We start from the raw sequence: 72,089 nt of genomic DNA on the forward strand, positions 1-72,089 counted from the left end.
TGTCTCTATTTAGTTAAAATAAAGAACAAATTAGACTTACTTAACTTCATAGATAAAAATTCCAGTTGAACGATGAAAAGAAATGGAAAAACATTACCAGTAAAACAGCCTAATAATATATCCCATATCAAAAACAAAACAAAACTCAAAGGCAAGAAAATGGCTTTCAGGGGAAACCATCCAAATTGCTGACTAGAAAAGGAAAGCTAAAGTCATGCTTAGCAGAGATGAAACTAGAGTGGCTAAATGCAGAATTTTGATGTAAAGGTGAGAAAGACTAAAATAATTAGCACTGTAAAATGGAGAAAAAGAAACAGAAAAGGCCATGCTGGAGATGCTCTAATAAAAATAAATTAAAACGACATTTGTTGCATGCAAAAGAACAATGAGGAAAAGAAGTGGGAAAAAAAAACCCTACATAATCAGAAGCATGTTAAAAATAGGTGGAAATGATACAATGAGGAATTGTATATGGCTACATAAAAGCTGTATTGAACTATATAATAAACAAGTCTGAAGTAGAACCAGATATATTGAAATATAAGATACGATGAGTACGCAGACAGCTTCCAAAAAAACAAACAAAATCTCCTGTAACCAATAGAATACAAAAATAATTTTTTTAACTTAGTACTAACAGCTATAATAAAATGTTCAAAAATATGAAATTTCAGTGAATAAAAGATTGGAAAAGGTCGGTGTTTATCCCGATCCTACACAACACCTGCTCCACCTACCAGACATTAGCCCAGATATTATATGCTTTCAAATTTTTGCAAAAATTATATTTATATTTTAGAGACTTTGCAAGCAGAAAGCATTCTGAATCCAGAACTATGCTGAGGTTAAATATTGACCTTCTACTTGTATGAAAATTGTATGGTGAACCTTAGGTGTTTTAATATGATTCAAACTTAAAACATTTAGAACAAGGTAGATCACAAACCCAATTTATTCTGTGCCCTGGTAATATCCACATATAACATCTTTCTTGAGTTTTGCTATTATAATTGACTGCCAGTGTTTGCTTTTTTTTCTTGCTCCCTGCCAAGAAAATCTGTGTGATTTACCTAAGGCAAGAGATAGATCAGAGGTATAGTTGGCTTCTATGATTTTCAGAAAGAGACAGACATCTATTGCCTTTTTCTTCCATGGTGCTAAATGCAATTTGATACCTGCAACATTTATTACTAACTAGTTCACTGATTTTGCAGTCTGCATCCTGGCTCTTGACACTCAACCATAGCCCCTATGATTATAACATCTGGTCTAATTTCTTGACTTTTACTTTAGGCTATATCATTTACTTTTGCATCACTAGCCTAATTACAAATTCTGGATGAATATACTTCATACAATCTATAACATTGTCTTTGGCCCAATGCCTTATTACTCACAGAAAAGTTATGCACATGATGCATATTCAACCACAAGTATTAGTCCTTGTGTATGGTTGGGAATTGGGAAAAACAAATGGAATACCTCTTTTCAATGCCTTCACTGAATAGGTCAAAAGAATCCTAACCTATTGGTGCATTTAAATTAGAGAACTTTAGCATTTGGGCACTCTTACTACTTTAGTTTATCATGTCATTTTTCTAGACAGGTAGATATATTTTCAAAAAAAGTATTAGGTTTTTAAGATTACTGATGAGACCTATATAGCATCCAGGGTAATTCTTAGAAATATGTATTTTGATTTTTTTAGAATGGGTTAGCTTTCCATATTTAAAAATTAAAATCAAACAATTAAAACAATCTAATAAATTTAAACAGTATTGCATGATCTGGGAGTCTTCCTGAACTTCCAACTTCTGCTTGAGAAGCAGGTGGCAGCTGCTTCCAGAAAGGCCTTTTCACCGATCCATTTTTTTGTAAATGTGCTCTACACGGGACATCCCATCACTTGGAAATGATAGTGGTCCAGAATGTGTGGTTGTTTTCAGCAGTTATAGGCAGCTCTTATTATGCCCATGTAACACTTCTGCTTCACAAATTGCACTAATTAGTTTCCATATGCAATTAAAGGTGCTAGTTGTCATCTATAAAGCCCTATATAACATTAGGGACAATCTACCTCCCATGGTTTCTGCCCATTGGGTATGATCATATTTGGAATGCTCCAGTTCCTTCAATTAAACAGTATTATCTAGTTTCCTTGGATGCAGCACTTCCCTTCTGAAACAGAGATATGAACTGCCCCAACTCTACTTGTCTTTAAGTTAGTTTTGAAAATTTGACTTTTTCCCTAGGCTATGAAATAGGGTGATCAACAGATCCCTTTCAGTGGGCATAATGTGGGAAATAAGGTATTTACCATTCCCCCTGGATGACTGTCATCTTCCTTAATATTGTCATGCTTTTTTTTATTTGTAAACTGCTCCAAGTCACTCACTCTCCCTCCCTCCCTCCCTCCCATAAAATTACTATCATTAACCTAGACACATATTTTATTATCTGTTGTTTTGTCAGATTTATGTTAGCATCATCAAAATTAGTTTCTCAAAGAATTACATAAGGGAAACTTTCTTTAAATAATTCTTAATTTTTTTCTGTAATAGCTTGGAAGTTAATATATTTTATTTTGAAAAAAAAGTTCCCTTTGTGGAATAAAACTTCATCTTTCTAGCAAATTTATCTTTGGGAGCTTTTAGCTCACTAGATACATTTATAAAACATTTATAAAGATGGATAAAAACTAATGGTGCATTAGTTTTATCCACTTCATAATTGTTTTATTAACCAAAATGATTAGTCTATAAAAATATGCCTCTTGAAAATATATCTCTTGTTTTGAAAACATTTTTCTTGTGAATTAAAGTAGCTCTTTAGATCTTCCAATATATGAAAGAAGCTTTATACAAGGAGTGAGATGCAATGTTGCAAACTTCTTTCATGCTGTACAGCTTCAAATTCACAAAATGTTCTTAGTTAGGTAATATTCATACCATCAAATGCTAAAATATCAACAGTATTTTGAAAGAATCGTGCACTATGTTTGTTGCCCAACCAATTTCAGTCACATTTCTTCTAATTTTTTCTTTCAATTTTAAAATACATTATTTTATCCATCATCTTCATACCTACAAAATTTGTTATAAATAATGACCATAAATTCTTATAACACTCTCTACATGATCATAACTTTTGAGAACAGAAATATGATCAGTCAATATTTCAGAGGTTTCCCCAGAAACAATAAAATAGCACACAATCACAGGAACAAATTTAAAATCTTTCTGTTATAAGCATCAGTAGTAACACAAAGAAATTTGTTCAACATATAATGTAACTCTTTAGTATGCCTAAGTGCAATTCCATTTTATTCAAGGAATGCCAAACCTACATTTAAGTAATGTTGATATCAGTTTGGAAATGCAACTAAAACCTAAGCCACAATAGCTGTGCGATATGAAAAGTGACTTCTGTAACAGTAACAGCTAAGCCGTTATTAATGTTTTGGAAAACTGCAAGATTGATGAATGATAAGTAAATGATAAGTTTAATGATAGATTTTTCAGCTTGTAAATGGTTTTGTGCTACAATGTCTTTTATGGCTTATTATTGAGAGGGTTTACACTGTAAAGATTCAATGCAATCACTTGCACTAATGCAGGGTTGTTTCAGAAATAGAAAATCTGTTTTTATGCACCTGAAAACTTATATTTCCTCTTTGGCATTGCAATTAAATGTCCCTATACTGTAACTTCATAAAGGTAAAATACAGTATGTAGTGGGACACAATAGAGAATGCAGTACTAAATGTCATCAATACTCAGGACACCTAAAAGAGTTAGCTGTTTTTGGCAAATTGTCAGCATTGTAACCAAGGATATTATACAATGCTGTTTTTGAAGATATTTTGCCAGACCTCTAAAGTGAATCAACAAATTCTGCAAAATATTTTATGAAATTTCAGGCAATTACAAGGATAGGGAATACTCTCATAATCTGAAAACTGTTAGCAGTTTCTGCACTATAACCAATGACTGTGTTAAAAAAGCAAAATAAACTTTTGGTGAGGCAGCAAGTTTTAATTTCTGTTTCATTCATAGGTTTCCATATATCTTATATAATGACAGGTCCCAGTCAGAGAACCAAATACAAAATCTCCATATTAAGAACTCAATCTTTTTTTCTCATAATCATGAAAGAAGAATGATATCACCAGAGAAATTATAAAAAGATACAATATTTTTAAAAGATATACTTATCTTGACGTATAAATGAACTTCCTGTATAAGACTACCTTGCCAATGGCAATCCTTGAATTATAAGTTTAACCCATACAAATTACATTTCCTTCAGTACAGGCTCACCTAATCATGCTTTCTTTCGCCTGTGGGTAAAATTTAGACACTGTGAAGTATAATCTAAAAAATATGGATTGATTTAAATGTAAAGGCCACCAACACTGGTTTGTTCAATATATATGAATTAATTGATTTCTATCTCAGCATGCTATAATAAAAGATAACAATATTTCAACATTGAATAATACAGTTAGAGATTAAAATCAAAATTATTACAGAAGCTGTTACTAAATGAAATCTAATTTTTAAGAAGAAATTCATCAGTTCACTCTATACACAAGAAACTTTCCTTATGGTAATGGAAATCACATTGTGTATCCAAAAACTACATTTTTTTCCTTTAACAAAATTATGTAAGATAAATATCTAGAAAGCCAATGAACAAACCGTTAAAAGAAAATTCTGTAGAGTTCTGGTTTGAAACTCTTGGGACAGGAATACTGTAATATATTTAAAAGATATATTTAAAAGATATATTTAAAAGATATATAAATTCAGTCTCTCAGAAAAAAATTATACATGCACATATCTGCAATAAATTCTTCCCATTATTATAACATTAGTTAATATTATCCTCCAAAAAGCTTTTTTTATTATTTGGATCCAGTTTTCCTATCATGATTTGTGTAGCATTGTAATTTGTGCACACTGGTACATGTCCTATCATAACCTGTGCACTAGTTTGCCTCCCTATGAATACCAAAAGGGAACCTTTATATTTATGTTATACACAAGACCAAGAAATACAGTAAATAAAGAGTTAGCAACCCTTCCAGGTTCAGGAGGTTATTGCATAATCTCATGTTTCAGCAATCTCATCACCAGTACCACCAGCACCACATACATCATATTATAAATCAAAAACTGAAAGAATTCCCAAATTTTTCAAAGCCTGATTATCTCCCATTTTTTAAATCTAAAACTGAACTTTAGAAAGTATTGCTTGAAGGAGTGGTGGATGTACGGGTGTTTTGGACACTACTAATTAAATAAAAGATAAAATTATGGAAATGAAAGAAGCAACAATTTTTCTATTTCCATATTTTTGTAAAAAAAAATCTTAAAAATAGAAATATTGCTATCACATGTTAGCACCTCAAATGGTAGATGATACTACTAGTTGCCAAAAGGAATATGACCAATGTCCAATCTTAATATTTGCCCTAAGCATTAAGAATACTAACACATATTTCATCCATCCTGCAGCTAATAATACTTTTGATCATATTGTTTATATAGTAAGAATAAAAATGATGAAATTTCATAATTATGAAAGTTCCAGAAGTTAAACAAGACAGGCTACTAGGTAAACATGAAAGGAAGAGGATGTGAAACTCATGTAGCCATAGGCTCCAAATCTGATTGCAACCCCACCAGAGGAGAAGACAGTTTATTTATTCCTCATATTTTTTTTCAGATCTAAATCCCATTAGAATGGGATTAGATAAAGATATATTCTTTTTTAAAAAAACAAGTTTTATTAGTTTTTTCATTTTACAAACCAGTGCTTAAGAATCACTTTGGTGGCAGAGCAATCAATTGTCCAAATACAAAGTCATACTCATAAAGATCAGATTAAGTCATTAAAAAAAAGTTAAAAGAAAAGCACTCCTCTCTATTCCCTCTAGTAGTATATTATATTCAAGTTAATGTATTTCAGTACAACTAAGTCAGTCAAAACAGTCATTAATAAGATTTCATCTAAATAAATTATTCATTGATATAGAAGCGATGTTATAAAAACCTGTTTGGCATAAAAGGAAAGCTAGAATAAGATTTAAGAATTTGACTTAAGGCTCTATATATTGGATTTTAAGGCTTACTAGATATGGATTGATTTATGGCTTAAGACGGTTAAATAAGATGTTAGATTGAATAAAAATTAATTAAAGGTTTGAATTTAATAAGAAGACATTTGTCTATATATTAATATGTTTGTTGTGGTAATAGTAATTTTGGGAAGAGGTTAAAGGAGTTTGACACAGATATTGAGGGAGTGATAGATTATAAAATATAATAGAAATAGAAAGATATTTTTTTTGTTTTGTCTTTCTTTTTTTTCTTTGTTTTTCCTTTCTCTCTTTTCTTTTTTGAATTAATATTTTTATTATTAGGAATGATAGTTATTTTGTAATGGAAGAAAAATAAGAAAAAAGAAGAAGAAATGATATTAACAAATGTTTATTGATTATGTTAAGGAAAAAGGGAATGGGGAGACACCCGAAGTGTTAATTATGTATTTAGATTAGCAATATGGAAGACAGTAACTGAAACAGTAAAGCTTAATACAGGATTTGGACTTATTTAGATGAAATGTTACTGACTAAGAAAAAAGAAGGAATGATATTAATAAATGAATATTGATTGTGTTAATGGAAAAAAAGGTGTGGAGAGACATTTGAAGTGCTAATTATGTATTTATGTTAGCAATATGGAATATAGCAATTGAAATAGTAAAGCTTAATATATGATTTGGAAGATAAAGATATATTCTGACATATATTTTTCTTCTCTAATCCTACAACATTTTCAAAAAGTTATCTGAGATGGAAGAGTTTTAGGGAAATGTTGAGACACCTTAGTTCTCCTAATGACTGTTTTGATTGAAACAAACTGTAGGATATCTGATCAAGATTCCTGCAATTTTGTTTCCTGCTGAGAAATACTACATAATATATCCAGTCCTGAAATAGACAAATTCCAATAATCCTCTTTAGAAGAGCAGCAGTTAAATAATATCAGGAGAAAGGAAAGAAGAATAAAGCAGCAATATTTTGTTTTGCAGAGGAAATTCTGTTACTGTATGTACAACTGAAAATTATATCTATCCAGGGTGTGTAGATTTCACTGATTCTCCTAAGGTTTTTTTTTTCTGATTTGCCATGTTATTTGGATAATAGTGATCAAATATCTGTAAGCAAATTGAACCAAATTAGCCAAGTTATTAAAGCACAATATGTAACAAACATATGGGAGAAAAAAAGCCTTCAAGCCATGAAGAAAACTGTTAAATTATGTATTAAAACAGTGAATAATTAATGCCTATTTTTAGAAATGTTAGTCAAACTTTCTTTAGAAGTTTGGAACTACAGTATTATACTATTCAAATTAAATAATCTCATCAATAGCTACAATACTGTATACTAAAACTGCAACATATACAACTTTTATATTAATTTCTTTCCATAGGAGAGCTTAATTAATCAATGTGCTGAACAAGCATGTGAAGGTCCATGGGGTGGAGTGAGAGCAGTTAACATTAAGCTGGTATGTGAATTGGGTTTATCTATATATTGATGTACCTTCAAAGATCTCCTCCATGTAAACCCCATTTTTGCAGACTTGAACATATTCTATGATAACCAACATTGAGGACATGATTCCTTGCTATTTTGAGGCACAAACCTTTAAAAAAAAATTACAATGAGCTTTCAAATAAATATAATGCTTTTTAAAAAAAATCACACAAAAAAACTAAACACGGAAAATGAAATTCCTAGTTTCATAATATTGTATGATGTTTTGCTATTCATTTTGTGTTTCTATATATTTGACTGTAAATTTACTGGTTACCAAGGTAAAGTGTGATCTTTAATTACAAAAAAGTTGTTCTATGCACACATAATTCCTTCTCCTATTGTCCAAATATATAGAATATTTTTATATTTCCCTTGATAACCAGGGAACGCTACAGTCAGATGTACAGTAGAAGCACAGTTCTAGTATAATACAAGAGGGGCAGTATGGCCATTCATTCTTAAAGACCTTCTGGAACAGCTTTGTCTTTAATAATTTCCAGAAGGCTAATAGCAGTCTAATCTCTAGAAAGAGGCTGTTGTTATTACATAATATGGAGACTGCAACCCAAAAAAAAAAATGTTTGCGAACTCATTCCAACTTTACCTCACCTATCAGGAGAATAATTGAAAGATATTGATGTCAACTCCATACTGGATTATTTGGATGGGCTGATTCTGTACAGAGAAGGTAGTTCTATAAGTGCCAAGCCTAGTAGATCTTTATAGATGTTTTAAATAAATAAAATAAATAAATAAAACTGGAACTTTGTATTGCACAAGTAATAAATAACCAGGAAATGAACTGACTTCAACAAAAGACTATGTCTAAGGTCCCCTGTATTCAGAGAACATCTTACCCATTCTTAAGTAAAAATAAGATGTAGCATGTACTCATTTATATGTTTCAGCCAGACATTTTGTAGGGCACACCTGTGGTTGTTGTGGAGGTTTAGGGATTTCAGAGCCACTAAATGTACCAAAATATAAAAGATAAAGTCCCCATCACAGGAAGCCTTGGGAAATCCATCTCAAGCCTAGTGACAAAGTCCAAATCTCAGAAATTAATCCTCAATAGGAACTTGTTTGTTCCTATTGTCTAGTTTAAGATTCACACTTTCATAGCCTTTCACAACTTTCCTCCCTATCCTGGGAATTAAACTACTGAAGAACCTCAAGAACTTGTAATGATACTTTAATGTTGCAGCTTGCTTGTACTTCCTTCTCTTGCCTTTTATACCAAGAAGAGATCTTTTATGCTTAGAACAGAACTCGGAACTAGGATATAAATTTCAAAAGCACACTCTGCAAAACATATTTGACATATTCCTTCTTTTAAACAAATCAACATAAATCTAAAAATATTGTGTATATACTTTCTGTAATTTTAATACAGAAAGGTAGAGTGATGAATGGAGAAAAGAATGAAAACAATAATGATTCATTAAAATGGAAGCACTAGAGAAGGCCAACATCATTAATGGTATGAAATAACTGCATGGCAGCTATGGGTGATATATTATATCAAGATTCACCTTGTTATAAATAAGAACTGTTAATGAATTGCAAACTAAATAATTAAATGTTATAAATACTTCAGGAAGTTGCTAATGGCTTTACTTTATAACTTATTAGAATCTTTTATTGCTTTTGATTCCATCTATTAATCATTCCAATCCCATTTAAAAGTGATTTTTCTACTTCTTCATTACACCAAGGCTGATATAGATTACTGAAATTAAACTATTTGGCATTCAGAATTATATATTGTTAAGGAGACCTTCATTGAAATTACAGAAACACTGAACTGAAAAGAGAGATTTATCCACTTCACTCCCTTGCTCCATAAAGGAATCCATCTCTACTATATAGCTAGTTTAAGGTAAATACATTCAGTGAAGGGCACCCCATCCTCTTCCTAATTATAGTTATAATTAGGAAATTCTTCCTAATTTTACCTCAGATCTCCTTTCGTATATCTGATGTTTGTTGTGTCTTACACTCTGGTTAGTAAAGAGCAGGTTTTGACTTTCTTCACTGTAATATCACTTGAGATATTTGAAACATGCTTTCACACTTCCTTTCCTTCAGCTTCTTTTAATCTAAACATACACAGTTGTCAAAGTCATGCCATATAAGATTTAGCTTACAGTCTCCTGATCATCTTTATCAGTAGTAGTTCCAACTACAAATCTTTTATTTTTAATATAGTAGAAGAAAGGGCACATAGAAAGGCCAAAATCTGAGCCTGTCTGGTAAAAGAGTATGGCTATGAGTGGTTGAAAATGAATGTTCCTACCCCTTTCACCCACTTCCACTTAAGTTTGTTTGCTTGAAACTGCTTCTGGAAGGGGCACTAATCTATATATTTCTTCTGCCTCTCTGGTAGAGAAGCAAGATGGGAAAATTGTTGCTGTGCTTGTGTCCATGTGTGTATTTGTGTGTGTGCATGCGGTGCACAATTTTGTGGCGAGGAAAGGAAAAAGAAAGATCCAAATGAGGTATTATGAAACACTGAACAGTAGCTGGATCATTAGGGTACTGTGAAGAAGAAAGGACAGGGCAAGAACAGCCATTCAACAGCAATGCAATCAATTAAGAAGTAACGGACTGCAATAGCTGAAGACTGCATCCAGTCACTCATCAGAAGACATAGCCAGACAAACAATCTGCAAGGGGAGAAACAAACTAGAAGTTGCTAGAAGAGACCTTAGGAGAAAGGAAAAAAGGAACACTAATACAGGTAGTCCTCAGCTTACAACAATTCATTCAGTGACTGTTCGAAGTTACAACAGAACTGAAAAAAGTGACTTATGATCATTTTTCACACGACCATTGCAGTGTCCCCATGGTCACATGATCAAAATTCAGATGCTTGGCAATTGGCTCATATTTATGACAGTTGCAGTGTCTCGGGGTCATGAGATCAGCTTCTGCGACCTTCTGACAAGCAAAGTCAACGAGGAAACCAGATTCACTTAACAACTGAGTTACTAATTTAATAACTGCAGTGATTCACTTAACAATTGTAGCAAGAAAGGTCATAAAATGGGGCAAAACTCACTTAACAAATGTTTCAATTAGCAACAGAGGTTTTGGTCTCTTTTGTGGTAGTAAGTCAAGGATTACCTTTAGAGAACCTGACATGAACTCAGCAGTGTTTAAAAATACATTCACCAGTTTTGGACCCAAAACTGGAAATATTATTTAACATAAAGTTAAACTGATACAGAATATAAAGGAACAATTATTTTGCAATATTTAGAAACTATACTTCCATTGATGCATCCTCAAAATCACATTTACTATATCATAGCTACTCATTGCTTGTTTAGGAAATGCATTTAAATCATATTAAAAGCTTCTTCATTATCTAAAGATAAGAGTATGGCAGAGTCAATTCTATAACCAAAAAAATAATTAATAAATATAAATTATCTCATACTTGTCTTTTTTATATAAATCCAAACTGAGAGGGAAGATTAATATTGGGTAAGACCTTCTGCAACTGCTTAGCCAATAAATTATTATCAGCATTAATTCATGAAATATGTCTAAAATATGTACACTATTTAGAGTTTTTACATTTTAATATAACTCTTACAAAGCCTCATAGAACAACTGTGGCAGTTTATCTGATTTAAAGGATTCAAGTATAAATATACACTCCATGACTATACCAACATGAAAGGAAAAAGGCTTATAATCTGTATCTGCATTAACTTTCACGCAATACCCAGTAGCTTGTTCAGATTGATTGAGATTATATATATATTGTTCACATTGTATTCATAATGTATTTAATATTTATGGCCTAATGTTAAGCTTTATGGGTCAATGAAAGGGAAAAAAAAACCCAAACACCCAGACTTTATCTGCCTGGCACTGTCTTTGCACTATGTAGCATGATGTTGTAGTTAGATTTACTTCTCAAAGTGGATTAGTTTTCCAAATATGGCAAGCTTAGTTGCCAATCTTTTATAAACAGGAGACAGCCAAAGGAAACAGATCTCAACTCACTAAGCACTGTAACATTAAAAGCAATGAAATTTTCTGTAATCCTGGAACTTGTTCAACTAAAATTATACCATGTAAGGAACAATGAGCTAATTTGAAATGCAGCTGTAACTTTTAGAGGGTCTAATATCTACTGTAAAGTCTATAGCAATACATCTCAACCAGCACATAGTGAATAAACAATTCTTTATCAGTTCCCAGAAAAAGATAAATCCTGGTGCCAATTTTGGAACTAGCCTGGAGCTTATTCCATCTGTAGTGTTTTTCTCTGGTTGGGTAGTATTCAGATTGGTAAAGATCAAAGAAATTAATATGCTTTCTTCACAAGGTTTCCCAAGAAGTTTTTCAAGAATTTTGAAAGTATGCTTTTCAGAACCATTATACTGCTGAATAATCCATGATGAGTATCTTTATAATATCTTTATGTACAATAAACAACAAAAAAAATCAGATTCTACAATTAAAACACAACAACTAAACCAATTCCCCCCCACATACACATACTTCATTCAATTGTTCCCATTTCATGCCGCTATATTGCATTTTAATGGTTAGATGAAGAAAAGTATAGCTTTAAAAATTAAATAGATAGCATAAAATGTTATGGAGAATTTATTTTAATTGGCAGAAATATAGTGAGTCTGCTAGAACAGTAAGTTTTATTTGCATCTTGAGTCTTTATCTTTGAAAATGTTATCTAGGCAGGTAAATAAAAGCAAATGCATGCTATGATTTTTCAAAGCTTTGAAGACATAGAAAAAAGGCCATGATGCTAATAATTCTAAAATATTCTCTATTTATGAACAAATATTTCCAAAGCATTGTCTATTTAGGAAGGGCAAAAAAATATTTAATATAAGCATTCAGTGATTTGATCTGAATTTACACTATAAGGAGAAGTGGAAAGAAAACCTATTTTTACTTCCAGTTTCCTTTCCTTCTCATAGAGAGATTAAAATGATCAGTTAAAAATATGTAACTGTTCCAGAGGCATGACGTTAATATAGGATTAAAATTTAATAACTATAGTAATGAACAGAAACTAGATGGATGTGTTGTTTGGTCATGACCTCAGTTTCATGGTAAGATAAATGTTTAGTCTTACTGTACATCTTGGATTGTGCATTTTGTGTGTGTTCTGCTCTGGAATTGTTCAGCTATGTAACATATATCACACACACACTCACACACACACACACACAGAGACAGATATATATATATATATATATATATATATATACACAAACCAGAAGCCAGACCACAGCTGCATCATTAGCCACTTTAAACCCCTCCAATCCATACATGAAGCAAACTGACACCCTCCATGAAGAGGAGACACGACCACGAACGCGAAGCCAGAAAATAGCAAGGCAGCCCAAAATCTTAAACCCCTCTGCAACTCAGACTAACCTGAGCACAACCAAACAGAACACTCCCCCAGCCAATCAGAGCACAGCCAAGCCCCTAACCATTCAAAACACACCTCCACCCAATCAGAACACAGCCAAGCTCCCACCCAATCAGTTCATACCCCCACTGGCAGTTAAAAGGAATAAACAGCTAAGACCACACATTGCTGCTCAAAGCACGAAGCTGAAAGCACCAGCCTGAAGATGACGAATGGGACTTCGTCGAAACGTCGCCAAGACACTTCCAATTTTACGCGGGAGAAAACCCGAACAACCAAAGACCTATATATATATATATATATATATATATATATATATATATATATATATATATATATATATATATGTGTGTGTATATATATATATGTGTGTGTGTGTGTGTGTGTGTGTGTGTGTGTGTGTGTGTGTGTATGGTGTGTGTATGTATGTTTTCTGAGGTTTTCGCGGGTGTTTGTATGTAGGTCTTTGGTTGTTCGGGTTTTCTCCCGCGTAAAATTGGAAGTGTCTTGGCGACGTTTCGACGAAGTCCCATTCGTCATCTTCAGGCTGGTGTTTTCAGCTTCGTGCTTCGAGCAGCAATGTGTGGTCTTAGCTGTTTCTTCCTTTTAACTGCCAGTGGGGTATGAACTGATTGGGTGGGAGCTTGGCTGTGTTCTGATTGGGTGGAGGTGTGTTCTGATTGGTTAGGGGCTTGGCTGTGCTCTGATTGGCTGGGGGGCTGTGCTCTGATTGGCTGGGGGAGTGTTCTGTTTGGTTGTGCTCAGGTTAGTCTGAGTTGCAGGGGGTTTAAGATTTTGGGCTGCCTTGCTATTTTTTGGCTTCGCATTCGTGGTCGTGCCTCATCTTCATGGAGGGTGTCAGTTTGCTTCATGTATGGATTGGAGAGGTTTAAAGTGGCTAATGATGCAGCTGTGGTCTGGCTTCTGGTTTGTGGTCTTGCCTCATCATTGGTGTGGCTTTGGGTTTGCTTTTTGCGTGGATGTGTGGTGATGACATCCTGTGTGGTTTTTGTGAGTGTGGTTCTGGTATCATTTTTTGTGTTAGGGAGTCGTTTGTCAATAAGGGCGGGTTTCCAAATGGCTGGTAGGAGGGAGGTATCATCTCGCTTGTTCATGCTGTGTGGGCGTTTTTCTATCTCGATGGCTTCTCTGATTATTCTGTTATTAAAATGTTCACTTTTGGCAATGGTTCTGGTATTTTTAAAGTCAATTTCATGTCCTGTGGCTTTAAGGTGTTGGACCAGGGAAGATGTTGGTTCCTCTTTTTTGACTGAGTTCTTATGTTCTTCAATGCGTGCACTTATTCTTCTGTTGGTTTGTCCGATGTATGTGGTGGGACAAGTGGTGCATGGGATTTCGTATACTCCTTGATTTTCTAATTCAATTTTATCTTTGGGGTTTCTAAGGATGGTGGATATTTTTCTGTTTGTGCAGAATGCTGTTTTGATGTTGTGTTTATGGAGGATCTTACTGATTCTGTCTTCATCGAAACGTTGCCAAGACACTTCCAATTTTACGCGGGAGAAAACCCGAACAACCAAAGACCTACACACACACACACACACACACACACACACACACACGTGTGTGTGTTTGTGTGTGTGTGTGTATATATATTTGTTTTCTGAGGTTTTTGCGGGTGTTTGTACATAGGTCTTTGGTTATTTGGGTTTTCTCCTGCATCAAATTGGAAATGTCTTGGCGACGTTTCGACGAAGTCCCATTCGTCATCTTCAGGTTGGTGTTTTTGGCTTCTTGCTTCTAGGAGCAATGTAATTATTGGAATAGCTATTTCAAACTTTTTAGTTCTCATCAACCAGACATACTCTTCTGAGATTCGAACCTGGGCTCTCTGCATGTTAAGCAGCTGTGTAAACCTCTAGGCCACAGGCTCTTTCTCACTTTGTCAGCTGTGTCAGGGAGGGAAGAGACAGGGGGAGGAATTACCTTGAGTGCTTTTTGATGCACCCTGTTGACTCAAATAAGGGAGAAAGAAATCTTTTGCCTTGTATCAGCTCAAACAAATCATCCACAGGCAGCAGTCGCAACTGCAACATCATTTATATTATAAAGTTTGGATTGCTAACAAAGAATTAATGGAGAATGGAATAGCTATTTCGAACTTTTTCGTTCTCACCAACCAGACATACCCTTCTGAGATTCGAACCTGGGCTGTCTGCATGTTAAGCAACTGTGTTAACCTCTATTTAGTCTATTCTTTTTATAATGATAATAATAGTAAGGTATTCATTAATAATTAAAATTAATTAAACTTGTATGCTACCTGATTCCCAATGACTCTGAGTGGTCCATAACAATCAAAGAAATTACAATAAAAGTCTGACAATGCAGCACTAGGCTGCATTAACAGAGGGACAGAATCAACATCACATGAAGTGTTAATACAACTTTACAATGCCTTGGTAATGCAACTCTTGGAATACTGCATCCAGTTTTGGTCACTATGATGAAAAAAAGGTGTTGAGACTCTAGATAGCGTACAGAGAAGAGCAACAAAGATGATTAGGGGACTGGAGGCTAAAACACATAAGGAACAGTTGCTGGAATTGGGTATGTCTAGTTTAATGAAGAGAAGGATGAGGGATGACATGATAGCAGTGCTCCAATATTTCAGGGGTTGCCACAAAGAAGAGGGAGTCAAGCTATTCTCCAAAGCACCTGAAAACAAGACAAGAAGCAGTGGATGGAAACTAATCAAAGAGAGAAGCAACCTAGAACTAAGGAGAAATTTCCTAACAGTTAGAACAATTAATCACTGTTAATTGCTCCAACACTGGAAGGTTTTATGAAGAGACTGGACAGCCATTTGTCTGAAATGGTATAGGGTTTCCTGCCTGAGCAGAGGGTTGGACTAGAAGATCTCCAAGGTCCCTTCTAACTATTGTTGTTGTTGTTGTTGTTTTTGTTATAAATGCAGCTCATCAGATGGAATGAAGTTAGAGGTCTCAGTCTCCCTCACTTAAAGGCTTGGGTGAAGAACCGGATCTTCCTAGGTTTTCTGAACAATGGCAGAGGAGGCTATCCAGATGTTGGGGACAATCTCATTATATCCCGAGGGCAAGGGCTGCTACTGACAAGGCATGCTTTCAGACGTTCAGAATAGATGACATTGCTTATTCAAAGAAATCCAGAGTGTGCCAGCTTTGCAAGATTGAATTGCCCAGACAGTGAATCCAATGGGAAAAAAGTAACACCGTGATGTAGAAAATCACTAAAATTTAAATAAAAATTAAAAACATGCACCAATTTAACTAAGATAATTAAATATAACAGATAAAAATACACAGGAAAAGTTCCAAATGTAAAAAAAAAGGCAAATAAAAACATAGGAATCAGGAGACTTCTGGCTTGGCATCGCAGTGCTGCTGATGCAGGAAGACGGGCTCTGTGTTTCGCATCTGAATTTGTTCTGCTGGGGGACCTTGGAAAGGGTCAAAAGTTGCTCTGTAGAGGCAATGAACAAGGAGGGGACCCCTGTTTGATCACAGGAGGGTGGAGGCCCCCCCTCCAAACTGGCGGGGGAATGACCAGCCATACCAATGTGGCAGGTCACTAAGCTGCTGACTGCTGAAGTCAAAAGTACCACCAAGCAACTTTCAAGCAACGTAAATGAAACTGGGTAAGACCTGATCCTCTCTTTAAGATTCTAAGTTTTCTTTCCTGTAAAAGCTGCCCAAAGCATTTTTTTCCCCTGTGAGGAGAGACGGAAGGGAATTTTTACACCACCCTCTAAGAAAAGTGGCAACTAACTACACAGGGGAAATAGCAACTATAAGAATAATTTTAATCTAATTGGATGTATATTCTTTTGAAAATTGGGGACTAAAAATGTTCTTTTTCTTACTGGAGACTTTTATTTTTATTTAAAAAAAATAAGACTTGAAAAACTACCATATAAATGTTGGCATCGGTGACATCTTGTGGTGAATTATGGTATTACAATTTGTTATTGCCTAAAAGAGACTTGGCTTGAAGCCCAGACTTCAGATAAAAATTTTTTGACCTTGATAGTTACCACCTTTGAAAAACCCAGCTACAAAGAAGGGACTTCTGGCCAGCTTATCTGGCCTGCTTGAATTATGAATGTAAACTTTTACTGACTTTTAGAGCTATACTTGGGGAATTGCTTTCCTATTTCCCTGCATGAGAAGCATATGTTATTACATGAGATGATGGAACACCTTGTATGATAAACTTTTACTTGATAAACAATTTCTACCTATAAAACATGAAATAGATGTCCCATACCCAGATACAAAAGACAAAAAATATTTTTAATGTTTGATTTTAAAGTCTTCAACTTAACATACTATCAATAGAATATGGATGAAGATCAGGAAAAAATCTTTTCCATGTTGAAGTCAATACATGAAACCATCCTTTCAGCTTGTGACAAAATAAGAAGCAACACAAAGGAACAAGGTGCTAGCTTAAATATACAAACCCAGATCTTGACTACAAACAAAGAACTAACAATGCAGAAAACAAAAGAAAAATTGGAACAACTAAACACTAAGACAGAGGACCCAATTGACCAACAGACTCAGCCAACTAAAAAATCAGAAAGGGAGTGACAACATTGAAAATGGAAAATACTTTTTACAAATTAAGAAATCAGAATAAATTTGAGGAAAAGGAAGAACAGACTGAATGGAAGATCAACTTATCAGGACAATTGTGGGAAATTGGAGTAATTGGGAGGCAATTTAATGAATACCAATGGGCTTGTTCTTCCCAAAAAAACTCAACCAAATGTTCTTTCTTATTCCAAATAATATATATAAAAATAGAGGGAGAACTATTTGATGATTCAAAGGCACTAACATGGAAGGTTAGCTGGCAAAGGAAAAAAGCCAGAATAAGGCTGAAGAAAATAATGGCTTTGACTTATTAGAGGGAATATTATATTACTAATTAGATGGTTGGATATGGTGGAAAATAGATAATTTTTAGAAAAATTATAACTGAACAGGTAAGATCTATAACTAGACTATTAGACTTCGGTATGAAAAGGGGAAAAGGGAGAAGTTGAGATAAGGGAAACTTTTGGTTACCTAAACATAAAGTATTTGAAAATCATAAATAGTATTTTTTTCTTTTTTCTTTTTTGAATATTGATGGGAAATTAAAGTTTGTGTATAGGCCAAAAAGTATTGATAAATCTAACAAGGATGTTTTTACTTAGTTGAAAATAAGAATTCTGTTTGCCCAGTATGAGATAACAAATATTATTGGAAAGAAAGAGGGAGTATTTGAGCTTCTAATATTAGACCTAAACTAAAAATGTATATATATATATATATATATTACTGAACTATTGGCTAACCTAGACAACACATATAATGGTTTTGACTTATTGGAGGGGATACTGTATTATTAATTAGATGGTTTAACATGGTGGAAAATAGATAACTTTTAGAAAACAGAGCAAGACTATAATCAAATAGATAAGATGTGTAACTAGAATATTAGACTTTGCTATAAAGAGGGAAAAAAGGAGAAGTTGAGATAAGGGAAACTTTGGTCATCTAAATATAAAATATTTGGAAATTATAAATAATAATTTAATTTGAATATTGATGGGAAATTAAAGCCTGAAAAAAAAGCAATAACAGGACATTGATTGTATACAAGGATTGAGTGCAAACGCAATTAAGATATGTATAAGCTAAAAATTATTGATAATTGTAACAAAGATGTTTTTATTTAGTTGATAATAATAAGAACTGTACTAGCCCAATGAGATAGCAGATATTAATGGAAAAAAAGATGAAATATTTGATGTTGTAATATGAGATTTATACTAAAGACTTATGTACGCTGTTGAACTATTGATCAACCCAGTCATCGCGTTGCTTTTTAAATATTCAATTGTAAAATGAGAAAAATAAAATATTATATAAAAATAAAATATTATAGAAAAAAACATAGGAATCTGTAGTTGAGTATGCTATTTTGCAGCAGTCAATTTTTCAAGATCCTTTGCTAACCTTTGAATCATATAGTCATCATATTTGCTTTTCTATAACTTTGTAGAAGTGACTTTTAGCAAGCCTCAGCAACCTCTCCTTACATTCTCCCCCATGTTGTCTCCTTGCTTTGGATTGGAAGGGCTAACCACAGACAGTTTTACAGAGTAACACTGAAGTTTCACAGAGTTTCCTATGAAGCATGCAGAAAGGATCAAATCATTAAAAAAAAATAAGTGATAGGATGTTGGTAGAGCAGCAAGTTATGTAGTAGAGATAAATTAGCTAAAAAATGTGATCAGCTGTGGTAGGTGCAGCTGCAAAACAGCTGTTCTTCTCTTTAAGCTATGCTGTACCAAGAAATTTGTTATGTTAGAATTAGTCTCCAAATGACTATTGCAACCTTGCCATGCAACATCTATTAGGATTTTTATGAGCACCGGCACACAGAACACTACCAAATATTAATTGATTGCACATCCTAATGATGGCAGGGGTGCAGGCAGATTATATTTGCATGCACAACAAGTTCCAGTTCTTTGGAAACATCTGTTCAAAATGTTTCTCTGCTTTCTGGGAGCAGTGTAAACTCACTGTAGATCTCAAAGGAACAATTTTAGAGTGATCTTATTTAGACTAAAAAAAATCTCTTTGGGGAAAAAAAAAGCTTTTCCTATGTGTTTCAATTAATTTTGGCATTATAGCTGTGAATTTAAAGTTCACTCAACTTGCAAACATTGCTCTGAATTCCTACACGTATATATCAGCATGTGTGTGTGTGTGTGTGTGTGTGTGTATGTGTGTGTGTGTTAAAAGGAAACAAAAAACTCAGCTAACCCCATGTCTACTTACTAGCACAATCCTACAAATGTTTATATAAATTAAGCCTGACTGGAGTTGGGGGGAGTCAGTGTGCTGCTCATGCCAGAGTTCACTTCCTTTGCATCCACTAGATTCTCTATCCCACTGGAGTTAATTTTTACTTTTATTCACAAGAATACCCTAGGTTTCATTGGTATTTTTAGTAAATAAAAATATATATTTTAAATCATGAGCATCCAACTTTTTGGACTGTCTGGGTCACACTGAATGAAGCAGAATTGTCTTGGGCCACATATAAAATATTTAATGTAGTTAATAAAATACTGCTGAAAATCACAATAATGTTAAAAGTATACTAGCTATCCAGGGTTGCAAGTTGAACACACCTGTTTTAAATTGTGCTTTAGACTGGTTTCTGCTTAGGCAAATTCGAAAGCATTGAAAGAGGAAAGGATTTTGAATGGGCAGTTCCATTTTAGTTTAAATACAAATGGAATGCACCTATTATTATCTATTATTAAATACAGTATAATGCAATCTTCCTTCCTTCCTTTCTGCCTGCCTGCATGCATGCAAGACTAACACAAGCCTACAAATGTTTACCTAGCCATAGGAGATATATGATCAATTCAAATAAATATATGTTGCAGTATAAACTAAATTAAAAAATCAATAACAGAATATCAGTACTAACTAGAGGCATTCACATCAGTTAAGTTCACATATCACATCAAGCAGTAATGTGTTTCTATTCTTTTGGCTTAGTGTATTATAAATCCAGCTGTTATGTTTTTAAACATTGATTCACATTTTAGAATGTTTCTTAAACCAAGTTGTTTATTTAATAAGTCATAGCAGCTTATTTAATAAGCCCCTGTTAAAATTATCTATGACTTTGTCCAGTGTGTGGACCCAACACCATTTTGCTCAAGGACATAAAAGTTCTTGACAATATAATTAGAATTGTTGGATTTCACATGGGCATATTTTAAGGCATGTGTGACTCCTATAACTTGTGAAGGCTAGCTGAAATTCATTTTAATTCCAGACACCATCTATTCTGCTAACATTACTCTGGTTTGGCCAAGTGATGTCTTTGATCCCATTTTCCAGCAATAAAAATCCCCCACCCATTATCCCCAAATAATCCCTACCCTTCTTTTAAAGCAGCGGTTCTCAACCTGTGGGTCACAACCCTTGTGGGGGTCAAACGACACTTTCACAGGGGTCACCTAAGACTATCGGAAAACACATATTTCCAATGGTCTTAGGAACTGAGACACTAGTGAGAACTTCTGCTCAAGGCTATTTCCGCCAGCCAGCTCAGGCAGACAGGAAAGCAGCCGCTTCAGCAGCATTGCGGGGCTGTGCTACCCATCGCAGAGCAGCTACTGCCACGTTGCCATGGCTATGAACCTCCTGCTCGGCGTCTTTCAGGTCCTCTTGCCTGGCTTCCATCTGGGAGAAGCGCAGGGCCAAGGTAAAAAAAAAAAAAGTCTGGCAAAATATTCCCGAGGGGTAGCATCGATCTGTAGCAGGAGGTGAAGGGGGCGGGTGGGTGGGTGGGCGTCAACCAGAAGGAACTGGGTCTGATAAGGGTGAAAGTTGAGTGAGGTTTTCCCCCTCGCCCCTCTCTCCGCCTCCCTTTGTGCAGCGGCATCTCTGGCTGCTGTCTTTCCAGTCACCGAGAAAGGGGAAAAAAAGAGCCGTGAGCGAGTTCCCCTTTCTGCCTCATTGTTTAAAGCTTTTTTAAAAAATGACCGCTCATTCAGAACTCCTTGGGGCTTGTTTGCACGAGCTTGTGGCAGATCAGTAAATGGGTGGGGGAGCCAAACCATCCAAGGCGTTTGCACCCTGAACATGTGGATGCTGCTTTCATGACTTGCCACCACCGCCCCTCTCTTCCTGCCCTGCTCGGGCAATGCGCTGCTGCTGTTGCTGCTGGCTGAGCTGAGCTGCGGCGCCAAGCAGATCCCCACGTCTCCCGGCCGCCCTCCGTGCCACACCGGAGCCTTCCCCGCACTGCCCAGCCCTCCTCCCTTGCCGTCGGAGGGCATCTGTGTGTGTCTCCAGATCTTACTGGACTACCATCCCCAGCAGCCCTAAAAAGCACTGTGGGAGAGTGGGGAATGCTGGGAGTTGCAGTTCATTACCATCTGGAAAAACATGTGTTGGAATATTCATGAACAGGAAGAGTCATGTGGTAACTCAGTCAGCCAATGAGAAGAAAAGTGCTACTGAGTTTGTGCAAAAGAGTATTGAGTTAGGAGCTGGATTTCCAGTCTCATGTCTGTCTCTGGTCTGTCTCTGTAAGAAGCCTTCATTATGTTGCTGTAAAGAAGAATGGTATTGTAAATATTTTTATATAAATATAAAGTTATTTGAACCAGCTAAATGCAGTCAACTGTAAGAGCTTCTGATTTATTTTTCACCAATTAGAGAAATTAAAATTCTCTAACAGGTTATGGGCCCAGAGCTTACTAAGGACTGCATTGTAATTTAAAGCTGGAAGAAATTGCCTGTGTTTAGAAAGTATAAGAACAAGGCAGAATTAGCAGAATGGCTGCAATGGAATTTAAGGAAAGCTGCGTGCCTCGTTTGGGCCAGAAGAATTACATTATGTGGGCTGCAAAAATGGAATGTTTGCTGAAAGCAAACGAGCTGTGGTATATTGTTGAAAATCCACCACAAATGTTTGCAGCAGCAGATCAGAAAAGCCATGATCAAACTATGGCTTATCTTATCTTGAATTTAGATGATGATCAATTTTCAAATGTTGCAAATTTAAAGACTGCAAAGGAGATTTGGTTGAAGTTGAGAGCTGTGCACCTGAATGTTTCTGCATGCAATATAGTGCAATTGTCAAGAAAACTTTACAGAGCCTGTTTGCAACCAGGTGAATCTGTGGAACAGCATTTAAATAAAATGCAAAGTTTATTTTTGGACTTAGAACAATGTGGGATTAAATTCCCTGAGTCCCAGAAGGTTTTATTGGTGTTGAACAGTTTAGATAAAACCTGGGACACAGTTTCTGCAATATTTGAGTGCAAAGAAGAGCAAGACTTAAATTTTGAGGCTTTAAAGGCATGTTTGCTTAATGAAGATGAAAAACGCCATTTTAGAAGCAGCCACAAGGAGGAGAAATTCCTGAGGAGGGGGTCCAGACTGTAAGTCTCCAGAGGAGAAGAAACAAGCAGATGGGACCCGGACCAAATTGCAACAAAGGAGAGATTTTGCAAGAGAGTTTTACCAGTAAAGAATTGCTACATTTGTGGAGCCAGCACACATTTGCAAAGGAACTGTTTGCAGAGGAACAATTTGCAAAAGGAACATTTTGGTGTTGCAAACGTTTGCAATAGTAACAGCAGAGACAAGTGGCTAATTGATAGTGGTGCAAGTCAAACAATTGTTAATAACTCTGAATTATTTTGCAGGTTTGTTCCAGTAGCACAAGAAGCTGTGGCTTTGGCAAATGGTCAGAAAGCAAAAGTCATTGGAAAAGACGATGTAAAAATTCCATATTTGGAATCAAAGTTTACCAATGTGCTTTGTGTACCTGAGATGGAACATAATTTGTTAAGTGTGTCTAATTTAGACAAACAAGGTTTTGAGGTCATTTTTGTAAATGGGAAATGTCTCATCAAAAGGAATGGGAATATTTGTGCAGAAGGCATAAAGGAAGATAATCTATATGTATTGCAGGGACAAAAGGTTCAATGTTCCCATATATTTAAGAATGTTGCAGAGCATGATTCATGTGTTCATCTTCTGCATAGAAGACTTGGCCATGCAAGCTTTAAAGTTTTGCAGCAAATGCAAGATTTTGCAGAAGGGCTAAATTTGAAGGGATGCAAAACATATTTGGACTGTGCAGTATGCAAAGCATCAAAGTCAAAGGCATTCCCAGTTAGTAAATGTAGCACAAGACAAACAAAAAGAGTTCTAGAGTTGGTACATGCAGATCTGGTGGGACCTATGCAAGCCAGTTTGGGAGGAGCAAAATATGCACTGGTAATTGTTGATGATTTTAGCAGGTATTCATTTTGCTATTTGCTTAGAGGAAAGACAGAGGTGCTACAACAATTCAAACAGTGGGTAAGATTTGTAGAGAGAAGGTACAGACAACAAGTGTGTCAGTTGCAAACTGACAGAGGTACTGAATTTATATCAACTAAATTCCAACAATGGTTGGGGCAGTTGGGCATAAGACACAGACGTACAAATCCTTACACAGCAGCAGAGAACGGTATAGCTGAAAGAAGGAATGGTGTTTTGCAAACAATGAAAGATTCATTATTGGAGGATTCTGGTATGAGCAGGTCATATTGGGGAGAAGCCATATTGACTGCCAATTATGTAGTTAACAGGCTGTGGAGTTCCTCCATTAATAATACTCCATATGCCATTCTATATGGGAGAAAGCCATCACTGGCACATTTGAGAATTTTTGGAAGTACTGCATGGGTACATATTCCGAAAGCAATCAGAAGAAAGGGACAGCAAAAGGCAAGAAAGCTCAGGTTTGTGGGTTATGAGCCAGGGTCAAAAGGATATCTCTTTAGTGATGGAAGTAAAAGAATTATAGTTTCAAGGTCTGCTAATTTTGCAGAACAAAATTGGGACAGAATTAATGCAAATTCTGGGTATGTCTCACTTAACGACAGTGATCTGTTTAGTGACAATAACGCATCTAATGATGAAAAAATGATGATTGAAGATGTCCATGTTCAGGGAGGAGAGGCTGAACAAGACATGAAGCCAGAAAGATTTGAGACACAGGAGCAGTTAATACCACATAGGTCAGAACGATGTAATAAAGGAATTCCGCCTGACAGGTATTCTGCCAGCAAGGTAAAGGTTTGCAATGTGTGGTATGAGCCAAGAAGTTATAAAGAGGTGTTGGCATTACCAAAGGCTGAACAAGAAAAATGGAAGGAGGCCATGGATAAAGAGATGAAATCCATGGGAGACCATGAAGTATTTAAAGTAGTGACTTTGCCACAGGGAACCAAAGCTGTGGGTTGTAAGTGGGTATATAAGAAAAAGGTATTGCCAAATAATGTACAGTATAAGGCCAGGTTAGTGGCACAAGGTTTTTCACAATTAATATATTAAGTTAATAGGTCTGATGTCTCTTCCTGTCATGAAGGGAGGAGTGTTGGAATATTCATGAACAGGAAGAGTCATGTGCTAACTCAGTCAGCCAATGAAAAGAAAAGTGCTACTGAGTTTGTGCAAAAGAGTATTGATTTAGGAGATGGATTTCCAGTCTCATGTCTGTCTCTGGTCTGTCTCTGTAAGAAGCCTTCATTATGTTGCTGTAAAGAAGAATGGTATTGTAAATATTTTTATATAAATATAAAGTTATTTGAATCAGCTAAATGCAGTCAACTGTAAGAGCTTCTGATTTATTTTTCACCAATTAGAGAAATTAAAATTCTTTAACAACATGATTCTCCAAAGACCAATCCTTCCTTCCTTCCTTTCTTTCCATCCATCCATCCCTTCCCCTTCAATCTTTCCTTCCTTCCTTCCTTCCTTCCTTCCTTCCTTCCTTCCTTCCTTCCTTCCTTCCTTCCTTCCTTCCTTCCTTCCTTTCCCCCTCAATCTCCTTCCTTCTCCATCTCCTTCCTTTCCCCTTCAATCTTCCTTCCTTCCTTCCCCTTCCCTCCCTCCCAACACTTTTGAGCAAGGAAGAGTAAGCTTCTCCAGCGAGCATTGCTATATTGTTATTGTGATTAAACACTATGCTTTAATTATGTTCAATTCGTAACAATGAAAATACACCCTGCATATCAGATATTTACATTACTATTCACAACAGTAGCAAAATTACAGTTATGAAGTAGCAACAAAAATAATTTTATGGTTGGGGGTCACCACAACATGAGGAACTGTATTAAAGGGTCACGGCATTAGGAAGGTTGAGAACCACTGTTTTAAAGGATTTGCATGATTCTACATCTCCTCTAAAATATATTTTAATTCATTATATTTGGGTAAACTATCCATTTTGGTATGCTAGATATATAATATTTTGGGTTTTTTTATATAAATACTATACATGGAACTGTGATGTTTAAATAGATGTCCAGTGCTATTTACTTGGAAGTCTCACTGGTTTCTCTTGGATTCGCTTCTAAAATATTGATCTTTAAAAAAAAAAAAAAAAAAATTGAGACACAAGCCAGGACTTGTGATATACCAAGGTTTTTTTTCTCTGCACCACAAATTATATTTAACTCACTTTTCTATAGAGACCAAAAAGCCCACTGTTTACATATGGGATATGATGGTCACTAAGGGGATATTAGTGCTGCCAGGAGATGAGAAAGGAAAACTTTTAACACATTGAAAATGGTCACCCTGCATGCTCTGGATTAACATTTATTTTAAAAATACACCTGATTAAAAGGAAGTTGAACATTAAAACCACTAAATGAAGGCAAATCTAAGTCCATGAGAATTGTTTAAACAGTCACAGGTTTTCTTGCATTCCAATTATCTAAATGACAAACCATTCTACATCTTGGAAGTATCTGAGTTGTAAATTAAGATGACATCCTTTTCTTTGGACTGGGAGGGTTCCTGGCCAGATTAAGCTGACAATTCAGCAAGGTTATTCATTTGCAATCTCTAATGTAAGTATGTGACAATTTCTACTGCTTGGTTACAGCTGCATAAGTACTACAAGGTTGATTAAGTAAATGTTAATATTACATTACACATATGCACATGTAAAGGCATAACAGCTGTACTCTGCTTGCTGGGATTTCTGTGGCATTTGGATGCTTTAGAGTTAATGCTATGATAGAATGTAAATAGATTACAATTATTTGTTTCAAATCCATCTAGGGAGAGAAAATCAAAGTGTTTCTTTAACAGTATTTTTTCCTTTTCCAATTAAGGCAAACTTTAAAACCTAAGGGATATAATTAAAGGAAGTTTGGGTATATTTCATAAGTGTTTTGAATGGAGAGAACAAATTAGAAACTGAAGGTAATGCTATCCAGTGTTCTTTGTGATGGGAATCATGCCATATCTGTTTTCAGAGTTGGATATCATATCATATCCACGTTACAAAAATCCAGGGATAATGGGATGTGGCATTTGTCACAGTACTGATCACCAGCAGTCATTCATCTGTTCTATCTGTCAAGGTGACTATCCTTTCCTCTTTCATCACTCCATATGTGTCCTCCCCAAACCTACCACATATTTGGTGAAAGAAGACAATCATCCCAGATAGAAATAATACATTCTTCTTTGGTCAAAGATAGTTGCTAGAACTCTAGAGGAACTATGCAACACAATCCTTCTGTGGCCAAAATTTCTATCCTGTAAAGATAGGGCAATGCACTAGATACCTTCTTCTCCATTATATACAACCCTTCCCTGGCCACAGCAGGATTGTGTTGCATGATCCCCCTAGAGTCCTAGCAACTATCTTTGACCAGAGAACAGTATATTATTTTTATGTGGGATGATTGTCCTCTTCCACCAAGTGTGTGGTAGGTTTGGGAAGGATACATATGGAGTGATGAAGGAGGAAGTGTTCTGGATCAGCCAGTTAGATGAGTCTGTATTTAGAATGTTTGGGTTTTATTGGGTTAAGCGCTGTCTCCTTAAGAGATGGCATATGGGTAATGTAGTTTAGCTATTCAGTAAATCCCATGTTAACAGGTCAGTAGGAGGGGCTACTAAGTTCATCACAGGATATACTGGCTACATGCCAGTTTGGAATGTCTTTGTCTGAGATAAGCATGGGATCACCAGAGGACACACATGGTTTTATTCCATGCTAGAATGATCTTAACCCACATTAGAAGTTGATGTGAAGGAATTATTGATTTTTTACCTACAAAGATGGAAAGTATGTAATATCCAGAAGAAACTACATAACTGTGAGTTTGCAAGTATTCCTGGATTAAATATTTGTTTAAAGCTATCTTTGTTGAGTCATCTTGAATTGTCTTTGTCTGATCTTGAATTGCAAAGCATCTCAGTTCAGGTATCAGAACAGTAACAAAATCAATACTTTTCTTCATATCAGCAGTAAAGTCACAAGCCTCTCTCTCTTCGCTAAAAGTAGAAACAGTGATATTCTTTGTGTCTGCTCTGGAGAAGTGCTTTTGCCTACTGCATCGTATTGCCAGAATCCTTGCATGTAAAGACTTTCTAAAGATCAGAGAAGCCAAAGCAGCCACCCCCTTCCTCCCCTCCTTTTTGTTGCCAGAAGCCAAGAGGCAGGCAATTAACTCTTAACTGCCTTCAAAGGGGAAGAATTCCAAGTGTTCCTCTCAGCCTGCCTGATACAAATCATGGATTTAAAGTGGATAGAAATGTGTTTAAGTGTCTAGATATATCTTCATTAAGTGGCTGCATAGACTAATTTCTCTTCAAGGAAAAGCAATCATATATGTTGAGTCTTTCTGCTTGAAGAGTTACAAAGCAACAACATATCTGTTTCTTCTTGACTGCAAAGTGAAGGCTGATTCCTTTATGCACAGCCATTTTGAAAAGGTTCAGCAAAGCAAGCATTCACCCTTGCTGGCCCCTTTGAAGTCACATTTGTTGTTATGGTAACCCAGCAACTGGTGAGAGAAAACTGGCTCTTCCCCTCCCCTTGGAATTCCAGAAATCTCAATGGAAGAAAAAAAATTTCAGAGGCACAACCAATCCCACTAGCAAATGCAGTAGCATCCCCTGGTGGCCAATCTACACACAACGCCTTTTCAGTCTTTTAGCTCTGCTGGAAGTACAGCTCCCCACCCCACCTTGGTAGCTGATCAGCAAGTAGCAGGCTTGCACCAACCCAAGTTAAGAGCACCCCCCGGAGGTGAAAGAAGGTACTTCGCTGAAATTTCTAACTATGCAGAGTGTGTCTCTGATAGTCAAAGAGCAAGTTTCCTGAATTCATCCAAAGTAACCAGCACCCCCTAGTTGGCACAGAGTGAACTTCACCCAAAGTAATCACTCACGCAAGCAGTCACCCCTAGTGGTGTCTTGCTGAGGGAAAATTAAAGAGAAAAAAGGCAGCAAATCAACCTTGCTTATTATCACAAAGCTGTAATGACCAAGTGGGGATTTATGGGAGCTAGTTGGAGCTCAGTAATTTTCCAGACAGTCGACAGCTTGCAACGTAACGACCATGGTGGGGATTTATGGGAGCTAGTTGGAGCTCAGTAATTTTCCAGATGGCCAGCCGCTTGCAACGTGATTCTTAGAAGGAAGAATTTAGCTGCCCTTTTTCCGAGTGCCCCTAGTGGTTAAAGAAGGAATTCCACACAAGCCTTTAATCATGCACAGAGAAAGCGCTCTAGTGGACAAAAGGTGAACCTCGAAGGAAGAGCACCCTGGTGACTGACCTGCAAGCAGTGACCCCTAGTGCACAAATGGTGAATTTTGCTGAAGCACTCACTCATGCAAACAATGCACCCTTGTGGCCAAAGAGAGAATTTCCCTGAAGAGCCAACCCAGATAGAGTGACCCCTAGCGGTCAAAAAGTGAAGTTCATCAAATTCACTTTAAAATAACTAGGAAGTTTACTGAATCTGTCTTAGTGGAGTGTCTCCTTGATTTAGAAGAAGAGGTTCAACCAACAAGCCTAGATGAGACACCCCAACCAGCTGGCCAAGGAGAAATGCTGCAATCAGCTAACCTTGACCTATACACAGAGGCTGATGCTCAAGCCTCAGTGAGACCAAGGACATCACAGGTGCCCTATGACCTGAGGCAACAAAAAAGCCTACAGAAGCCATGCGCTCTCATCTGATGGAAAGATGGGAGTTGAGCTATGAATGCCATAAAAGAAACTGGAAGAAATTACAGAAACTCTACCAAGCACCCAAACGTGTGACCTCATTAGAAATGGACAGGGAAGAAGCTGTCCAACAATGAGCAGACTTCGTAAGCCACCTTGAAGAGATTCAGGTGCAACTAGGAGACCCAATGCTTGATAGCACAATGCAAAGCCTCAAGCTAAAAAACAAGGAATGTAAGAAGTTTCTAGAAAGCTTAAAATGCCTCCTGGAGATTGAGCCTTACACAAAAGACAGACCAGTCAAGAGGGCTGAGTCCAAAGTTTCCCGCCATTTGCATGCACCATCCCAGCGATCACATGTGGCCCCCTCTCATGCCTCTGGAAAAGCTTCACCCTTTCGCCATAACTCACCATGAGCCCAGGTGTATTCCAGCGTGTCACAACAACCTCACATTACAGGCCCCTCCTGCCATTCAAAAGTGTCTTCTCGTCATAGCCAAACGTCCCGAGTTTCAAAGGCAGAGCAAGCAAACATCAAAGCTGAAGCTGCCAATGCAGTCTTTCGCATGTTGGAAATGGAGCAGTAGAAAAAGAAGGAATTGGCAGCGATGGAGGTTGAAGCAGCCCAACTGGAGGCCAAACGAAAGGCGGAAGCAGTGCAAAAGGAAACCAAAGCAGCCCAACTGGAGGCCAAACAAAAGGTGGAAGCAGCGCAAAAGGAAGCTGAAGCAGCTCAAATGAAAGCCAAAATAAAGGCTACTCAAGATGAGCTTCAGCTCATACAAAGCCAACGAGAAGTGGCAGATAAAATGGCAAGAGCAAAAGGCCTTTAGAGAACACTCCAACAGACCATCTTCTCGCCCAATTGGGAACAACTGGAGAATGAAGAATGGCGTAGCTGTGTGCAGGCCTACGTGGGCAACCAAAGTGCATTTCAACGTGAACAGGTGAGAGTGCTGCAGCTATCCACAAGCCCCCCAAGACCGAGTAGACAAGAAGAAGAATATCAATGGCCAGATGTGCCAATCAGCCAGAGAATTGACATCACAACATCTGGATCATGAGATCTTCCTACCGTTGCTACACCATTGACCCAATAAACCGAACCACAGATGGTAACCAGATGGGTCCACCTGCAGTGGCAACAGTTACACAGCAAGAAGTGCAACTGCTACGAGATGAGCTTGCCAGAAAGGAGTCAATATTGAGACAACAGGAAACAGTATCCCGAGGAACCGCCTCCAGACCTGACCACAGAGGAGAATCTCAACCAGCTGTGCCAACCTACCAGGGAGCCAGCAACACACCACCTGAAAAGCGAGAAATCCTCCAACAAGTAAGCACACAAAGAGTCAGCTCCCCTTGTAAGGGCAGAGGAATTCAGACCAAAGCAACAAGGTCCCTCGCACATGACATGGCAAGATACCCTAAGCGGACAACACGCTGAAGAAAGTTACCAGCCAGACATGGCACATACCCCCACTCTCAAAAGCAATGCACCAGCTCTGCCTGGCTACCACCCATATGCGGGACTGATGTATCCTCCAACATTCGGTGGAAGAAGGTTGGATATGGCAGCCAGAGGCATGCAAAATTCTCCAACAAACCGGGGAGGGAGTACTTATTGTGGAAGCACATCTTCAAGAGTACCATCCACAATGAAAGCATTGAGCCAGATGAGGACCTTGTGCAGTTGACAGCCTGGCTAGGACAAGAATCCTCAAATGTAGTGAAGGACATCTTTGCATCCCATCTGGGTAACCCAGACATTAGCCTTGAAAAAGCTTGGCTTGCACTCGATAAGGACTACAGTGCACCCGCATTGACAGAGTCCTCTCTCCTGGATCACATTCAAGAATTCCCTAGAATAAGAATCAATGAACTTCACGAGCTGAAGAAATTCTCATCCCTCCTTACACAGCTACAGACGGCACAACAGGATCCTACCTTGCCAGGACTAGCCTGTATCGAACAGTTCAGGTCACAAAACCCTATCATCTAAAAACTAACCTGGCAGTGATGTGAAAAATGGATTGAGATCTCTGTAACTTATGAGAAAAAACATCAAAAGGGAGTTCCCCCCTTTGCTGTTCTTGTGGAATTTGTCAATGACCAGGCAGAGCTGTGCAATGACCCTTGATACTTTTCCATCAGAGAAACACATTTTCCACCAACCAGGTGGAGCAGTCAAAATTCTGATGCAGCCAAGAGTCCCATACAAAATGCATGGGGTAAAACCCCTGTTTCTGTGTATAAGACAGGGGTCACAGCCCAGCCAAAGAATATTTCAGATGAACAACTGCCGAGGAATATTCATTCCAAACCTTACCAATCAGAAAAAGGCCTCACTTGTTCAATTCATAAATCTTCACACTCTCTAAACAATTGCAGAGAATTTGGAAGAAAGTCCCTGGATGATCGAAAGGCCCTGTTCAGGGAGCATAGAACATGCTATAAATGCTGTGACTCTATGGATCACATGGCCAAAGATTGCGCAGTTAGGGTGAAATACCACCTATGCAACAGTGACAAGCACCCGGCAGCCTTGCATCTAGACTCTAAGAAGCCCTCTGAGGAGCCACAATAAGCAACCTCGACCCCTCCCACGGCGATGGAGACTCAATGTGACTCCAAAGAGAACCCAGAAATGCATGTGGTGTACTACACAGATATTTGTGGTAACTCACCGCGCCCTCCTTCATGCTCTCCTGTCTGTCTAGCTAACGTCTACCCTGACAGGCGACCAGAAAAGGCTGTAAATATGTATGTCATACTATATGCACACAGCAAGGTCACAATAGCTAAGCCTGCTTTTTTCGACTTCTTCGACCTCCCAAGTGAACTAAAGCATTTCACAATAAATACGTGCATAGTACCAATGCGCACGGTGAGGAGGAAAATCTGGTCTTGATAGGCAGAAGTTTGCAGTTCCTATTGATAGGCAGAAGTCTGCAGTTCCTATTGCCATAAGTGTTGGAATGGGAGACCGTTCACAGTGAAATTTCAACACCAGAGATGGCAAGAAAAATACCTCACCTAGCACACATAGCCGATTTAATCCCTCCCCTAGATCATGAAGCCCAAATCCTACTTATGGTGGGACGACACACCCCGGAGTCCATTGGTTCCAATGAAAGAATCAAAGGTCCACCAGATAACCCAGTAGCCATTAAGTTGGAACTTGGATGGGCCATTGGAGGGTCAGTCTGTGTTGACCAACCGCAAACTCCAACCCAGACAGCCTGATGCCACAGAGACCAAAACGCTATATGCTTCTAGCTCCAGATCAACGTCCAACCTCAGGCACCCAGTAAATTTCCCAGACAGGATGAAAGAACGATTGTCCAGACCATCTGCTTGTCCTCAATGGGCAAAAAGACAGAGAAACCACCTTCTAGACAATTCCTAGAACCAATCAGCTTCAAACCCTCCTCTAAGCGGAGACACCTGAGATTGGGCATAGTATTGATCTTCCTGATCACTTGTCTTAACATCCAAGAACTAGCTTTGGAGGAGCCAGCAAGGACTTACAGACTATTGAAGGTATTTGTTATGACCCAGTGATTGACAAATGTCTGAAGGCCAAAAATTACCCTCCCCATGCATCTCACATGGACAAAGCATGGGAGTGCATGATTGGCGTACCCCGCAAAATCATGGACTCTATGTCGACAAAGACACCTACACCCATACATGAAGTCCTCACTACCCTCATGACTACAGTAGCCATCTTCAATGCTCCACCGGTGGTTCCAGATCCTTTGGTGCCTGAGTAACCTGATGCAATAGGCTGGAGACTTTGCAACAGAACAAAACTCTTTTAATATGGTTGACAAACCTGTCAAATAGTCCAAAACACAAACAGCAAAACTCAAGTCCAAAGAAACACAATGCAAACAGACAAGAAGTCACAAGCAAGACGAACAGACCAGGATTCCAAGCACTTTGCAAACGATTGCCTTCAGCAACCAGCACCGCTCACACCTCCTCTCTTTATACAGCAGTCCCAAGGCGTTGCCTCTCAGTGCCTTCTTCTTTTTCCCTGGAGTAGTCGCATTGACTGCTGATTTACTCTTGCTAATTGACGACGGGAGCGTGCATCAATTAGCAAGTCTATCAGATGTGATTCTTCCGAGTCTGACTCATTCTCCTCACACAGCTGAGCTTCATCAGAAACACAACTGGAGGGCCCAGGCTCTGCATCAAACTGTGAGTCCTGTAATTCACCAGAGCCTCCCTCTGCCCCGATGGCCCTTCAAATGCCCCCTCCACCTCCTCCTCAGATTCCTCAGACTCAGCTGTTGTGATCACAGCTGGCACGGAATCACAACACTATCCCACACCGCAGGGCCCTTCCCCCGGGTCTGCCGATCCGGATGCGGTCAAGATGGGAATTATTCATGAAAGGTGGTCACCAAGGCAGAAGCAAGAATGGTAGACACATCCTCCCAGGTGAACTCCTCCGGTCCGTAGCCTTTCCATTCAATCAGGTACTGGAAGCGTCCTTTCACCCAATGGGAGTCTCGAATGCTGGCAACCTCATACTCAGGGGCACTGTCTCCGTCACGTTGTCCTGGTGGGGGCAGTTCGGCTCAGCAGAGTGGACATGCTGGTTGCTCAGGGACCAAGAAAATGGTGAAAGACCGGATGTATCCACATAGAACGTGGCAGAGTTAAGTGATAGGCGACTGGATTGATGACAGCCTCGATTTGGAATGGTCCGACATATCGGTGGTCTAATTTCTTGGTTGGCCAGGTTGACGGTAGGTTCCTAATGGACAGCCATACCCAATCTCCCACCGATAGTGGAGGCGTATCCCGCCTTGACTGATCAGCAAACCATTTGTAGTCAGCCTTGGCCTTTTCCAACTGTCGTTGCTCCAATCAATGGATCGCCTGTAACTCTGCCAGGTAGTTGTTTGCTGGTGGTTCCGTTGCATCTATTGGAGAACTAGAGAAAAACCAAGGGTGATAGCCCACATTGGCTAAGAACGGTGTCATCTGCGTGGAGGTGTGCTGGGAGTTGTTGAATGCAAACTCAGCCACCGCCAGATAGTCTACCCAATTGTTCTGCTGCTGATTGACATAGCAGTGCAGATATTGCTCCAGGATTCCACTGACCTTCTCGGTCCCTCCATCAGTTTGAGCATGATGCATGGACAAGAAGCAGATCTTAATATCCAACGCCTGCATCAACTCCTGCCAGAAATGGGCTGTGAACTGGGCCCCTCTATCGGACACAACCTTATCAGGAAGACCATGCAGATGGAATACCTGCTGGATGAACATGCGAGCGGTAGCGCGGGCAGACGGTAAGCCACGGCATGGAATGAAATGCGCCATCTTGGTCAACATGTCAACCACCACGAATACTGTCATGAATCCAGAAGACGGGGGTAAGTCCATCAAAAAATCCATGGACACCACCCCCCAGGGTCTTTTGGTGTCAGCAAGGGTTGCAGTAGTCTGGGTGGGGCCCCTGTCACTGACTTGGCTTGCCTACAGGAAATACATGATGAGATGTAGGTCTGAATGTCGTGTCGGATTCTGGGCCACCAGAAGGTACAGGATACCAAATTCAGGGTCTTGAATAGGCCAAAATGCCCCACTGCTGGATTATCATGACACTGGCTGAGGATGAGTCCTCTGAGCGAATAGAGCCGATCATGATAGTGGTGGAGTCCATCCACAACTTCCATAGTGAATTGGGCCCCACCTCCTCCTTTTGCTGAGCCACCCACCCATCCTGCTGCTGGGCCTCTCGAATCCGAGCCCGTACATCAATTGGCTCCCTCACCACAGCAAAAGACTCAATAGGGAGTACTGTCCTGGGCAGAAGCTTGTCTTCTGCTCGGGAATATTCAGGCTTCCTGGACAGAGCATCCGCTCTTTGATTGTGACCGCTCAGTATGTAAGTCACCTGGAAATTGAACCTTGCAAAGAAGAGAGACCATCGGATCTGGCGTTGGTTCAATTTCTGAGTGGTCTGCAGGCTTTCTAAATTCTTATGGTTCGTCCAGACCTTGATTTGATGCCGCGCCCCTTCCAGATGATGCCTCCAGGTCTCGAACGCCACTTTAATGGCCAATAGCTCCTTCTCCCAGATGGTATAGTTGTGCTCCGCCAGATTCAATTTCCATGAATATTACACGCAAGGGAAGAGGGCACCGCCGGGCATCGTCACCTGGAGTAACACTGCCCCAATGGCAATGTCGGAGGCATCTGTCTCCATGACAAATGGCCGTTGCGGATCAGGATGCTTCAGGATGGGCTTCTTCATGAAGGCTTCCTTCAAAGCCTGGAAAGCCCATTTTTCTGGAGCGTCCCACTGAAACCGAGTCTTTTTCTGCAGGAGCCGAGTAAGGGGAGCTGTCATGGTAGCAAAGTCCGATAATAGTTGGCGAACCCAAGAAATCGCTGGACATCCTTCACATGACGTGGTGGTTGCCAACTCTGCAAAGACTCCACCTTACTCGGGTCCATGGCGATGCCCTCAGGAGAAATGTGGTGACCCAGAAACTCAATACTCATCTGGTAGAACTGGCATTTCTTTAATTTAGCATATAGCTGATGTTCTCGAATCCGCTGCAAGTCCTGATGGAGATGCCGATGGTGCTCCTCTCGCAATGGGGAATAGATCAGGATGTCACCAGGTAAATCACCACAAACGGATCTAACAAGTCCCGGAAAATGTCATTCATAAAGTGTTGGAAAACAGCAGGGGCGTTGGTCAGGCCAAAGGGCATCACCATGTATTCGAAGTGCCCGTACCGAGTACCAAATGCCATCTTCCACTCATCACCCAACTGAACTCTGACAAGGTTGTAAGCTTCATGCAAGTCCAGTTTTGTGAAGATTTTGGCCTCACGGAGCCGATCCAAGAGTTCAGGGATGAGGGGCAGTGGGTATCGGTTGCGCACTGTGATGGCATTTAATTTCCAATAATTGCAGCAAAGCTGCAATTCACCGGACTTCTTGACGAAGAGTACGGGTGCCGATACTGGCGAGGACGAGGGCCGAATAAACCCCCAAGCCAAATTTTGTCCAAAAAGTCCCTCAATGCAGCCAACTCGGGGTCCGACATGGAATACAAACACTCCACTGTGAGAGGTGCGTTAGGGACTAAGTTAATGGGGCAGTCATAAGGCCTGTGCGGAGGTAATCGATCCGCCTCAGTCTCGCTGAACACATTAGCATACTCTGCCAATTCAGAGGATAAAGAGACCCCTGTGGGCCCCTCTACCTGACTGGCACAGATGTGTCGGGTGTGGTCCACACACTGCAGGCTTGGAAAGGTGACCAAGTTCTGAGACCAATAGATCTGGGGGTCATGCGCCCGGAGCCACACCATTCCCAAGACCATGGGAAAATGCAGGTCTGAGGTGAGATAAAACTGAATGGCCTCCTCATGATTACTGATGGCCATACATAGCGGTTGCATGGCGGCCTTAATTGGCCCAGACAGAAGCACTCTACCATCAATGGTCTCCACTAACATCGGCGGATCCACTGGGCATTGGGGAATCATCCATTTAGCCACAAATGCTGCGTCCATAAAGTTCATAGTGGCCCCAGAATCAATCAACGTATGGACAGGAATCCCCTTGGGCAACATAGGAAGAAGCAGGCGCGCCTCCAAGATCAGATGTTTTGGGGGTTCGTGGGCAGCATCAGAAGGATTCAGAGTTGCGGGATGCCCGACCCAAAAGACCTTTTAGGTTGGGCATGGCCCATTTCCCGATAAGGAAGCCGAGGGCAGTCTTGGGACTGGCTCCGTCACAGATGCCCCTTGTCGCTTCTTGGGGCAGAAAGCAGCCAAATGTCCAGAGTCCCCACAATAAAAATGCAACCCCCCCGTTCAGCTCTGCCATCGATAGACAAGGTCTGGCAGCACCTAACTCCATTGGTCCTCCCTCTGAACCGGGGTTGCACTCACAATGGGGGGCTTACAGATCTCTGGGGTAGCACGGCAACTCCTTCGCTGCTGTAGCCGGACATCGATCCGCAGGCAGAGATGAATGAGCCCATTAAGGTCTGGGGGAAGCTCAGCATGGGCCAACTCATTCAACATCTCCTCCGACAAGCCATCCTGGAAAGCGTCCATGAGTGCAGCCTCATTCCAGGCTGAATCCTGGCTAAGCAGCAGAAATTCACTGATATAGCCCTGCAGTGGGCGTCGGCCTTGCCTCAGGGCTTTCAAATGCTGGGTAGTTGTCTGAGTCTTGATGGGGTCCTCATACATCAATCGCATTTGCTCAGAAAACCTCACGAAGTTTTCCAGCAATGGGCTATGTTGAGCTAACAAGGGTGTGCCCCAACGAGCTGCAGAACCAGAAAGCAGGCTTATCATAAATCCCACTTTATCCCGGTCAGTGGGGAAATCTTCTGCTTTGACACTAATGTACAAGTGGCATTGTCCCATGAACACAGGAAACATGTCCGGGTTGCCATCAAATTTGTCCGGCCTCGCCACTTGGTATTTTCTCCTGGGTGGTGGTGGAGCAGCAGTAACCTGGGCAGATAGCTGAGCAACTTGAGCAGATAACAAAGCCAGCTGCTGGGTGAGCTGGGCGTTGTCAGCACAGAGCTGCTCCATGATAGTAGGGGGTGAGGCTGAAGGCAAACTATTCTATCCCAGCCTATTGCCGTCCTTGTTAAAGGCACAAGGACCAAACCGGTGTTGATGCAATAGGCTGGAGACTTTGCAACAAAACAAAACTCTTTTAATATGGTTGACAAACCTGTCAAATAGTCCAAAACACAAACAGCAAAACTCAAGTCCAAAGGAAACACGATGCAAACAGACAAGAAATCACAAGCAAGACAAACAGAGAAGTCACAAGCAAGACGAGCTTCATCAGAAACACGACTGGAGGGCCCAGGCTCTGCATCAAACTATGAGTCCTATAATTCACCAGAGCCTCCCTCTGCCCTGATGGCCCTTCAAATGCCTCCTCCACCTCCTTCTCAGATTCCTCAGACTCAGCTGTTGTGATCACAGGGTGGTATGGAATCACAACAGATAGTCACCTTGACAGGCAGAACAGCTGCATGAATATATTTGATTCTGGTTTGTACCATCTGCTTTCCAGTGCAGCCAGCCAGCCTGCCAGCCTTCCTTCCTTCCTTCCTTCCTTCCTTCCTTCCTTCCTTCCTTCCTTCCTTCCTTCCTTCCTCCCTCCCTCCCTCCCTTCCTCCCTTTTTAAAAAAGTTTTATTGATTTTCTAGTTTTACATTTAAATATTTGAAAAGCAACATGGCAGCTGGGTTCATCAATAACTCAATAACATACAAATATCTTTAGTACAGAACTCAAACTATTGCATTCAATATTTCCTCTATTTTCCCCTTGATATTTACTGTCTCATATTTAAATTAATACAACTCTTATTATATCAATTAAATAAAAATAACTTTCTTACATTTATCAATAAATTTTGTTTATACATATCCTAGTTATTTTAACATTCATTTTTTTTAAACAATCAATGCCCTGGTTTTTCCAATTTTTAGTTTCCCATTAATATTTAGATTTAACATTTAATATTTATAATTTCCAAGTTTTAAATAACCCTAATTCCCTTTATCACAATTCATCACAAGATCTAATGTTCAGGATACATGTCTTATCTATTTGAATTCTCACCATCTTACATCAACCAATTAATAGTACAATATAATATTCTTATTTTCTGGTAATTTCCAAATATCTTAAATTTAGTGCCCAAAATTTCTCTTATTTCAACATTTAATACTTCCTCTCTTTTTTTCTTAATATCTACTATCTCATATTTAAGCTAGTAATTTTTATTATTGCCGCTAAATAAGAAGGTATTCATTACATTCATCGATAATTTTTTAGCTTATATATATCTTAATTATCTTTACATTTAACCTTTATAAGCAAATCAACGTTCAAATTTAACTGTTAATATTTATACTTCCAAGTTTTAAATGATCAAAGTTTTCTTTATCTCGACTCATAACAATATCTAGTATTCAAAGTACACATCTTATCTATTTGAGTATATTCTATTTTAATTCTCACTAGTAGGTCAAAACCCCAAATTTCTTCAGTCTTAATTCTAGTTTTCTTTCTTTGCCAAATCGTCTTCCATGTTCGTGCTTTTGAGTCATCAAATAAATCTCCCTGTATTGTTATATATGTTGTTTGACGTGGAAAAAACCATCCAGTTGCCATTTTTTTGAGAGGACTAACAAATTGTCTCTCTGTTTTTCCATCTCAATGTAGTTGTCCTGAACTGTTTATCTTCTCTTCAATCTGTTCTTCTTCTTGATCCTCAGGTTTCTTCTGATTTATGTAGAAAGTCTTTTTCCTTTTCCATATTGTCAGTCCCTTTTCTGGGGATTTTCCATTGACTGTATTTGATCAGTTGAGTCTTCTGTCATAATTTTTAATTGTTCCACTTTTTCTGTTATATTCTGTGCAGTTGATTTTTTTGTTGTAATCAAAGTTTGAGTTCGTATCTCTGGGCTGACATCTTGCTCTTTTTTGTAACCTCTTATTTCACCAGTAGCTGTAAGAATAGTTTGATGAATGGCTTGCAACATAAAGAGAATCTGTTCCTGATCTTCATCCATATTCTCTTAGTAGTGTATTAGGTTAGAAGCTTTACAATTAGAGAATGCATGAAAAAAATTTTTTCACTGAGTATGGAACACAGCTGAGCTTCTCACAGCTGACGTCTCAAGGTTACATAGGTCTTATCTATTTTCTGGGCTGCTGGCCAAGTCTCTTTTAAGCCATAACAAATTCTAATATCAGGTTTAGCCACAAGATGTCGCCCCTACCATTTAAAGTTTTGTTTTAAATCCAAAGTTTTTATAATCTTTTCAGTTTTGCTTTTTTTTACAGGTAAAAACCCAGATCTTCAGTAAGAATAGAAATTCTTTTAGTCCATAAACTTTAGAAAATAAAATTCCAATTAGGATCAAGCTATTCTTGCAACATTTCAAACTCCCCTGGATAGTCAGTCACTGCTGTTTCTAGAGGGAGGGGTAAAATCTCCCCTCTTCACAGGGGGGAAAGTACTTTAGGCAGCTTATTCAGGTACAAAAGATAGCTAGGATTTAAGAGAGGTAGATCTCACCCAGTCTCATTCATGTTGCTTTATAATTGCCTGGTAGTAAATGTGACTTTGGCTGTCTGCAGCCTAGTGATGAGCCATATTGTTATGGCTGGTCTTTCATCCGCCGGTTTGGAGGGCTTCCCTTGATTGAGCGGGAGGGCTATTGCCCTCCCGCAATCAAGCAGAGATCCCCTCCTTGCTGGTTGCCCATACAGGGCAACTTTTGATCCTTTCCTGGTGAAACAAAACTGGATGCAGAAGATGGAGCTCACCTTCCAGACATCCATGGCGACCATGTTGGCAAACCAGAAGTCCTCCCTCCCTCCCTTCCTTCCTTCCTCACTACTTATATTAGCTGGAAGAACAGGTACTGTAGAGCAGGGCTTTTCAACTGATGGTACATGTACCACTTGTCATACTTGCCACATGGCAGGTGGTACGTGATTGCTAGCCCAGTGTAGCAGGGAGGGGAATGAGCTGAAGTGAGCCAACCCTAAGGGAGAGGTAGCTGCAGCTTCAGGACTATCTGGGCTTGGCAGAAGCCCCAGGAGCTGGCAGGGCTCCAGCTGATTGGCTAAAGTTGATTGGCACTTCCAGAAGCAGTTGGAGCTGGAGGTGAACTGAAGAAAAAAGGGGGGAGAGGAGAGGCTATAAAAGAATGTGGTTTGGGTGGGGGAAGGGGAAAAACAACAACAGGAAAGGTTTAATCCATTTAAACAAATGTAATTAGTTTTATTCCCTTTAACTGAGTCTGTCTGTGGCTTTTAGAAAGTTTTCTTTGAAGGTAAATAGGCTTAATTTAAAACTAAAGCTTTTTGCAATTGCCGGAGCCTTTCAGTCTAGAATTGCAACATTGTGACATGTGACACACCTAAGGCAGCTTAAAGAGAAAAAAAATGGAGTTTGTGTTTCTTTATTTTCTTGCTTTGCACTTGATTCCTGTGTCTTTATGGGTACAATGAAGGGATTGGGGGGTGCACTCTTACTATACTGTGGAAGAGCTCAGAAGAGCAAACCAGCTAGCTCAGGAGTCTACAAACTTAGTAACTTTAAGATCTGTGGACTTCAACTCCCAGAATTCCTCAACCAGCCATGAGGGCTGAGGAATTCTGGGAGTTGAAATCCACAAGTCTTAAAAGTGCCAAGTTTGAAGACCCCTGAACTAGCTGGTAATGGTGCATATTAATAAACATGGATAAATTCATCATACATTTTTGTCAATAAGATTTGTCAATAAGACAAATCTTATTGTATTCTTTGACCAAGTGACAAAATTAGTGGATCAGAGGAATGCTGTGAATATAATCTACTTGGACTTCAGTAAAGCATTTGATAAAGTAGATCACAACCTACTACTTGACAAGATAGAAAAATGTGGGGTAGACAGCATCAATACCAGATGGATCTGTAGCTGGCTGACTGGCTGTACTCAGTGTGTGGTCCTTAATGGAACCACATCTACATGGAGGAAAATGTGTAGTGGGGTGCCCCAAGGCTCTGTTCTGGGTCCACTGCTCTTCAACATCTTCATCAATGATTTGGACGAGGGGATAGATGGGGAACTCATAATTATGACCCCTTATTCAGATACTTCATATAGCTACCTATATACACTGATGGCCACATAGCGTTCTCTCCTTACATATTTTTAAATAACTAAATCTAGTGCTATTTGAATAATCTGAACTCATAAAATAACAAAATCAACCATTTTGAAAATTCAAAATGATTTTTGCCACAAATATTCCATCCAATATGCATCAAATATTGTGTCCACAGATATTTATAACATGAAGAAATAAAAATAGACATGATCAAAAAAATAATCCATCAGACTTGCATAAAGAGGAAATTACATTGGTTAATACATCTTGGATTGAGAAATCACAGCAAAGAGAGCAGAATATAATTAGTACTGTTTGTAATTTACCATCTGTTCACAAATAAATACTCACGCTATGTAGCTTGGAAAAAATACAAATATTTCAGTAAACATTATAGATTTTTCCATTAATGTTGGAGCATTTCCATTTATATCATCTGGTGAAATCCTAGCTGATTTCATTTGGACTGCACTTATATAGCTTTCCTACATAATAAATTGCAGTATAGTACTGTCACCTAAGTAAATCATGAATAAAGAAGTTGTAGAACCATTATGTTACTCTGCAGCACAATTGATTTCCTTCATATTAATTTTAATGGCTAGGCAAAATTATATGGTAGCACTATTTAAGTTTTTTCAAGGTTTTTACAAACTATTGTATCATTTTCCCATTTCATGCTGCCATGTGGTTATGTTTTTAATCTTCATGTAATGACAGAGTGAGAATATGCGAAATTTTACTTTTTTATTATGGGAACAGAAATGATATCAAGATGGAAGTAGTTTTTCCCACAGTAAAACACTTTCTTTTTGATAAAACTGGTTTTAGATCAAAAAGTTGTCTATTTGAAATTAAAACCAGTAAGATTTAAATGGCCAGAGATTGCTAGAAGAAACCCCACAAATTATCAACAGCTGAACTATGAAATATAAGGGTTGGACTGTGTAGAATAGTAGGTTAATTTGTGTGAATTAAATCAGTTTCAATTTGGATCATAAGTTTAAACCAATACAATGATTTATCCTCATTGTAAAAAAATCAATTAATTATATTTGTTTTGATGAACTGCTTGAAAAATCAGTTCATGTCATTATTCTGATTGAACATTCAATTTGATCTTCCGACTTGATATCCCTTTGACATAAATATGATTCAAAGATTCTATTTAATTACCTTTGTCTCAATTCTCTGAATCAGAGATTTGAACAACCTTACATTTCAATAGTTAACAATGCCCTTCAAATACATGTTGGTAAAAGAAAAAATATAACACAAAAATATTAAAATGAATTATTGAATTTAACTATTAGGTTAAACATGGAACCATTCAAAAGTTATGTGGATTGTATAATCTGATCTCCAAATTATTTCTTCTCCTGTTTTTCTATTCCTATTCTCAAAGCGCTTTAGAATATCTTTTCATTATAATTTTTTAAGATAATTTTTATTACCATTTTCCTTTATACAACTCTAATACATATTCAGCAGACTGTGTCATTTTTATATACTTTGGATCAACATTCTATACAATGTATACACTATATACATTCAATATCTAACTCACAATAGCCTTATGTATATTTCCAATTTTTGTTTCTATTATCTATCCATGTATACCATTTTTCCCAAACCGCGTAAAATTCCGAGTTGTCTTTTTCTTTTAGTTCTAAAGTGAGTTTATCCATTTTGGCACATTCATATATCTTCTGAATGATCAATCCCTCTGGTGGTATATTGCATTCCTTCCAGTGTTGCACGAATGCAATTCTTGCTGCAGTTAATATGTGTAGAATCAAATATCTTATTTTTCTGTCAAATTATTTTTTAAATACCGTATATGCCGGCGTACAAGGCGACCCGGCGTATAAGACGACCCCCATCTTTGTCGCCGAGCCGCATTCCTAGAACGTCATCTTATATGCCAGAAACTACCAGTATTTCCGGCGTATAATACGACTCGGCGTATAAGACGACCACCGTCTTTGGCGCTGATTTTAGCGCTTATGGAAGTCGCCTTATACGCCGGCATATACGGTATTCCCAGGAGAAATGTTTCCAGGTTTAGTTCTATTTAGCATTTTGTTAGCTTGTGTAGCCACCCTTGTATCTTAATCCAATATTTTTTCACTTCGGGACACGGCCACCAAGCATGAAAGAAGGTACCTTGACGATGGTTACATTTCCAACATTTTGGGCTTTGATTTGGGTACATTTTCACCAGGCTTGCTGGAGCTAAGTGCCAGTGGTATAGCATTTTATACTGATTTTCCTTATATGCAGCATATTTGGTTAGGGTGTAATTTTTGTTCCAAATTCTTTCCCAATCTTCTAATTCTATATTGTGCCCTATGTTTTTTGCCCATGCAATCATCGGTTCTTTCATCATCTGCTCTACTCTATCAAATTCTAATAAATAATTGTATATTTGGATATTAATTTTCCTTCAGGGCCTATCAATAGTTTGTCTAGTTGTTTTGGTTCCATGTCAATTCCATACTCTTCCACATCTTTCTTATATCTAGATTGTAGTTGTAAATATGGCCACCAATCAATAGATATTCCCTGTTCTTTTAACAACTGGTTATTTTTGAGCTTGCCCTATTTGTCTAAAATTTCTGAGTATCTGTGCATTTTGCTTATATCTAACGTGTTGGGGTGGATCATTGCCACCATGGTGGATAGCAAACCAGGAATTTTCCTATAATGTTTTTTCCTTATATCTTCCCAGGTTTGTAACAATGCATCTCTTATTTTATGTCTATAGAAATATGAGTGTGTCCTGTTTCCTTTATCCCACATGAAGGCATGCCACCCTTTCTGTAAATCATACCCTTCCAATGTTAAGATTCTTCTGTTATTTAAGTTAGCCCAATCTATTATCCAGACCAGAGTTGCTGCCTTGTAGCAGAATTCCCACGCCGGGAGTCCAAAGCTGCCTCTACTTCTACTGTCTTGGAGAGAGAGTAATTTTATCCTCGCCTTCTTCCCTAGCCAAACAAATTTTGTAATAATTTTATTGAGTTCTCCAAAAAAACTTCTTGTCTAATGATATGGGGATTGTCTGAAATAAGTATAATAATTTGGGTAGAGTATTCATCTTAATAGTCGTGATCCTACCTAAAAGTGATAGTTATAGCCTCCCCCATTTTTCCAAGTCCTTCTTTATTTGTTGGACTAATACCATATAATTATCTTCCTTTGGGGACAAACATCTTGCAGTCAGCCATATCCCTAAGTATTTAATTTTTTTAACAATTTGTAAATCCATTTCCTTTTCTAATTCTTTTTTCTGATTTGTTGTTAAGTTTTTAACTATCATTTTGGTTTTCCTTTTGTTAATTTTAAGTCCAGATATTTCCCCATATTTTTCTATTTCTCGTATTAGAATGGGACTGGATTCCAAAGGTTCTTCAATGATAAAGACCATATCGTCTGCAAAGGCCTGTGTTTTGTACTCTTCTCTTTTAATTTTCATTCCCTTTATTCTTGGTTTACTCTGATTCTATTTAATAGTATTTCTATTGTTAAGATAAAGAGAAGTGGCAACAGTGGGCATCCCTGATGTACCCCCTTGGTTATTTGAAATATGTTGATGGTATTCTCATTTACTATTAACCTAGCCTTCTGCATGTTATATATTGCCGCTATCATATTTTCGAATTTACTTCCCAATTCCATGTGTCTAATTTGTCTAATCATGAATTGCCAATTTAAATTATCAAAAGCCTTCTGAGCATCCAGAAAAATGTTTCTCTGGGTGGGCTTCATAATATTCCAGTATGTCTACTATTATTCTTGTGTTATCTCTTATTTGTCTATTTGGGAGGAAGCCATTTTGGTCTGGGTGTATTATCTCATTCAATACTCTTTTCAGCCTGTCTGCTATTATGTTCATAAATATTTTGTAATCTGCATTTAAAAGGGATATTGGTCTGTAATTACTGACTTGGTTTTTATCTGTACCTTCTTTCAAGATTAAGGTGATGTGTGCCTCCCTCCACGATTCCAGTATTTTTGCTTCGTGTAGTGCTTCGTTACATATTTCCAACAATATTGGTTCCATAATCTCACTCATTTTTTTTGTAAATTTCCCCTGGGAGGCCATCCGGTCCTGGTGTGTTGTTATTCTTGAGTCTTAAAATTGCCCCTCTCAATTCTTCTGGTGTTATTTCTCTATTTAACATTGTGGTATGTTATTCTCTAGTGGTATGATCCATTCTTCCAAGAAGTAATTATCAATTTTGTTCAATGCTATTTCTTTTTGTTTATAAAAGTTCACCTAATAATTTTGTACAATTTTTTTTTCTCTTCTTCATTATTTTGTAGGGTCCCCATCTCATCATATAATTGTTGGATAATCCGTCCTTCTTTTTCCTTCTTCAGTTTGTAAGCCAGCCATCTTCCAGTCTTATTAGCATGTTCAAAAAAGAATTGTTTAGAATATTTTAAATTTCTTGCTATCTCCGCTTGCTCTAGTATGTTTAATTTATGTCTATCAAGCATCAAAGTTTCTTTAACTAATTCATCTCCTGGTTTTGTTTGGAGCTGATTCTCTAATTTTCCAATTTCTTCCTTTAAAATATTATGCTGCTTCCATTTTTCCTTATTTTTCTTTGCCATATAAACTATTTTTATCCCCCTTATATAAGCTTTCATAGTGTCCCATAAGTTTGTTAATGAAGTGGGTTGTTTTTTATTTTCTTTAAAGAATAATTTCAATTCCTTCGTTATCCTTTCCATATATGCCTTTTCCTTTAAGATTTGGGCGATTTAGTGTCTATCTTTTGATTTTTTTTCCTTTGGCCTCTCCATTTTATCTCAAGGGATTATGATCTGCCCATATATTTGGGGAGATCTCAATCTTTTCTATTTCTATAGCTAGTTCCTTATTCATCTACAGCATATCAATTCTAGACCACGATGCATGGGGGTTGGAGTAAAATGTATATTTATTTTCTTTTGGATGAAGGGTTCTCCACATATCTATCAAATTTAGTTCATCTATCATTCTAAAAAATGTTTTTGGTAATATATTTCTTTTATTCTTGTTACTTTTATCGCTAACGTAATATTTTTTGATATCAACTATCCTGTTATAGTCACCTACAATGCATATATTCCTATGACCTGTTGCAATTATCTTTTCATGCAGTTTTTTATAGTACTCCCCCTGGTTCTTATTAGGCACATAGATAACTACCAACAAGATTTGAGTGTGCCCTCATTTTATTTCCATAATTGGGGTTCTTCATTTTGGGTCTGCATAAATTTGATTAGTCTTTATCCCTTCCTTAATATATTGTTGTTGTTGTTAATTGCAAAGTCGTGTCCGACCCATCGCGACTCCATGGACAACGTTCCTCCAGGTCTTCCTGTCCTCTACCATCTTCTGGAGTCCATTTAAATTCACACCTACTGCTTCAGTGACTCCATCCAGCCATCTCATTCTCTGTCGTCCCCTTCTTCTATTGCCCTCAATCTTTCCCAACATTAGGCTCTTCTCCAGTGAATCCTTCCTTCTCATTAGGTGGCCAAAGTACTTGAGTTTCAACTTCAGGATCTGGCCTTCTAAAGAGCAGTCGGGGTTGATCTCTTCTAGGACTGACCAGTTTGAACGCCTTGCAGTCCAAGGGACTCGCAGGAGTCTTCTCCAGCACCATAGTTCAAAGGCCTCTTTTGTGCTCAGCCTTTCTTATGGTCCAACTTTCATAGCCATACATTACAACTGGGAAAACCATGGCCTTAATATATACCACCACCCTTTTCTTCTTCTTCTCTGCCAGTGCTGTATAAAGTGTCCCTAACTTTTTGTACTCTAAATATTTTTCATCTTGTTTCATCATGTGTACCTCCTGGAGGCATACTGTCTATCTTTTGTTTATGTAGCTTTGTTAGTATTTGTCTCCTTTTTACCACTGCATTTAGTCCATTAACGTTTATTGATATTAATTTCAAATCTTCCATTCTGTTATCTATCTACCAGATATTAGTCTCTGTTTGCCCTTGTAATTATTTGGGATCTTGTTTTAATACCTCTTATTTCTTGCTTTTCTTTTTCTTCTTTGCTTCTCTCTTCCCAGACTCCTCCTTTAGCTTGGTCTTCTTCTTGGCTTACAGTCTCCATCTCCTCCCTACTACTCTGATCCTCTTCATTTCCCATCAGCTGGTCAAAGAAGTCCTGTGCCATCACTAAGCTGTCGATTTTAACCTTCTTGCCTTGTCATGAAATAAGCATTCCCTTTGGGAGTATCCACCTAAACAAGATATTTCTTTTATTCAATTGTGCGGCCAGGAAACGATAGTCCTTCGATAGTCCTATCAAACTCTTCTAGGAATTTCCTTCAATGTAATGATTTCCTTCTCCTTATAAATCATTGGCTCTTCTCGGGTGATATTCTACACTATGTCCTGGATTTTCTTTTGGCCAAATCTAACATGGACCTCCTTGGGCAGTTTGTGGCATCTAGCATAATTCGTTTGGATTCAATATAGTTCATCCAATTCGTTCATGATTTCTTGTTTGTCCCTTTGGAGAGATTCTGCTATAACACCTGCCACTATCTGTCCTAAAACTTCATCCATCGCCTTTGTCACATTTTGGACTCTTAAATAGAATGATGCCCGGTCCATTTCTAATTGAATTATTGAATCTTCGAGGTCCTTGTTTATTGCTGTCATTTTCTGATCCACCAGGTCTAATTTTCCCTCAGTTTGTTCTGTTTTGTCTTCTATTATTTTTATTTTTTGTTCATTCTTCTGAATTGCTTCCTGGATTGAGTTCATTTTATTATCCATTTTCTGAATGTCAAATTTCATTTCTCCATGGTTGCTAAACATTGTTTTTGCATTTTAACCATAGTTTCCTGGTTCAATGTCAAAGTGGGTTGCATTGTTTGCATGTTTGGGATTGTATTGTTTTTTTTCCGTCTTTTGTGACCCCTTTGTCGACCATTGGTTTAATGGGGAAGCCGTTGTTATCATTGGATTTGGTGCAATCTTTTTTTCTGCCTTTAAAGTCATTGTAGTAATACTGGTCATCTCTTTCAATACCCTACTTTGCTCTACCAGTATTCTATAAATATTTTTCCACACTGTCATCAACCATTTACTATCTATCTTTTGCTGTTGTTGTTACTGTTTTTTCCCCTCTTTATTTCCTCCTTGTAGCATTAAGTGTTAAATGATAATCAATTCCACTAATCCTAGCTATCTCTATTCTTAATCAACTTTAAACAATCTTAGCAGCTTATTCAACTTAAATATCAACATCAATAGTCTATGTAAATTAATCAGGATATACCAACAAAAATTCCAAATTAAGTCGATAAGCAGATCTATGTAAGTATAAATATAGATATTAATAATCAATTAATTGGTATATATCTAAATTTGATACTAATTATAATTATCAATTTATACAAAAATATAGTAACAGTTATCAGTATATAAACAATTCAGAGTATCTATATAGTTAATTTTAAATACTAATTTATAAACACGTAAATATATCCAAAATTATAGGTGGCTAGATACAAATATATATCTTCGTGCTCCTCATGCTCCTCGAAGCACGAAGCTGAAAACACCAGCCTGAAGATGACGAATGGGACTTCGTCGAAACATCGCCAAGACACTTCCAATTTTACGCAGGAGAAAACCTGTGTGTGTGTGTATGTGTGTGTGTGTGTTTTTGCGGGTGTTTGTATGTAGGTCTTTGGTTATTCAGGTTTTCTCCTGCATCAAATTGGAAGTGTCTTGGCGGCGTTTTGATGAAGTCTCATTCGTCATCTTCAGGCTGGCGTTTTTGGCTTCGTGCTTCTAGGAGCAATGTGAGATCATAGCTGTTTCTTCCTTTTAATTGCCAGTGGGGGTATGAACTGATTGGGTGAGAGCTTAGCTGTGTTCTGATTGGGTGGAGGTGTGTTCTGATTGGTTAGGAGCTTGGCTGTGCTCTGATTGGATGGGGGGTTGGCTGTGCTCTGATTGGTAAGGGAGTGTTCTGTTTGGGTGGGGGCTTTGTTGTGCTCAGGTTAGTCTGAGTTGCAGGGGTTTTTGAGATGGTGAGCTGCATTGCTATTGTTTGGCTTCGCGTTCGTAGTCTTGCCTCATCTTCATGGTGGGTGTCAGTTTGCTTCATGTATGGATTGGAGGGATTTAAAGTGGCTAATGATGCAGCTGTGGCCTGGCTTCTGGTTTGTGGTCATGCCTCATCATCGGTGTGGGTTTGGGTTTGCTTTTTGCATGGATGTATGGTGGTGACATCCTGTGTGGCTTTTGTGAGTGTGGGTCTGGTGTAATTCTTTGTGTTAGGGACTCATCTGTCAATAAGAACGGATTTCCAAATAGCTGGTAGGCAGGAGGTATCATCTCATTTGTTCATGCTGTGTGGGCATTTTTCTATCTCGATGGCTCCCTAGGACACACCATCTACCAGAAGAAAACACACACAAACCGCTATCTGCATACTCTCTCATACCACCACCCAGCACAGATCAACTCCGTAACCAAGACACTCATCTCTAGAACAAAACGTTTAGCTGATGAACAACACCTAAAAACCGAACTACACACTCTCACTAATGTACTTACATCCAATGGATTCCAAAGAAATAAGATTACCAAACTAATCCAAAAAGAAACCCCCACTAAAATCCAAGACAGAGAACAAGAAAGTGGCAAAGCCCTCCTCCCATACATAAAAGGCACCACAGATAGAATCAGCAAGATCCTCCACAAACACAACATCAAAACAGCATTCTGCACAAACAGAAAAATATCCACCATCCTAAGAAACCCCAAAGATAAAATTGAGTTAGAAAATCAAAGAGTATATGAAATCCCATGTACTGCTTGTCCCAACACATACATCGGACAAACCAACAGAAGAATAAGTGCACACATTGAAGAACATAAGAACTCAGTTAAAAAAGAGGAACCAACATCTTCCCTGGTCCAACACCTTAAAGCCACAGGACATGAAATTGACTTTAAAAATACCAGAACTATCGCCAAAACTGAACATTTTAATAACAGAATAATCAGAGAAGCCATTGAGATAGAAAAATGCCCACACGGCATGAACAAACAAGATGATACACCTGCCTACCAGCCATTTGGAAACCCACCCTTATTGCCAAACGACTCTCTAACACAAAAAATGACACCAGACCCACACTCACAAAAACCACACAGGATATCACCACCACACATCCATGCAAAAAGCAAACCCAAAGCCACACCGATGATGAGGCACAATCACAAACCAGAAGCCAGACCACAGCTGCATCATTAGCCACTTTAAATCCCTCCAATCCATACATGAAGCAAACTGACACCCTCCATGAAGATGAGGCACGACCACGAACGCGAAGCCAAAAAATAGCAAGGCAGCCCACCATCTTAAACCCTCCTGCAACTCAGACTAATCTGAGCACAACAAAGCCCCCACCCAAACAGAACACTCCCTCAGCCAACCAGAGCACTGCCAACCCCCCAGCCAATCAGAGCACAGCCAACCCCCCAGCCAATCAGAGCACAGCCAAGCCCCTAACCAATCAGAACACACCTCCACCCAATCAGAACACAGCCAAGCTTAGCTCTTTATAAAATGCTTATTTTATAAATGTTACTAATTCATAAATACTTACAATACCCCTAATTTATATCTAAAATATATAAATATATTTAGCCCTTCGAATCTTCTTAGTTAATTTAGAATTAATCAATAAAGAATAACACGCATGCCTTGAATGCAAAGTTCAGGTATTTAATTCTAAAGGAGTGTAGGTCCTCAAATCTTCTCTCGGTTATAACCCGGTTATGACTCTCTTTACTTCTCTTAAATTTTTAGTACCTCAGTTATATTTATTATATATTTTTTGTAGTCTATTAAGTTATTGTTTTTCTCCACTTTTATTCAGCCTCGAATTCTTCTGTTCCCTCAGTTCAAAAATTCTATTGAAGCGGTGTGTTCTCTCTCCACTTTCTGGTTAGGGTGCTCGTCCACTCAAACCTCTCTTGCCATCATGGCATGCCGTCGTCTGATCTCACCGCTTCTCTTCTTTTCCTTTCTTTTCCTGTCGCTCTTGCATACCCATTCTCTCTCCTTCTTTGCTTTCTCCTTTCCTTCAGATTCCGACCAAAATGTCCGCCCGTCTCACCACCACACTTCTGGCTCAAACATTTTCATCCTTCCTCCTTCGCCACTTTAGTGTTTGAACAAATTCTGCTGAATTATTGCTCCTCCTGCCGAGTCACCACCCGCTCCTCCAGCTGGAGATCCCATTTAGCCAAAAAGTCAAGACTCACTTTTCCAAGCGAACATCAGCCTTTGGGTTTTAATTTTTTAAACACCGAAAGTGTTCTTGTTTCCTTTTTACATCATGACCCATTCCGAACTAAGGAAATCCTGCAGGACAAATTCCTACACAATGTTTATGTTGAGGTTTAAATGTAATGTGGGAAGCCAGAAGCATTAAAATCTATTGGAGATAATACAATGAAAGGCAGGATAACTTACTTAAATCTTATCTTAAATTACTCTGCATCGTTATATTTCTGAAATTGTTACTGGATTTGCTTCTCATTTTCTTTTTTTTACCTTTTTGTATAGCCATGGGAAATATTTCAGTCTCCATGGATAATGCATTTATTAAGATGTGTCAACTATTCATTGGTTTAGTTGTTATACATGAAGGTTGGTTTTTGTACATGAAGGCTCTGCTATATATATAGCTTTTTGCCAAACAGCCTAACATGCAGACAAAGATGACACCAAACTTCAATCCCCATAGCTCTCCATGTTAGATACCTGCTTCTTATTGCTTTAATTCTATGACAGTTTTTATCGTTTTATTTTCTTGCACTGTTGCATAAGTTTCATATACCTAAAAAACCACCAGCATTGTTCTTAATTTAGTTTTATTGCATTTTCAGAAAAAGTATCATAAGCAACTTGCTATTTTCTGACATTTTACTTTGCCATATTTTGCTCAGTCAAATCAATCATAATGTTTGAAATGAAAAGGATACTCAATCAAGTTGCCTGATTGTCTAGTAATCCAGTGTCAATAATGTGTCCAGCTAGATCAGCAAGAAATGCAAATTTTGTTTGCTGATACCGCATTATTTTAAATAGACTCACACTACTATGCATAAACACCAGTTTGGAATCTTGAAACTTTACATCTCAGAATGTTTGTGAATAGTGAGTGTATATTTGAGAACCATTTTATGGGCTAAAAGCCTGCCAATTCATTTGACCTTGTACATTAATCTAAATTACCATTAAACATTAAACATTAATCGTAACAGGTTAATGATCTCATGCTAATTTCTTACATTTCCCTTTCTAAATGTTACTTCCATTTCCGTTTTATGATACATTTTACCACCTGTATTTATAGTATGTATATCTTTCTTTCAAACTTCCAAATTGAATTATTGACATTTTTTTCTTAAACAACAATGCTGAATTCATTTTTTCTTCTATACAACAGTGTGGAAATGGAAAAGAAGGGGATTCTGTAGCAAAGACAAGTCAGGCTTTGGGAGTGGGTTTTTTTTTGGATTGGTTTTTAAAGTAAAAAAATTAGCAGAAACAAATGGCCTCTTTTCCTTATTCAGTAAGGTTAGATTGACAGAAATCTAGGTTGCCCACTTAATGTCCTTCCTTCCTTCCTTCCTTCCTTCCTTCCTTCCTTCCTTCCTTCCTTCCTTCCTTCCTCCCTCCCTCCCTCCCTCCCTCCCTCCCTCCCTTTCTTCCACCACCCTGTATAATTTCATGTGATTTCCTTTTGGGGCAATAAGTGTTAGAGTTCTGGAATGGAGATAAGAAAGAAATAGAAAGTGAAAAATTAATAGCAGGATTTAAGACAAAAAGAAAATATAATTGAATATATTTTACCACCAAAAATTCACTATAATCCAATGAATATTTTAATCCTTGCAAATAAATGTTTATTTCATCACATCAACTCATATATTGGCTTTTATTCTTTAAACTTATTACTTTTTTTATCCTTGACAGTCCAATCCAACCCAATCTTCTTCCTCTAAACCCATTCATTTTTCCTTAATAGATTTGTTTTGAAATTCAGTTCTTCTTCCTTTTCTTTATATGACCGAGCCACTTCAGTACAATTTCTTGTAAGAGAGATTGATTTTATTACTATCTTTCATACTGGCTATTCACTATATATTCAATCCTCTTTTATTCATTCATCATTCATTTTTGAACCCATTTCTTCTGTAAGAACATACTTGAGTAATCCTTTTCCATTGCATTCAATTTACTTTTATGTTTATTCTGACACATGCATCTATCTCATATAACAAAGTGAAAAGAAGGATGATTCTATGAACAGCTCTTTCACTTATTTTATCAAACTTTGATTCCTTGCAATAGATCAGATATAACCAATTACCTTCCTACCAGTATTTGCACATATTAAAATGTGTTCGTCCCCTTTCCTTCTCAAGTAAGTATTCTATCAAGATAATAAATTAATCTATTTGCACCCATTTTTGCCACTTAAATATAACTTACAAGGATTTGCTCTTTTTCCCTATCAAACACATCCTCCTTAGTCCCTGATGCATCAATTTTCATGCATTATATAAATATTCTAAAATATACTGCAAATCATTTGGATTCTTATAAACAACACAGCATCATTTACGTTCAGAAGTATATTCAAATCCCCACATAAAAAACACTAATGTCATCATAAATGTTCATTATATATTTACTCATAAATATTAATAAAGAAGGGAATAGAACACATTTCTGTTTTATTTCCTGCACAGTGCTGAATCATTCTTTAAGCATTTCATGTACTGTCTTATGTGTTTTACTTCCATCATATATCACTCTTACCATGTAAATTATGTCATACTTCAAGCAAGACATGTTGCTATATACTTTCTTAATTCAACAAATACATAAGCAGCAGCATTCGTTGCAAATCATGGTGACATCAGTGATGACATGCATGCAATGACATCGTCACAGAAATGCCATATTATATATTTGTGTCCCGATATCTAATGCAAGTATTTTATTCATGGCATTTGTATGATGTCATTGTCATGTACGTGTCACTGCCATGCCATCCACACATTCATAGATTTTCCAATGATCTCTTAAGGAGCAAAAATCTCATCTGTATAGCTCCTGACTGATATAGAGCTCGCTGCACTTCCTAGTTTTTGCACATTGTCATCTCTTATAACTTAATCAGAACTTTGTCAAAGCCCCTTTCAGGGATGCTTAATGAGCCTGATTTTTGTGACTGTTCCTTTCATATAAGCAGAGAATAATAACATCCTTCCAAACTTCAGGCCCAGATTCCCACACATGGTAAATGGCACAACCATTTTAGAAACAAACTACATTAATATTTCTCCAATTACATCACTTACACCTGCAGTTATTGTTCTATACTCTCATAGTATCTATGATTTCATCTTCATCAATTTTTTCTTGCTCACTGGTTTATACAGCAATCCACTACCATCGCCATGCAAATTTCTAGAAATATTCTTTCCAACATTTTCTCACTTCAGTTTTATTCCAATGATTTTATCACTTTTATTTTTAATTTTATTCACTCTACTAGAAATTCCTTCTTTAACCCTTTTGCTTACTTTTATTTTTTCCCTACTTCCATAAAAAGTGTTATATATTTTTTCTGCCTTGCCTTAATCTCTTTGACTACTCTTTGAATACAATATCATTCTCTCATCATTTTTGAGCAACCATTCTCTTTTTTGCATGTTTTTCATCCACAGTTTCTTGCCACTCATTATTCCATCAAAGATTTTGTTTCATGCTTTCCATTAACACAACTCTACATTTTTTTTGTGGCATGTAATTCTCTTCACTCTTTCTTGCAGTTTCCACATGCTTTTTCTTTATATCCACTTCCTATTCAATTTGTCTTCTAATTTTTTTTTTTTCAAAAAGGTTTGTACTTTCTGTTGCTGCAGTCATTCTACTTCCACTCTAGGTTTTTTTCTTTCTTTCAGTTTTTACCCTTTCTTCTATGACCATTTGGTTCCAAGATCCTCTTTGGCAATCCCAAATAATGACTTGTTCAATGTTCATAATCTCTCACTATACTTGCAGTCTTCGCTAATTCTCATAGTCTGTTATTATAAAAAATAAAATATCTAGTGTATCAATGATATTTTCATTACATTAAGTTAATTCAAGTACTTGTACTTATGAAGTTCTTGATTAAGGTTGACTTCCATTAATGTCAACTTCATAAGTGTTTCACACCCAGCAACTTTAACTGAAGAGATTTATGTGTGACTGTAATAGAAAAAGTTCCATGTGTGCTGTTTTATCTGGATGGCCAGAATTACATTGTGGATATACAGTTCTTATATTTGCAAATGTAGTATATAAATACCTGCTCATTTTAAGACTGAAACAAAAGTATCTTTCTTTTAAAAACAATTATAAGACCCAGTATTTGCTTTAATATATGTAATGCTGTTGTTCATCTTTAAAACACATCTAGTGAAATTGACTTTAATTTGCTGAAACTCATTTCTCCTCCAATTATTCTTTTCATTTTCTTCCTGGAGAGTGAAGTGGCACAACCAAAACTCCAATTTGCTATTTATAGGACAAATTCTTACAACATTAGTTCCACAAGAGTAACTGAATTAGTTTAGAGCAAAATGCAAGACAGATGTAGTGATAGCTGCCAGTATTGTGTAAAGGGGAAACTGGGAATTACTTTATGTCCTATCAGTAACATGGCTGCAATGACAGTTCGTGTGATGTTTTACAGAGGTTCACTAAATGGACAATAAGTGGGAAAGGTTTTGTATTGTTTGTTCTTTAAATAGTGCCTTACAGGTCTGTCATAAGATTCATCAGAACAAAAATAAATAAAAGATTAAAGCAACTTTATTTTTATGAAAAATCTTTTATTAATTATGCTGTAATTAATTATTTTTTAAATCCAACTGCACAATCTCACAACTCTCTATGGTTTTTTTCCCACCACTGTAAAGTTCTGAAAAGATAACATTAAAATTTCTTTTTACTTACAAACCTATGATCAGATATAATAAAAATATAGCAATAAACATGGCTAAAATAAGGCAATGATTTTTTTAAATATAAATATTCAGCTCTAGATTGACAGAGAGTGAATAATTATCTTACTTCATTCAGAAACAAAGGCAAGGTCAGGAAGAGCCTATATATGCAGAAATACATAAATGGTATGCATAGATATTAAGAGACAGATAGAATAGAAAGAGTTCTGAAAATGATAATAAGACAAGATTGCAATCAAAATACAAAGGAATTGAACAATGATGACATTACTTTATGATAGTTAATCCTATGAAATAATCAAAAAATATTGTAGGACTTGCAGTCCAAGACTGACACAGCTAAAAATAGAAAGGAAAAATAAGTTAAAAGAAAAACAACAAGATAAATTGTATCTATCTCCATTTAGATTGGGTATGTCTAGTTTAATGAAGAGAAGGACTAGGGGTGACATGATAGCAATGTTCCAATATCTCAGGGGTTGCTACAAAGAAGAGGGAGTCAATTATTCTCAAAAGCACCTGAAGGCAGGACAAGAAGCAACGGATGGAAACTAATCAAAGAGAGAAGCAACCTAGAACTAAGGAGAAATTTCCTGAAAGTTAGAATAATTAATCAGTGGAACAACCTGCCTCCAGAAGTTGTGAATGCTCCAACACTGGAAGTTTTTAAGAAGAGACTGGACAACCATTCGTCTGAAATGTTATAGGGTTTTCTCCCTGAGCAGGGGGTTGAACTAGATGACCTCAAAGGTCCCTTCCAACTCTATTGTTATTGTTAAAAAAAGGTCTCCATCTTACCTTTTTTTGACCCCCCTGCAATAAAATTTCTTAACATATACCAACAATTTCATACATTCTTAATTTTTAAAATGCCATTCTGCATTCCCTTCTTCTTCTTCTTCTTCTTCTTCTTCTTCTTCTTCTTCTTCTTCTTCTTCTTCTTCTTCTTCTTCTTCTTCTTCTTCTTCTTCTTCTTCTTCTTCTTCTTCTTCTTCTTCTTCTTCTTCTTCTTCTTCTTCTTCTTCTTCTTCTTCTTCTTCTTCTTCTTCTTCTTCTTCTTCTTCTTCTTCTTCTTCTTCTTCTTCTTCTTCTGCCATATCCGTTATCAGACATTGGCGATCATGTTGGCGATCCTGTTTTTATCAGCAGCTGCATGAAAAAGTGCTGCTGAGTTTTGTCCAAACCAGTCCCTTAGATTTTGAAGCCACAATGTTCTACAAAGCCACAATAATTAGGAAATAAAATAGTATCTTCAGAAATTATCTTCCATCTTCTTATCTGAAGATAAACCCTATGAACTTTATTTACTTCCAATGGGATCACATTGCCATTTTATAATTCAGTATATTGCACTAGCATTATTTTTCTCCCCTTCTACTTTTGAAAAGTACTAACATTATTATCTGTTTAATCAATACTTTATTAACAGCCTCAAACTAATTTTCAAGGAACAATTCCATTATTTTCTGAGATTGTTATGGATTAAAACAGCTTGCCGCCTCTATGGAATTACTTTCAGCCTCTAGCAATTTCATCTGAAACTTTTTAAATATGTTTAAATTGGAACTTTCCTGGGATATGCATCCTACTCACATCCCAGGGACTGTGTTTCAGACAGTGTGCTTTCAGGCTTTGGCATAATGTGCCAACATTGGATTTCAGAGTACCTTTTTTGATGTTTTTTTTTTCAACTTTTGCATGAGCTGTGCTATTCCTGCTACTGGCTTTCGAAAGCCAATAGGAATTGCTGCTGAGCATGCCAAAACACCCGGCCATCAAACTTTGCATGTGCAAGTTGTCTGCAGCAAAGGCGAATTGGCAGTAACTTTGCACACCTCCCTGCTACCCAACTATACCATCTCCTAGTTAGTCCTGAAGATACCTGGAGGAGACTGGAGCAGCGACACCACAGTAAGTTTCTCTTGATCTTCGGCCCTGCTAGGGCAATAAGGGCAGCAGGCACAAGAGGCAGGGGTGGCAGGGCTGCTGCGGGTGGGGGTGTGAGGGGTGGTGATGGCTGGCTGCCCCCCATGCTGTGGGAGCCAGGGGGCCCACTCTACATGGGGCTGCACAGGGTGGGTGGTGGTGCTGGCGGAGCGGCTGCAGGCGGGATGTGTTGGTGGTGGGCTGCCTCCCAGGGCCAGAGCCGTTGCAGCTGGTGCTTTGGGAGCTGCAGGGCCTGCTCTACATGGGTTAGCAGTGCTGGTAGGGCAGCTGCGGGCAGGGGCGCAGTGGGCAGTTGACCTTCTATGGGCCAGGCCAGCTGGTGGTCTACCCAGTGCTGGACCTGCACTGCCACCACCTCTCCCTGCATGCTTATGTGGTCATCCTGGAGTGCCTGGCCCACAACACCTTCCTCTGCTGCCCACCCCGTGCAGTAGTTATTTAAATAATAATTAACAGGCATGTAAACATAATTACAATATAAAATTTTATTGTTACAAATGTTTTTATTATGCATTTATCCTATTATAGTGTATTCTGTATTATTGTTGCAATGAATAAAATATTGCTTTTATTTACGATATTTTTTCTTCAATTTATTTGTGTCCTCCTTTTCATTGTAAAAAAGTTTTGGTCACCTTATCTATGTAGCTTTGAACATTTGTGCCATCTGCTAAATTTTATTTTTATCTTGAAAGACAAGGAAATCTAAAAGATACAGCTGCATAGTTACCAAAAAACCTGAAAATCTTTAAGGAGTTACAAGGTGATACACAATTACCTCAAATAAAAAAAAAATGAATTTGTGATTTATGTTTTTCATGATTAGGTAGTATAGATTATAAAACAGACAAGCAATATGATGCAAGTTTAGAGAGTGAGGTCAAATATATATTTGTACTTTTAAGGAAAGAAAATTTACTTTAGCTACTCTCCCAAAAGATAAAAGAAATTTTCACTGTATAGTATAATGTTCTTGTGCTTATTTAATTGTGACTTGTGTGTAACTTTTTCTAGTGATCTGAAACTTCTCTTCTTCATGAGTTATATCAAGTGGAATTGTGCCCTAATTGAGCAATTTCCTTAACCTTGGGAATTTAAAAAATAATACACTAAATTTCATTGCCCACAGTTTTGGTAGAGAATGTTAAATGGCATTTATATCAAGCTCTATTTATTTTATTGTTATTCAGAATAATTAACAATAAAGGTAACAAAAGCAGTTTATTTTTTCACCAGGCTTTATTATAATTGTCATCTCATATCTCTGATATAAAGGGCAAACACATACACACAATTAGCAAAGAGGTTTGGGAATTTAGGCTTGATATGTAATTCAGATAAGAAGTAATTTACTTTCAGGTGGAGCATGGCTGAAATTGACTAGAATTTGAAACAAAAATAACAATAAAAAATCTTCATGAAATAGTTTCACTTCTAATAATAAAACCCTATCTTTACTCTTAGTGCTTTGGCTACGCATCCACCCTCATGCCAGATTAAAATGTTATAAGCTCTGGAAAGGCTGTACGCTTTTTTGACAGGTTTTTCTGCTTAACCCAAAACTTAGAACCTTCTGATTCACTGAAAGTACTACTCTATTGCCTCCTAGAAGAACTGGAACAACCCTAATTACTCCCAACAATTGATTGGACTGGGTAGAAATGTTGCCATCTGAACACATCTGAAGGGAGCCAAGTTTGGGAAAGCTTGTCCAATTTTATCAAACTTTCAGATGCTTGGCCTTCTCCTGAGGAGCCTGATTGGTGGATGGTTGAGGGAAGGACAGATATAAATTATTTTATTACACAAATACATAGGAGGTCCAACAGAGGCTGTCATCTCTTGGCATCACTCACTACATTTCTTCCCTGCCCTCGATGTATGATGTTAGAGCATGCACAGTCTTATTGAGCAGGATAACCCAGGAGTAAATGGTGGTTTATCTTACATTATCTACAATATCATACACCAGGAACAATATACATACATGTGCTGATACAGCAGGATCCAATAAACCACAGTTACAGCAGGAAATGGAAGAGAGAGAGCCTTCCCTTTATACAAAGGCTCTTAAAGAGACACAAATCCTGCTGAGTCATTCCCATCATTACATCTTAAATCAATACCTTGACACTCTTCCCATTTAAAGCTAAACAGCTGTGAACCCAAATGCTTTTATATACTCTTGATGTTTGCCTGCATTTAAGAGCTTGGTCAACATATCAACTATATTGTTGTCAATGGAACAATGCTGTAATTTTATCAGTTTATCCTTTACAGCCTCCCTGATGTTACAATATTTTATGTCTACATGTTTGCTTCTGTTTCCAATACATTCTCCCATTGCCATCTTTATACATGCAACATTGTCCTCAAATATTGGCACAGCTTCTTTTACATCAATACGTATATCTCTTAGTAATTGGACATACCAGGTTAATTCAGAACATGCGTCAGGCAATACTATAAATTCAGCTTCAGCAGTTGACAGTGCACCCAGGCATAACTGCCAAATGTTCTTAGGTGAGCCAGTGAAGGTTTCCTTCCATATAACAGGTAATATGGAGTTTCATTGATAGCAATACTCCATATCCTGTTTACTAGATAGTTGGCTGTTTTCATGGCTTCCCCCCAGTACATTTTACTCATTCCTGCATTAGCCAGCAGTGAGTTTTTCATGGTTTGCAATACGCCACTCCATTTTCTGCTGGCGAATACAGATTTGTACATCTATGCCTTAAGCCTAAGTTCCTAGCCATTTTTGGAAATTGTCAGACATGAACACTGTTCCCCTGTCTGTTTGCAGCTGGCATACTTTATGGCCATATCTTCGTTCTACAAAGTTCACCCATTGCTTGAACTGTTGTAGAACTTCTGGTTTGCTGTTTAATAAATAGCAAACCCATATCTGGTGTAGTCATCTACTAAGAGTAGTACATACCTAGCCCCTCCTAGAGAGGGCACCATATGACCAATTAAATCAGCGTGTACTAACTTGAAAACTCTATTTGTTTGCCTACAGCTTTTCTTACTTACAGGGTACACTCTGAACTTTGACTCCTTACAAATAGTGCAATATAAATATGTGTTGCATTGTTTAATGTGTAGTCCTTCCATTAGGTCTGGTATCCTTTGTAGCACTCTAAAACTTGCATGACCTAACCTCCTGTGTAATAAATGTATGCAATTATCATGCATAGGAGTGTTTGTAAGTGTTTGTGCATAACCATCCTGCTTCTTTCCTAACATGTATAAATTATCCAGCTTAACACCTTGTGCACAAATCCTCCCAACTTTCCTGAAGGTGTATTGACCTTTGCAAACAGTACTTCATACCCTATATTATTCAAGCTCTGCATAAATTATGGTCTAACTCTGGTATATATAATACATTATCCAATGTTTTTCCAATACCAGGTATATAAGCTTTACCTTCCCCTTTAACAGCAGACTGTTGTCCATTAGCCAAGCTAACAAATGTTTGTTTAGCTGGTCTTAGGTTTGAAAACATTTGTGGGTCATTTGCAATATGCTGACTTGTCCACTGTCCAACAGCCAAGTGTTCTTTTCAGTTAATGTTGCTGCCAGGGAAAATGTCGGTTATGTAGCTCTACAATCTTGTTTCTCTGCTCCACTATTTCTCCTTTCAGGGCAGCATCTCTGGAGATGCTCTGTAGAACCACACGTGAAACAGTGTTTCATCATGCAAATATTCTTGGCTGCTCTACTGGCATATTTGGACGTTGCAGTTTTAGGCCTGGTCTGTGCATTGTCACCCTCTCTCTGCTGCCTTTCCAGACATTTCTGTTCCTCCTCCAGCAACCGGCCAGTCATATAACTCATGGTTAAGTCCCTCTCTTGCATGGACTCTAAACTGGTCACTAGGATGTCCCATGAAGTGTCCAAGGAACTGAGCACCATATACACTTTGTGTGCCTCAGTAAAAGTCATCCCTCTTTCTTCTAACTCTAGGAATGTCTTTCTCATGAACTACAAATGAGTAGACATGCTCTTTCCCGGTTTAAGCTGGGCCTTATATCAATACCTTGACATATAAATAGGGCTAGATTATGTTTACATTATAAAACTTAGAAATTACAATAATACAAATAGAAATTAAAATGTAAAACAAAGATTGTTTTTTAAAAATAGCAATTTTTAAATATGCAAGGGTTTGAAGGGATTGATAAAATGCCATGATAACTACCATTCCAGCAACCTCAGAAGCTATTTCATTGCTATTGAATCTATTTCCATCTATTTTGTAAATTTATCACTTGAAATTCAATATGTCTTTACATATTCAGTCTATCCTTACTTTTGACATGATTACATATACTTATTTTTAAAATGAGTTGTTTCTGCACATGGCAGATTTTCAAAGCACAGACTTAATTCTCCAAATCACCACTTCTACCATCTTTTTCATTCTCCTCCTCTCATTCCTCCTCTTCCTCCTCCTCTTCCTCCTCCCTATCATCATCATCATCATCATCATCATCATCTTGTATTTTAATTCATAGTAGCTGAATGATTTTTGAAAAATCATTATTATTGCACTTGGGAAGAACAATGACAGGGTTTAAAAATTAGAAACCAAATCCTATGTTTATATCTGTTCAAATTTCAAGCAAACCAAGTTATGATATGGTGGAAAATCTTTCTCCAGTGCTTTCCATATGTCTAGGATTTCCTCCCATTACTTTTAAACACAATCATTTTGGGGTGACACATCTGCAATGATTAATACATTATTTTCAGACACTACTTTCTATATAAGCCAATCTCTTAAACCATTCCCATCTTTGGTCCTAAAATGCCTACTATGTGCTGAGTTTGAGAGAGATGCCAAGTATTTTTTTAAATTTATTCAAAAACCTGTTAAGTTATGATGATCACTAAACCCTATTTCAACAGTGCACATTAAGTAGTATGCAACTAATATTAATGTAATGCTGGAGTTAAAGATATTAGCTTGAATAAATCCTTTATTATTAATGATAGTTCCATCGGTTTTATATTACTATTAGTTGTTATATTTGTTTCATTTCACTTGCATGACTGGGAATTGTTTGTTTGTTTCTCAATTATTTTGTTTTGAAACAGACTGTAATAGACACAAACATCAATACTTATATTTTGGGAGCATTCCATACAAATAAAATATATTTTACTCTGCCACAAGCACATCATGCCTGCCAGATCTAAGAAAAAACAGGAGAAGGGCTTCTGATTTTGTAAGCAAGTCAAAAAGATGTTGATTGAGAGCTGATGCCTTTCAACTGAGATTTCACTGTATTCTTTTCCTACTGTAGTAGCACTGGCAGTTTTTATCAAAATGGCATAATATTTGTGGGCATTTTACTAACATCACTCCTGCCAAAATTCAACAGATCAACAGAAGAGTCCCTATTTTACGTGCAATTTTCAAAACGATGATTGACACCTTCTAATTAAAGCTCAGAACACTATATGCTTCAGATGGGATAGTTTTCAAGTCTTGTCACTTTCAGTACATTACAAGAGACTCCCTTGCTAATTATGGTTATACAGGCTATTAGGAAATGATTGGGCCAGCATTTCAAAAACTCTGTTTCACACTGGAAATTTTCCAACTCTTGTCATTTGCAAAATTCTACAAGTTCTCTTCTCTGTAATAATTCTCAGAATGTATAGGCATTTGGGAGGATCTCTTTTATTTTGTTCTGGAAATAAATGTGCAGTTTTGGAGGATGGGATCAAATTGGTTTTTCATGTAACTGGGGGAGGTTTCTGTACCTTATTCTCTAAATCTTCCTTGGAAGTACTATATAGTTAATGTATTTCTTTGATAATTTTGAATATTGGAATCCCAGGTATGGACATTTAAAGTCAATAAGATAAAAACAACGAACTCTGGGATGTAAGGCAAAAGGCTTTTTTTTTAATTGCTAAGCTTTCGTTAACAACCCGTTAACATCATCAGAGCAAAGGGCTAAATGACAAGAGAGTACGTGCATAAATTTACATAACAGTTAAAAATGGTTACAGTGTGGCATGTGCACATAGCATGCTTAAGAAGCTCTTTCAAAAAATCACATTGATGACAGCAAGCATACAGCAGTCAGTCTCAAGACAAGATTCAAAAGTTGTACTTATCAGCTGTTCGGTGTGAGGTTCTTAGGGCTTCACGTACAGTCATGTGCCGGCTGGATTCCTTCCATGAGGTGCAGCTTGGGGGTTCGTTTTGCTCCATTGCGTGCAGGAGCTGCGGGATCGGATCTGCAGGGAGAGAAAGCAAATGCCCTCATGGGGCATGTAAGTGATTTGCCTGCCCTTGTTCCCCCTTTTTAGGAGACGATTTCATAGCTTCCTAAAAAGGGGGAACAAGGGCAGGCAAATCACTTACATGCTTTTTCACGTGACATGTCATGACGTATCACAACTTTTTTTTGCATTGCTGGAGCTAAGGTGGGCGCAGCCTCAGCATGATGCAACCGGCCCACGGGTCAGCAGTTTGACACCTCTGCTTTAGATGCTGCGATGATTTAGGAAAATGTTAGTGGCAGCCTACACAGAGATACCCCCTGTCAAATTATAAGAAGTTGAAACAGTAGGGGATTGTGATGGAAGGGTTTATGAATCTTCAGTTGACAAATCCAGAAGTGCCAAGCCATTATCTCCCTGTGCATGTAAGTGCAGCTGTGTGCCCCATTACAGCAGGAATCAACCTTTCTTTTTTTTCAATGATGTGTTGTACAGCAACTGCCATCCTAAAATAATAATCTCATAAGCAGAATATGTTGGCCTATGTAAATGGAATGAATGAATGAATGTGATCTCATGAAATATAAAATTTTACAAAGTTCTATTTTAATAATTTTACTCTCAACATTCTGCAAAATGCCACAGGATGCCATACAAAAATATTGCAATCTTATCATTATACTAATTATATTATATACAAAGTTGAATGTCATAGATACTGTGGCATCCACAAGTGAAAACAAAGCATTTTGCTTCAGGAATGATCCACATAAAATCTGCCAGCTGTTTATATTTCCCAGCTCTTTTTATTTCACACTCTCTCCACATTTTTTAATGTTTATAAACATGTGACATATATTTGGGGGAGCTCTCTGAAGCATCAAACTGTGCAGGGAAAGGGGTGTTGTCTTACCTGAACGCCTTTTCTCAGCATGATGATGGAGACTCCACTAGTGGGTTGTCTTAATCTTGCTGCTCCAATAAGACTAAGTCAGAGTTAAAGTCACGCCTCTACTGTGTCCCCATGTCCCAGTTTGAGACTGAGTTGATGTACAGACATTAGCCCACGCAATTGTGTTTCCATTATTGGAATCAGGACCAACTGACCTTATCTGGGAGGGGGTGGAGTCTCCATCATCATGCTGAGAAAAGGCGTTCAGGTAAGACAACGCCCCTTCTCCAGCATGATTGGATGGAGACTCCACTAGTGGGACTTACCAAAGCCCTGTGTCCCTAAGGGAGGGAGTCAGTTTGGGCCTGTGATGTTCTAGATGGCAATACTTTCTGCAAAACTCTGCAGCCAAAGGAGGCATCCAAAGATGCATATTGGTCAATTTTTTAATGACGGATAAAGGACGAAGGGGAAGACCACGTGGCTGCCCTGCAAATTTCCCCTATAGAAGCCCGTGTCACCCAAGCTGCGGAAGTAGCAGCACCCCTGGTGGAATGGGCCATAATATTTCTAGGGACCGGTAATGACTGGTTCTTGTATGCTAGGGCAATACAAGACCTGATCCACCTCCCTATAGTTGATGAAGAGACTTTCTGACCTTTGGCCAAAGATTGGAAGGAGATGAATAAGGCCTCGGACCTTTGGAAAACCGAAGTCTACTTGATATAACATTGCAATGCCCTGTGGACGTCCAGTGTGCTCCACTGGCTCTCAATGTCCTGGGATGAGTCAGGACAGAAATCTGGTAAAACCACTTCCTGGAACCTATGGTACAGAGAGTTCATCTTGGGAACAAAGGAAGGGTCAAGCTTGAGGACTACCCTGTCTGGGAAGAAAATGCATAGGTCCTCCCTGACGGAAAGAGCGGCCAGCTCTGAAATACGCCTGGCTGACGTGATTGCCACAAGTAATGCCACCTTCATTAATAACAAATCAAGTGAGCATGTCTCCATAGGTTCAAAGGAGGGGTACAGTCAGAGCTTGTAAGACCTGTTGTAGGTCCCACGAGGGGTATCGGTGAACTGGTGGTGGCTTGACGTTGTTAGCTCCCTTCAAGAAGGAACGAACCAAGGGACGGTGAGTCAGAGGGGTGGCATTTTTGCACATGAGGACAGTAGCGAGAGCAGCAACCTGTCTATGGATTGTGCTCAGGGATAGCCCTTTAATTAACCCATCCATCAGGAATTCCAGCACAATAGGAACCGAGACACCCGAGAGTTCCACATTATGTCCTGCACACCAATTGCAGAAACTCTTCCAAGTGGCATCATATATTCTATTCGTCGAGGCGTGCCTGGATTGTTGAATCACAGCTATCACCTTTGATGAATATGAGTCATGGCTCAAGGCCTGCCTCTCAAGTGCCAAATGGTTAGATTGAGCCACTGTGAGTCCGGGTGCTGGATATCCCCTTGTGTGAGGGCGATACATCCTGCCAGAATCCTCCATGGGGGTGAGACGGATAGCTCCACCAGGTCCGTGAACCACGGTCATCATGGCTAATGAGGAGCGACCAGGAGAACTTCTGCCCGCTCATGTAAAATCCTGCGGATTGTGGCTGGAAGGAGCGGAAAGGGAGGGAAGGCATACAGCAGTTCCCTGGGCCAGGGACTGCAGAGGGCATCTGTCCCCCCTGCTGATGGAGATGGGAACCTGGAAAGGAACCTTGGTAGTTGTGAGTTGGCTGGGGAGGCAAAAAGGTCTAAGGTTGGGGCACCAAACCTGTCCACAATCTCCCTGAACATTCCCGGGTCCAGACGCCATTCGCCATGGTCCACCATGGCTCTGCTTAGCGAGTCCACCTAGTGATTTGTCGCCCCAGATATGTGCTCCACCTTGATGGAAGCAAGGTTCAGCTCTGCCCAAGACCCAAATCATCTGTCCTCCTGCATAAGGGGTCTGGACCTTGTCCCCCCATCTGTTTACTTGGGCCTTGGTATCTATGTTGTCCGTAAGCACTAATACGTGCTGATCCGCTATCACATTTTTGAAATGTTGTAGTGCCAGATGAATGGCCCTGAGTTCCAGCCAGTTGATATTGTTTAATGGTCCTGTTGGAACCACCGACCCTGAGCCCATTGCGACTGGAGGTGTGCTCCCCAGCCGAATGGACTGGCGTCTGTGGTGAGGACAGTTCTGGCTGCTTCCTTGAACTCTGTGCCCTGTGCCAGTGCCGGAGAAGCCCACCATCGAAGGGAGTTCAACGCTGACTGTGGAACTTGAACCTTCTGCCTGGAAGCGCTGATGCGAAGTTTCTAAAGGGAAGAAGGACCCACTGCAGTTCCCGGGCATAAAGACAGGCCCACGGTACAATGTGCACACAGGATACCATTTTCCCTAACAGCTGGCATAATAAGGCTAAGGTGACTACCTTGTCCTGGTGAATTCTTTGCACAAGGGCCCTGATGCTGTCCTGTCGGTCCTGGGACAAATAGACCGTGCAGTTGCTGGTGTCTATTACTGCCCCTAAATGAAGGAGCCGGGTTGAAGGTATAGTATGGTTTTTCTGGAAATTTACAGAAAACCCATGCTCCTGAAAGGTCCTAATAGCGAGGGCAAGGTTAGACTGGACCCTCTGGAAGGAGGAGGACTGTATTAAAATGTCATCTAAATAACATTGGACACGGACCGGGATCTGTCTGAGGTGAGCTGCCAGCACTGCCAGTACCTTTGTAAAAACTCTAGGAGCTGCGGATAGGCCGAATTGTAAGGCTCTATACTGGTAGTGCTGGTGATTGTAGCAAAATCTGAGGAATTTGCAATGCCCAGGGAGAATAGGAATATGGAGATAGGCTTCAGTTAAGTCTATTGATGTTAGGAAGTCTCCCCGCCAGATGCTGGCCAAAATTGATTGTAATGATTGCATTTTGAACTTCCTGTACATCAAGTAACGATTTAATTTCTTTAAATCAAGGATTGCCCTCCAGCCCCCTGAAGACTTAGGAATAACAAACAGTGTTGAGTAGAACCCCTGCCCTGTCTGGTCTTGTGGGACCGGTTCTATGGCCCGTATTTGTAACAGGTGGGAAATGGCCTCCGACATGAGGGCCGCTCTACTCCTACTAATGGGGGCGAGGCAACTCCGGAAACAGTCCGGAGGATGTGCCCGAAATTCTAACATTAAACCTTGTGATATAGTGTTGAGAACCCAAGAATCTGTAGTTGTGGCTGCCCATGTGTAAAGGGACAGCTGGCCTCCTATGGGAGGTATGCTTGTGGGATCACTTGCCTCTTCTGAGGGGGCGAGCTCCCTGGCCTCGAAATGGCCGCTTGCCCTGGAATTGTGGTCAGGTTCTAGATGCGGGATGATTTTGATGTCGCTCCAACCTCTGATAGAAGGAGGGATTAGACTGAGGCCAGTCCCAGCTAGGGTTGGACTAAAAGGACTGTCTGCGATGGAAGATCTGGATCAAACTGGCCCTTGTGTGCTTGTCTCCCTTCTTATTAGTATTAACTAGAGACTTGCGCTTATCCTTACCTTCAATCAGGTATGGTTCTAGGGCTGCACGAAAGAGATGACCCCCCACATAAGGCTTAGTGGTGAGACGCCACTTGGCTTTAAGGTCTGCCTGCCAGTTTTTAAGCCACAGGAGTCTGCAGGCTGAAACATCCGCTGCAATGCATGTGTGGAGTGCCTGGCGGAATTTAATGAGGCATCAACCAAGTACTGAGAAGTGGCAACTAGCTTGCCCAAGTTCTGATGGATGCAAAGCTGGTCAGGCAGAACCAAACCCTGAAGCTCGCGCAGCCATAGAACCGAAGCTCTGGCGAAGAAGGCCATGAATGTTGAGGCTTTAATCGCCCAGGCCGTCGCCTGATGTGATCTGCGCAATGCCGTTTCAATCCTTTTATCCTCAGCCTTAAGCACCTCAGGTATGTCCCCTGGTATGTTGATATTGGGGAACAGTGACATCAGAGGCTGATCCACCTGCAGGACCTCCAGCATTGAACATGCTCTTCTCAATGGATCCCAGACTGGGAAGTGAACCCAAATTATCCCATTGCTTCTGCACCGCGTTGAGGAAAAAGGGGGGACATGGAACATGGTTCTGTGGCACCACTGGTTCAGCATATATGGCATTTGGGCCCTTTGAGGTGGAAGGGGCCGCGGCCCCCTGTTCTGGTGTAAGATTGGCTGTGGTGCAAGCCTTGAGAAGCAAGGAATTGAAGAGGGAGTGATTGAAGAGTCTGGTAGGTGGTACTGGATCCAGTGCCGGAGTGACCTCATCATCCAATAGGATCAGATGAGAGGAGACGTAGTCTTCTGATCCTGAGGTGTTCTCTATGAGGTCTGGCGAGTCTGGGCGAAGTGGATGCTTGAGGCTGGTGCTTGAGGCAGATGGTGTGGGACAGAAGTGGCCATGAACTGAGTCAGAGCCTGAGTGATCATGGCCTGAACCTGTTCCGCTCCTAAATGTTGAACCTCCGTGGAGTGGAGAGCTGCTGCCTTGGGCGTAAAGGTGGCTGAAGGCCCCGCCCTACACTGGCTAGCAGACCCCTGCATCATTAATTCCAATGCTGCCCTGTCAGGATCAGACTGCACTGTTTCTCTAGGAGGAGACCAGGCCCCTGGGGCAGAATTACAGTGAGCTGACAGAGGTTCAAAAATGGACCCTCCAGAAGGGATGGTGTCCACGGCCCCAGGAATAGTTGGCCTAGACCTAGATAAATCCTGTTCCAAAGATTGCTGAGGGGCAGGATTCTCTCTGCTACTGCTTTTGGGCTTCCTGGAGGACTTTGCCCTGGGTTTGGATGTGTTCCACCCTGTTGCCTCAGTAGAGGCTTTTTGTCTCCTCTTGGAAGGGGGCTCTGCATTATCTTGTGAGGATGAGGGATAAGCATTGTCCGCCATAGTCCTGGGCCTATCTGCTATTAAGATTAATAACTGAAGTAACAGGCCTCAGGTAGATCAATTCAGTGGTGAAGCGCCCCCCCCCCTCGAGCGTTGTAATCAACCACTGAAGATCCGATCCGATGAATGTTGCACCCAGGTGAGGGGGGTGAGGGGGGTCAAATAAGATGTGCATCCCTACAGGGACGAGCTTGCCCTCCCCAGGCCGGACTGCAGCCGATGACTAGGCTCGAATACAAAATGGATGCTGCAAACAAAATGGCAGCTGTAAGAATCGTGCCAAAGCTTCTCCAGGCCAAACTGCCTCAAACTGTGAAACACAGCTCAGATGAGGCCTTTAAAAATGAGCCCTGCTCCAGCAGGAAGCGTCTGGGCTCCTTTAAACGGTAATTGGAATCTGACCTGAATATCTCTATGTCCCTCGAAGCTGTTGCTGCGCTGGTCTCTGGATGAGCTCGATGCTCTGCTTTCCCAGGCCTAAGAGGCTGAGGCCTCCTTGTCACGAGGAGCCCAATTCGGCCCAGTTAAGATTCAACTGTAGGGCAGAGGCTAAGTGGGAAAGAAAGGAATAGTTCTCTCTCGAATAGATAAGAATTTTATCAGAATAGGCTAATTGGGAAAGAAAGGAATAGTTCTCTCTCCAATAGATAGAAGTTTATCAGAAATAGTCTGAGCTACAAAAAAAACATGTCTTAGGAGCAAAAGACT

The sequence above is a fragment of the Crotalus tigris genome, unplaced genomic scaffold (genome assembly GCF_016545835.1).
Source record: "Crotalus tigris isolate CLP2741 ecotype Arizona unplaced genomic scaffold, ASM1654583v1 scf7180000019496.3020429, whole genome shotgun sequence".
NCBI lineage: Eukaryota > Metazoa > Chordata > Lepidosauria > Squamata > Viperidae > Crotalus > Crotalus tigris.